The sequence below is a fragment of the Eptesicus fuscus genome, chromosome 2 (genome assembly GCF_027574615.1).
Source record: "Eptesicus fuscus isolate TK198812 chromosome 2, DD_ASM_mEF_20220401, whole genome shotgun sequence".
Taxonomy (NCBI): Eukaryota; Metazoa; Chordata; class Mammalia; order Chiroptera; family Vespertilionidae; genus Eptesicus; species Eptesicus fuscus.
The window spans coordinates 81,754,206-81,826,294 of record NC_072474.1 but is presented as its reverse complement, the minus strand read 5'-3'; the positions used below and the strand labels follow the sequence as shown (position 1 = coordinate 81,826,294).

The window sequence follows — 72,089 nt, the reverse complement described above, 5'->3', positions numbered from 1 at the left end:
AGCACCTTTGCTTCAACTTGCAATTTATCAAATTTCAATCACCTTCTTCTCTATGTTAAGAATGGAAGTATAATCAGGTTTTTAAAATCTATGGCCTCAACAATCATGTTAAACATCCACTACTCATTCTTAGATTATGTGTTCATATTCTGATGTGAAGGATGATAAATGATATATGTCTGTCCTCATAACATCTATTGTAAACATATTTACCAAATTCCAAATTCTTTGTATTTAGGCATTAAGAAAATCTCAAATGATATAAATAATCATGTATATGTTGATCCTGGAGTTAAAATAATAAAATGTAAAACAAAGGATTAAAAAGGGTATTGAAATAATGAAGTGTTTGAAAGAAATTTTAATATACAAGGGTGTTGGAATGGCAGTGTTTCTTGAAACATTTCAGGCATATGATATAGACATGCTCAAGACATTACAAAAACCAATACTATCACTTGTGTTTTTTTCTGAGAAGCAGATTACATTAAACACCAACAAGAACAACCACAATGGGAATACCTTTCCGAGCCTTCAGTGTTTTTAACATAAGCATTTGGAGGGGGGAAAAAAGAAAACAGCAAGGGATTTTTTTCACATGCCCACTGAGGACCTGTCAGGCAAATGCAGTCCTCACATAGTCTTGGCATCAGCAATAATTTAGCACTTCATCCAATTATCCTTGCCAAGGTCTGCATTCACTGACAGAGAAAAGGTGAGCTGAGTTGAAGCATAAATTTATTTAAAGTTTGTCCTCAATGTGAATCAGGAAATGGAACATTCCTTGGTATAGGAAAAGATGAATAACATTTTAAGGAAAAAGAGATCTTATATTAACATATACTTATAATGTATATGATCGTAATCTTGCTATCAAATAATTAACAAAATATGTTATTAGTTTTTGAAGTTTATTAACCTCTCCTTGAGACGTTAAGAAAAAAATAAAAACATTCTTTTAATCAAATGGAAGGGAAAGCTAATTGGAAAAGTCAAGAGAAAATTAAGTTGCTCTGAATAATAAAGGGTTAACTGTGTGGCCAGAGAAGAAGAGATGAGAGGGCTGGGAAAAGGGTGAGAGTGGGGGGCAGGTGATGAGATTCAGATGATAAGTGGCCAGTGAAAGGAGAAAGGGATTATTGGGAAGACTGGTTATGTGATATGAAGTGCAATCTCTAATCCATACTCCCAGTAAAGCAATGACTTCAGGGAGTTTTTTAAAGCAAAGTCCATGAGATTATTCTTAGTCTCCTTAAATTACTTCAAGAGTTTTTGTTTTTGTTTTGTTTTCCTTATTATAACTAAATTGTTCAATTTAGCATCAGAAAGAAACTATAGAAGTCATTTAAAATCAGACTTATCAATTTAGGGGCTCATACTGTTGCAGACTTGGGTTTTCAGAAAAGTGGCCAGAAACATGTACAATTATTTCTGCTTGTGAAAACCTAAGAAAACTTCCTCAGAACATTGCAGGCTATAAATTATGCTTAATTGAGCCTCTATGAACTCAAAATTTTGAAAGAAATGCATTTCTTAGAAAAGGAGAAGAGGAAACGTAGATATGTTTAGAAATAAAGTCCACCAAAAACTGGGCTATTGATAAGGTACGAAAATTGAATAAGATGGAAAGCGCTTGTATAGGCTACATATCATTGGAGACTAGAATGACTTTCAGGAAGTCCAGAGCCAGGGATCGCCATGGAAGATATAGTTAGAAAATGCCACTGACGTGTGGCGGGGTTGGAAAGCCTGTGACAGGGTTTAAGAGAGTTAATGAAGCCTGTATTAGTATTGTAAGTAGATGCAAAGCTCCCTAACTATTGGACTCTTTAGGAGATATCCGATAGTACCTGAAAGGATTTTCGGCAATGTGGTCATTTGCCAGGATTTTGTGGGCAAAGTCTCCAATTATGTTCCCACAACAAGGGAGGGATATTTGAATATGTTTGAATATATAAATATTCATAGCAGATGTTAAAGGAAGGAAGAAACTCAAAGAAAAAGAATTGTTACATAAGGTCAATGTTAAAACATTATTGTAGTCTAGCCTATTTATTTCAGAGGTTAGAGCATAGGTCCGTGGACTGAAGGGTCCTGGGTTCGATTCCAGTCAAGGGCATGTACCTTGGAGCCTGTAAGGTGTGTGAGGCAACCAGTTCATGTGTCTCTGTCACATCCATGGTTCTCTCTCTCTGTCTCTCCCCCTCCCTTCTACTCTGTCTAAAAATCAATGGAAAAAAATCCTTGGGTTAGGTCAGTGGTTGGCAAACTCATTAGTCAACAGAGCCAAATATCAACAGTACAGCGATTGAAATTTCTTTTGAGAGCCAAATTTTTTAAACGTAAACTTCTTCTAATGCCACTTCTTCAAAATAGACTTGCCCAGGCCGTGGTATTTTGTGGAAGAGCCCCATTCAAGGGGCCAAAGAGCTGCATGTGGCTCGAGAGCCATAGTTTGCCAACCACGGGGTTAGGATTAACAAAAACAAACAAAACCATTATTGTAAAAAGAAATATTTCAACAGATGTCAAAATACTTGCTAGCATTATAAGAATAAAGCATATTTTAAGGCACACTAATACTAGTAAATGCTGTTGGAGAATTTTAGGGTGTTGCTCAATCCAATCCTGAGCCTTAGCATCCTTCTTTTCTCAAAGGGATACAAAATCTGAGATACAGATCCAGCTCTACTTCTACTTTAGGTGGATTTTCACCTTTGGCAGAGGGATTTTAAAAGCTGCTGTTGAGCATGCTAACACTCCGAATCACATTGCACTTGACTGCAAGTCAAACTGCATCAAGTGGCCTGATTCTTCAAACACGCTTTCTGTCTTTTTCCCTGAAGCACCATCTCTAATTTGTTAGGGGAAGGGGCTTACTGACTGCTTCCTTACACCTGAGTTCCTGTGCCTGTGTTAGTAACCCACCTAAGATCCCATTTCTTTAGGACTCAATGTCTACTCTGTGTGGTCTTTCAATTTTTTTTCCCCCCCAGATCACATTTGTGTCTGTGGTTCTGCCACTGGCTGAGCAATGCCATGGCAAGTGTTCTTGTGTAGATAAGCCCTGCTCCAGAATTCACTAAAAAACATGATTTACCTGCTTAGATCAAGGCACCTGAAATACCCATGCAGGGAAAAGGTCCCAAACTGCTTCTGGTGTCTACTGGGTTGTCTCCTGTCACTAACAAGTGTAATGAGTCTCCCTAATAATTGGATCCCACAATCTAGCACATTTACCAGTCTTGCTACAATTTCTCCTAAGACAAGAGATCCAAATGTAAGGACTATCTGGTGCAACTATTCTAACGTATTTCAGAGCACATTATTTCAGAATATGCCTCAGGAAAACCCCAGGTGGAGAGTATGAGGAAGTCATTTGCTTGGAGGTTCAGAATGTCTCTCTCTTCATTAAAATTTTGTTTACGCCCTAACCAGTTTGGCTCAGTGGATAGAGTGTCGACCTGCAGACTCAAGGGTCCCAGGTTTGATTCTGGTCAAGGGCATGTACCTTGGTTGCGGGCACATCCCCAGTAGGGGGTGTGCAGGAGGCAGCTGATCAATGTTTCTCTCTCATCAATGTTTCCAACTCTCTATCCCTTTCCCTTCCTCTCTGTAAAAAAATCAATAAAATATATTAAAAAAATAAAATAAAATTTTGTTTAATGCCTACTATATGGTAGGCACTATATTGGGAAGTTCAATTCAAAAGGGCAGAGTTTTTTTTTTTTTTTAATCTTGTTGTTCCACTGTTTAAAACTACTTTCAGAATAATTATGATAGCAACAATACTAATATTTCAAATTAATAAGAAAAGGAACAGAGGCTTTTATGTCTATTGCAACCTTATAGAACAAATAATGATTTTATTTCTCAAGTCATTCCTATGTGATAAACATTGCACTAGGTATTTTAGATGTGATATTTCTTTTTATCTTCTGAACAAACTTCTTGAATAAATACAATTGTTATTCTCATTGCAAATATGAGGAAAGGCAAAAATATCAAGTAGGAGATGAAGCCAAGCTCTGCCCTGAGGCATCTGTCTCTAGAGCCTTTGGTCCTTACCATTATATTGAAAAGTCTGACCACCAGTCCAGAAACCTTGGGACTAGATACCTTGGGTCAAGTTTTCTCCACCTTCTCTACTTATTTCTTTGCATAAACAATAATCCAAAGGTGTATTTCTTCAAAACATGACTTAAAGTATTCATTGAATTATTTACTTAACCTTGCTTTAGAGTAAATATATATATCTTAAATGTCACTATCAACAGAGACTCATTTTCTCTCCTTAAATCATTCTGCAAATGATTGTGCAAATCTTCTGCAAGCTAAGAGACTTCAATCGTCATGTGTAATTTTGTTAGAAATGAACTAGAGCTGGATTTAATAAAACATTGTTGACATACCAGATTATTAAATCTTACTTGGAAATGAGTAAATTGATTTTCACATGATCTCTATTTCATAGATCAGAGGTAGACGGAATGACACTAAAATATATATGTATATGTGCATATAGTATTGCTTTCTCTCTTTTTATTGAATTGTGTCAAAATATATTTAACAAGAATTTCTGCAAAGCAAATTCAGTTTCCCAATGAATTTCATCATAAAATTAGAGACATGGTCTTTTAGTATAAAGTTTTCAAAAGATCAATTTATACATATGTATTTAAAATATTTGTTATTAGAGATGCTTAATGGCATAATCACACCCACTGGAACTGTATTGGCGTCCTTTGAGACTTGCATAACATAGACTCTGAGCTCCTGGAATATGCCTGTCTTTTCCTTTAACTGGTGCCAATACATGCCAATGAATGCTCCCCACAGGATATGCTTTACTGATATAATCACAAAGTTATATCTGAGATAAAGGGTAAATATTAGTAGAGAAATGTAAGTAGAGGAGATAAAAAGAAGGTTTAATGTCTAAGTATTTTGCTGAAAATGAAAACTTTTAGTTTATATCTTCAAATATGCACATATTTTAATAGTTCGCTTATCTGTAGTGTTAAAGGGAAAAAGCTATTAACTTATATATGGATTTTTCAGATATTTGAAATGTAATTTATAGGACTACGTAATAAATCCAGATAAGAATTACAGTAACAGGATCAAGGGAGTTAATATAGTTCCAGTGTATTAAACTAAGATTACATCAGTTTTATTTTGTTCATTCACAGGATTACATTTTATGGGAATATTCAGAGATAGGAGCCCATCAAAAGGATAATGTTCAGAATGGGGAAATATCTAAAAAACATTCACATTTGAAGAATAGGTAAAGAAGAAAAGCATACTTATTAGGTATACTGATAACTGTTTTCAAATAACTGAATATCCATTACAGAAAACATACACAAAAGAGGATTAAAAAGTTGAACAAAACTAAGAGTTGAAATTGTAAATTTCTGTTTATTATAAGAACGATTTTCTAATGATTATAATTGCTCCAAAATGAATCCTCACGTTACAGATCTCTTCAAATAGAGGTCTGAAAGACATCTCTTTCTTATAGAAACTCTTCCTTTATTTGGAGAAATTCTGTACCACCTTTTATTTATTTTTTTAAGAATTTATCTTTATTATTTTAAATCATTATTGTCGAAAGTATTACATAGGTCCTCTTTTTCCCCCCATTAACCTCTTCCAGCTCGCTCTCGTCCCCCTCCCTCCAGGTCCTCACCACCCCTTTGTTTGTGGCAAAGGGTTATGCATATATGCATACAAGTTCATTGGTTGATCTCTTCCCAACCACCCTCCCCTGCCTTCCCTCTGAGATTCAATAGTCTGTTCATGTTTTTATCATTCTGGGTCTATTTATCTTTATTGTTGAAAGTATGACAGCTCTCCCCTTTTCCCCATTGATCACTTATAGCTCGCCCCAGCCCCCACCCCTCATCCCTACCCCAGGCCTTCACTACACTAGTGTCTGGGTCCATAGGTTGTGCATATGGGCCTCTAAATTATTTCGTTAATCTCCTCCCACCCACCCTGCCTTCCCTCTGAGATTCAACAGTCTGTTCCATGTTTCTATGTCTCTGGATCTATTTTGTTTATCAGTTTATTTTGCTCTTTAGATTTCCACCTATGATATCATGTGATACTTGTCTTTCTGTGACTGGCTTATCTCACTTAGCATAAGCTCTGCAAGTCCCTCCATTCTGTCTCAAAGGGTAACAGATCCTTCTTTTTACTACTGCATAGTATTCCATGGTGTAAATGTACCACAGCTTTTTTATCCACTCATCTACTGATGGGCACTTGGGCTGTTTCCAAATATTAGCTATTGTAAATTGTGCTGCTATGAACATAGGGGTGCATATATCCTTTCTGATTAGTGTTTCAGGTTTCTTAGGATATATTCCTAGAAGTGGGATCACTGGGTCAAATGGCAGTTCCACTTTTAATTTTTTGAGGAATACTGTTTTCCACAGAGCCTGCACCAGTTTGCATTCCCACCAGCAGTGTTTTAGGGTTTTCTTTTCTCCACATCCTTGCCAACACTTGTCATTTGTTTATTTGTTGATGGTAGCCATTCTGACAGGTGTGGAGTGATACCTTATTGTCATTTTAATTTACATCTCTCTGAAGATTACTGACTGTACCATTGTGTTTTATTTTCAAAGCATAGGTAACTATTAAAGAAATTTAGAAAACACTAAACTTGAAATAAGACTTAAATTTAACATTAATTCAAATTATGGCAAGAAATTTTTAATGTCCACCCAGGGTTAGGAACCATGATGATTGGCCTAGTTCAAAACACTAGAGGAAATCTAATTAACAAGTTAGAGAAGATTCCTGGAGAGGCTGCTCTCTAAACTATGACGTATGATATAAGGAAGAGGTAAGTATATCAAATAGTTGAGAGAGTGGGCAAGTAGAATAAATACTAGTAGACATCAAAGCATAAATGCATAGACAACTGCAGGTGTTTGTAGTACAAGGTAGACTGCCGTGAGGGGTGAATCCAAAAGGTGAGGAGTCTGGCTTCTTGCTAAACTACATACAGCTGTATGGGAGTTTGCAGGCCCAGCCATAGGTATTTTAAAAGGATTTACCTGGCAGGTCTCACAGGGAACAGCTGCCACCCCTGCACCTGATTTGTGCACAGCCAGCTCATTGCAGCCTCTGAAAGGAGCTGCAGTCAGGCATTCAGGCCCCCCTGGTGGACCAGGCCTTGTGCATGTCTACATTCCTGACCTGGGCAGAGGCCTTCCTCAGACCTTTTATCAGAAGAGGGGAGAAATCTTGAATGTGCTTTTCTCTACTCTGATTCAGTGCTCAGAACTTTTCCACTCCCAGTCCCTCCCCGTTTCACTCACCCAGCCCCAGGGTCTGCAAGAGCCTTTTGTTCCAGGCTCCCTCCTTAGTGAGGCAATTGGCCACTTCTGTGCTGATCCACCTGACCCTTTACTGGTTCCATCCTGCTGGGGGAAATGGCGCAGTGGGATATCCAGTGCTTTCTCTGGTGTAGCCGCTTGCTTATACTATCACAGTAAGTGACTAAGAGCTGATTGCTTCCTTCATTTTGGTTTGTTGTTTTTTTATTTTTTTTTAAATTTCTTTATTGATTAAGGTATCACATATTTGTCCTCATCCCCCCATTCCCATCCCACACCCCTCCCTACACATGCCCCCACCCCCCTGTTGTCCTTAACCGCTGGTTAGGCTCATATGCTTGCACACAAGTCCTTTGGTTGTTTTAATGGACTGTTTTGGTACCTGGCATCTTGGCTCTGTCCAGCTCAGCTCCGCCCTTGAGGAAGGGAAGGAAGTGATCATTTGAAATCTAAGTAGTGTGGAGTTTTTCCTGAAAGTAATCTAAGTGAGTAATGATAAGCGTCTTCGGCAGTGGTTTTGGGAATGCCGGATAAATTTGGTAGCTGTCTAGGAGGTAGGCTCTATAGAATTTGATGATTGATGATGTAAGAGCACCGCAAGTCATGAAGAATAATCAAGGTTGAGGTTTTGATTTATTTCTTGGGCCTTTGGAGAGTCTGAGTTGCTCACTCACATAGTAAGTAATACCGAAAGTGAAACAGTTGGAGTGGGGATAATTTAGGTCTGGGATATGATGATGTGCCTGTGGGAGATCCGAATGAAAATGTCCAGGAGCCATTTGGACCAATCAGACTTAGGTTTAAAAGCGAGAGACAGGAAAATATAGACTAACTCTTTTAGTATAATCAGGGAGACTTTTGAAGTAAACACTGTATCAATGGTAATTATATCATGACAGTGTTTAAAGTCCTCAAGGAAAAACAAGTATAAAGGAAAGCGAAATGAGAAGTGAATTCTGAGGCATGCCAGTGTTTAAGGCATTTGCCCAGAGTGTGGAGCTGATGAAGTGCACTATGATGTAGTGGTCAAAGGAAAATTTACCCTATTGATTCCTGCTACTTACAATTTTAAGCCTCACCAGGTGAGTCTTCTTTCAAATTTCCTCAAATCCAAGTTCCTCCTATTTCAGGGTCTCTTAAACAGGTTATTTTCTCTACTTGGAAAACCCTTCCTGCCTGCATTCCCCTATGGCTGCCCAGCCATCTACAACCTACTTGCTGGCTTCAGTTTAAAAATCCTTCCCCCTCCTAAGGTGTGCAGAAAAAAAATCAGGAGGGTGGAACTAAACATCTGAGCTCAAATTCCAGCTCCTCGTATCAGAAAATTCTGTGACATTGGCAATGCATCTTAACCTCTGCACTTAGGCCTTCTCATTTGTAAGACAGATAATGATTGAATGCTCAGAGCACGCAGAGCAGGGCTGGCCCAGCCTAAGTGCTTAGTCAGTTTAGCAGGTATTGTGTTGCCCTCTTAGCACCTGTCCCTTCCCAACCGAAGCCTTGAAAGCCTGTAAGAGGAGGGATCATGACTGTCTTCTGATTACTCTCTCTTCAGGGCCTGGGACATAGTATATGCTCAGTAAATGTTGGTAAAATATGTGACTGTTGGAATTTTTTTTTTTTTAGCTTAGCTGCATGTGGAAATGTTCTTCATCTTTGGATATGTTGAATGTTCCAAGGCTGTATTTATTAAGCAGGCTGTATCTGGTTTCATCTGATTCACTGTAGTTCAAAAAGGGTGATGACCCATCGTTTCCAAGCCCACTTTCTTTTTCAGCTCAGGAAATTTACTTATTTTTATACTGCCTCATTTTTTTTTTCTGATTACTTGCCTTATTTTCTCCCTTTGGAATAACTATAATTTATTGAATACTCTGAAAGATGTGACAGTTGTGACTTACTGATATATCTCTTTGACATACTTTATATCTTCTGGTTTGGGGAATATTTTTTAGTGATGGCTTCGAACTTACAATTTACTTTCTGCAGTGCAAGTATGATTTTTATTTATTTCAGGGTGCAGTTAATATAGTTTGCATTTATTTTTTTGGTATTTTTACATATGTATTTATGTCTATAGTTTTTCATACTATTCTTCTCTAATAGCTTTCTGATATATTATTATTATTATAATTATCAACATTCTCCTTATAGTTTTCTCTTATTTAACAGAGGCAATATTCTCTTGCATCTCTTTTAGGGCTATTAAGTAGGTATTGTACATTGTTTTTCTTTTTTATAGAGCAACTTCCTTATAAGGTAAAAAATTTTCTCATTCATATGAGGCTGCCACTTACATTTTTCTTCTTTTCTTCCTTTTTGACTTGGCTATTTTTTCTTGATTAAAGATTGATTCGTCTAGATTCTAGACCTAAATGAAAACTTATCAGATTTATATTTTTATCAATACTTTCACATATCTGCCACTATTTTCCACCACTAAATCCTTAGTTTCTGGTTAAAGCTGGTTCTCAATTAATGCTGCTTATTTTAATTCAAAATATAATTTCCCTAGGGGAGCAAATAGTTAATCCCAGTATGAGACCAGGAGCACTTTCTGTGGAGTTATGACTAAGGAAACCCAACTGAAGTTGGGAGATGGGCAAAGCTATGAGGTAAGGGACACTATCTCTGGGGTTTTAAAACTGCCTGGATATATGGATGCAAACAAAATCATTGACCAAGGTAACTTTCTGCCCGCTGCCCATGTTTTAGAGACTTGTAGTTCTCTCACAGGCCATTTATCTTCTCAATAATTGTTTCCTTTATGGTGCTATCTCTCCAGCCATATATCTTGATGGCAGACAGAACCAAGTAAGCTGATAAATTAAAGGTAGCAGTGTAGTTAGTGAATGGCTCAGATCCCCAAATTTATTTTACCTTGTTTACCAGGAAAAGATGGATAAATCCAAATATAGAGGCCTGACACTTTTTTATGACATAAGAGAGAAAGTAATGATTGAGGGGCATCATTTACTTGATTAGAACCAAAACTATATGGTCACTGGAAAGATGACCATGAACTGGGGAAAAAGATAAATAATATATATTTCCTTAATAAAATTATCATATTTATGTATATTTATATAATACTAGAAGCCCAGTGCACAAAATTCGTGCACTCACGGGGGCGTCCCTCAGCCCAGCCTGAGCCGTCTCGCAGTCCTGGAGCCCTCAGGGGATGTCCGACTGATGGCTTAGGCCCGCTCCCTGCCTAAGCCATCAGTCAGACATCCTTAGCACTGCCGTGGAGGTGAGAGAGGCTCCCACCACTGCCAATGCACTAGCCAGCTGTGAGCCTGGCTTCTGGCTGAGCAGCACTCCTTCTGTGGGAACACACTGACCACCAGGGGGCAGCTCCTGCACTGAGCATCTGCCCCCTGGAGGTCAGTGCGCATCATAGCGACCACTCGTTATGCTGTTTGGTCAATTTGCATATTAGCCTTTTATTATATGGGATGAGAATGTAATGACAATACACACTGATTAAGCTATAGGAATCCATGACTAATAATGCACTATTAAGAGGAAAATTAAAAATAAAACTTTTAATTAACCTCATAAAACAATAAAACAAAAACACAGAATGAGTAGCTAAAGGTTCAGGCAATCCTACCTAATAATAGACAAATATGCAAATTGACCGTACCTTCGCTATGCCCGCGATTGGCCAGGATGCACAGGGGGGCGGGACTCGGAGTGGTCGGGGTAGCCGATTGGGCCGGCAGGACGCTGAGCTCACGTCGCCAGCGGTGGCGCGAGCTCAGCGTCTGTGCCATGGCTGTGCTGCGGCACAGAAGGGGCCTCTGGGGCAGCGAGCTCATGTCCCACCGCGGACCATCAAAAGCAGGGGAGCTGGGTGCCGGTCCGCTCAGGCACCAGGCCTTTCAGAAGCCTTCGCTGCGCTGGAGGCTTCTGAAAGGCCTGGTGCACCAGCAGACAGGCACCCAGCTCCCCCGTGATCGAAAGCAAAAGCATGTAGGGGACCCTACACGTGCATGATTCAATCATGCACTGGGCCTCTAGTTATTAATATTAGCTAAAGGAAGATATGGGAAATAAAAGCCACAAAATCAAGAACTTTATTTTTATTTTATTTTTTCCTGTGGCTACCATAACTCTATTAATTTTAATTCTTATGATGCTCATGGCTAGAATTAGTATTTCACTTCACCTGGATAGCCCTAATTCATCGTATATTTGGGACCTAGAAAGCAAAAGTATTTTCTCTTTTTAAGCACACTAATACTATTTATGGTACACTGATGGCTACTATACAGCATCACTGAATTTAATGATTAATTTTAGACTCAATCCACTTTTGTTCTCCCAACTTAGTTTATATTATTAACTAACCCATTTATCAGTGCTAGTTCTTGGTGTATTACCAGTGTACAATGGCTACTTTCAATGGCTTAGCTTGGAAGAACTTGATTTCTGTTTAATGCAAGTTTATTGAAAATATCTAGCTTTGCTAAGGATATATTGGCTACCCTATCATCTTCCTCTGATAGTGACACTATTCTAATAGTAGTTGAAAAATTAGATTGTTCAATTTAATAAGTTAATATTAGTTTCAATAGGGCCATATATCACATGGTTATAGGTAGCCTAAATAATAACACTATCTTAATGGTTAGAGTAAAATGGTGAATCTAAAGAATATTCAAATTTAGTTCAAAACTTGAAAATTGAAGTGTTCTTTAATTTGTAGATCAGCAATATAAGTCAAAATATAATATGAATTATCTTATTTGTTACTATAAGGCAGAGAGGCCACAGAGTTAAAATCTGAATGAACCCAACAAGAAAAAAATCATTCATTTATTTATTTATTCAGTAAGTATTTACTGAACATCAAATGTGTTATGTTATCTTCTTAGTACTGAATAGTGGTTAGAAAAATGGGAGTCCATACCCTCAAGGAAGCTAAAGTCAATATTATGCAGTCTTGACAGTCCTGAACTAGCTCCTTCAAGTAGGCTGAATTTTAGTTGTTAGTGTCATCTCAGATGTATCCAATTTAACATACCCTATTATTTTGGGGAACAGTAGAGACTACTTGAAATTACATCTATGTCTAAAAAGAATGGTGTTTTCACACTTACAGGTTTTTAGTATCATTCTTGAAATAAAAGTCATGGCATTATATTGATATGCTGTATTCTCCTCATTATAGGTTCTTATCCTACAAAGTTTGAAGAATAAAATTCGGGGGCTAAATTGTTTTTAACAAAAATGTGGAAGTTTATTGTAAGCATATACAAACTCCCCCTGTGGAGAGGTCCCCAATGGAGAAAACCTGCTCTCTCTCTAAAATGGGAAAATCCTAGTCCTCTGAGTCTCTTTGACTACCGGTTTATAAATGCTGCAAGTGTCTCTTCATGACATTTTCTAATTGGACCCTCCCTTATTTTATGTTCCCTGTGCTTTCCTAATCGGCTACTTTCTCCCTTTTCCCTATATAGTATCAGTTTCAAAGTTTTAAAGCTCACCCTGTGCCCCCCTCTGCTTCTTCCCCTTATCTTGTAACATTCTTCTGTCCTCTGTGTATGTAAGATAAACAATCTGGTGGCTTGGAGCTGTCTCTGCCCCTCAGGTATGCATTCCTCTCCCATGGATCCCCTTCCCTAAAACTGCCTCTCCTGTCTCTAAAATTCTTTCAATATTTTTTACCAAGTAGATAGTTATTGGCAAGTGAAACCATAACAACTAGATAGCCAAAAATCAGAAATCTTTTGAGTATTTTGACCATATATAATGCAGTGATAGTCATCCTAAATGATTAAGTTAAGTGTAAATCTTCTATCATTTGTTCTATACAACATTACATGATTGTGGCTAAAGTAATTGGCTATGGGGAAAAGTTAGTTAAATTAAATTATTCAACGCACAGACATGCCTAAAGAGAAAACCAAAGAAACTATTAGAAAATTCAGCTTAACTCATGCATTTACTCATCAATAAATACCTGTTGATTTCTTCCAGGTATCAGACATTTTAATAGGGAAATGAATAAATCTTTCTTACTTGGTGAATAAATATTTCTTACAATAAATGTTCCAAATTTACAAATATATACACGAATGGATAGCTTTCTACCAGTATGCTGTAATAATTTGTAAATTATATAGCTAGACTTTGGCATATTATTCATTAGTACTAAATGAAACTAACCTTTTCCTTCTTTATAGCCACTCTGGGTACAGTATCAGAGGAATGTACTCAATATTTGAGCTCTGGGTTTTGGATTTAGCAGAAATATACTGGTTTATAAATCTGAATAAAATTTTAATAATCTCAGTACTTTTCAGAAATGCATCTACCACCTCACCTTTCATTTTCTCTGACAAATATAAGTAAAATAATGCTTTCCTTAAAATAATACATTTCTCATGTTAAATGTTCTCTGTGATTCTTTTGCTTTTATAGTAGCTTTTCTTCACTGTTTGTTCATGTCAGTAAATTATTATATTTCAGAGAAACCATATCACTACTGATTTCTAATGACAGAACCTCTATATCTAAATGTATCTCCAATACATCCTTTATACTCACAGGGATATGTTTATAGATCTACTATATATACTTCACTGCTTGTTTTTAAACCCCCAAAGCACTGAATAATATAAAATCTTATCTGGCGGCACTGACTGTATGTATTAAATGAACAAGTGACATAATATGTAAAAGAATAAAGCATTCCCAAAGGGACAGGAGACACATGTGTGTTGTTGTTTTTTTACTAGTCTGATGAAATTAGTTTAATGTTCTTAAACTGTAGTATTAATCTTTCCTAAAGGATAAAGTTTATGTTTTAATTTTAAGCTCTTTAGGAGAATAGATATGTAATTCTCCAAATTGAGACGCAGAATATGACAAAGCACCTAAAATCATAAATGTGAATTTGCTATTACTCCTTAACAAGGGAGATGTTGGGTATCTGCAGTTACCCTCTCTTCTCTCTCTGCTCTATCTCTGCCTCTATCAAAGAAAACATTATTTCCTTAGGTCCTTAGTCCATGCTCATCATGGATGCTAGATGTATTTTATATCTATTATTCTGCTGACCTGGGGGCGGGTGGGGGTAAACAAAAAGAAAACCTCTACTTATCTGCAGGCTAGCATTACTGGTCATATTTGGTATATAGTAATGATCAGTTTACTGCCTCATAAGTCTGAACATAATTAAATTTTAGAGTGTAGAATGGACAAATGACTCCAGGCAAAATAAAATGATTTGTGTATATTAAATTACTTCATAAAATATGTACTACACCATAACTTGTTAAAAAGAAAAAGAAACACCGAGGCCAATGTCTTTGCTTATGTCTAGCTGGAAAGCAGCGCCGGAGACCAGGGCTAGTCTGCAGGAGTAGTGCCCTTGGAGCATGTTGCACCAACTGGAGAAAGTCCAAGTGAGGTCTGAGAGATAGTCAAGGTCCAGGTCATTGGAACTTATTAACCGTGGTAGGGTGGCTGTTGTGTGTTTTGAACAAGTAGAAAGTATTGGTGATGGAATATGATTAGGCTTACTATTTATCAAATATTATTGTAGCTATTAGTTAGAGAATACATTTTAGAAGAAGAATGGTGGCAAGGAGATCAGTCAGGAAATTCTGCAGTAGTCCAGATGCTAGGTGATGATGTCTTCCACCTAGTGTTTAAATAAAGTGGACAAGTTAGAATTTAGTTTGAAGAATGTTAAATAACAGTTGGCTACTATATTGGTTATTGGTGAAGAAAATGGAGGATCATGGTAGATATCTAGCTATTTCACCTGTAATTCTATAGCTGATGATACTGTATACTAATATACAGAAGGCTTTTGGAGGAACAGCTTGAGGGAGAAATAAATAGCTATTCTAGCTATGAGAAATGAGAAATGCTGATTAGGGAACATATAAGCACTTATTTTTTTTCCTGTTATATCATTGTGAGTTTATGAGTTTTAAGCACTTTCATACAGTTAACTGAGTTCTATGAACATGAATTCTTAAGTTAGTAAACAACATTCTTCGAAAAATGCCAACTCATCGAGACTGACTTGGAAATGCCCCTTTGATCATGAATTCTCAGTGTTTCAACACTGCCCATAGATATTAAGCTTCTACAAGTATTATCTTGTAATATTTTGAGAGCTTTAAGCACTTTCATACAGTTAACTGAGTTCTAGGAACATGAATTCCTAAGTTAGTAAACAACTTTCTTCGAAAAACACCAATTCATTCAGATGGACTTAGAAATGCCTCTTTGAACATGAATTCTCAGTGTCTCAACACTGCCACACAGGTATTAAGGTTCTGCAAACATGTATTCCAAGTGTTGACACTGAATTATAAATGTTGTAAACAGGATCCTAATCAGTTAATAGCTCTTTGAAAACTGTCCCACAGATATTAAGGTTCTACAAACATGAATTCCAAGTGTTTCAAACACTTTCCAAAATATTTCCCTGGTCTGGCATTTGAGGCAAACGCTGCTGCCCACACAGGACATGAAAAATCTGATGCAAATGGAACCATGTGTCAAACTTCCCAAGAAAGAAGCACTCATGAATTCAAGCAGCACAGAGGCCAGCTCTGGTGATGCACATCCCAGCAATGAAGAAGAGCAGGCTGTCTGGCCATGTGATGGCCTTGACCAACCCCCTGGTGATAGTAAAGTGCATGCTGGGCACAAGGCCACTCAAGCCAAGGCCCAGGTACACTCCTGCACTTTCTGCCAGTGGTTTGGACTGACCGGTCCCCCTGTGCCATGATGATGGCAGAAATGCCCAGGACACAGACGCTGGAAAGGAGGTGAGCTGTGGCTGTGGGAGCAGTAGAAGGAGTGGCAGAGCCTGGGGACACAGCTCCCCATAATCAGGAGAGCAATCCCTGAATGATCCAGGATGGAAACTGTCCCAGAGACTCTCTCTGAATGGCAGTAGATGGTGGGAAAGAGCCAGGCAGAGCTGAGGCAGAGCACTGCCCCAAGGACATTCCAAAACCACCTTCTCCTGCAGGGGCCATGGAGTACATGTTTGGTGTGAGTATGGTCGAGTCCCAGAAAGAAAAATAGCACAAAACCAAGCAGATGGGGCTCAGTTACAACTGCTTTCTGTATCGATGTGGGAGATCCTCCTGGAGCAAGCCTGGAAGAGGGATGGCTGGCGTGTGGCCCTGAGGCAGTGAATCACAGTCCTTAAGCCAGTCAGGGAGCACGTCGTACTGGATGGCCCACCAGCATCCCTCCCAGACCTCACACATGAATTTCTCCATCTTCTCCAGGGCATGGGGTGTGTGCAGGGGAAGGGTGAGGACCGCACCTCCTCCTCCTTGGCACGCTTGCTCTTCCTTAGCTTTGTGTGGGTTGGTGATTCCTCATTTGCAGTTCTCCTCTATCAGGGGCTCCAGTTTAACCAGCTCCACTTTTATTTATTGACATGCAAAAAGCTTTACATAATTAATATATGTACAGCTTGATAAGTTTGGAGACAAATACATACCCATGCCATAAACCTAGCCATCACCTCTAACACTTTCTCCCTAACCTCTTTATTATTATTACTAGAGGCCTGGTGCATGAAATTCATGCACAGGATGGGGGGTCCCTCAGCCCAGCCTGCACCCTCAAGCAATCCGGGACCCCTCGGGGGATGTCTGACTGCCAGTTTAGGCCTATGTGGGATTGGGCCTACACTGGCAGTCGGACATCTCTTTCGCAATTTGGGACCACTGGATCCTAACTGCTTGCCTGCCTACCTGCCTGATAGCACCTAACCATTCTGCCTGCCTGCCTGATCATGCCTAACTGCTGTCCTGCCTGCCAGATTGATCCTAACCACTCGCCTGCCTGCCTGATTGCCCCTAACTGCTCACCAGCCTGTCTGATCACCCCTAACTACCTCTGCCTGACTGCCTGATCACCCCTAACTGCCTCTGCCTGCCTGCCTGCCTGATTGCCCTTAACTGCTTGCCTGCCTGCCTGATAGCCCCTAACCACCTCTGCCTGCCTGATCACTCCTAACCACTCGCCTGCCTGCCTGATCACCCCTAACCAGTCACCTGTCTGCTTGATTGCCCCTAACTGCATCTGCCTGCCTGCCTGATTGCCCCTAACCACTAACCTGCCTGCCTGATCACCCCTAACCACTCTCCTGCCTGCCTGATAGCCCCTAACCACCTCTGCCTCAGCCCCCACCACTGCGGCTTATTCCAGAAGGACATCCAGAATGACTTCCAGAAGGTCGTCTGGCTCTCTGGTCTAATTAGCATATTGCACTTTTATTATTATAGATTATAACACTTAATGTAAGATATAATGTCTCAGCAAATTTTAAAATATAACAAGAAAAGGCACAGGTCCCTAGGACTTACTCGTCTATATATTTAAAGAGCCAGGGTCTGTAACATTCAAAACGGCCGAAGGGATGTCCGAACACCAGGCTAAAGCCGGCACTGCGGAAGTCAGGCCTGGGTCCCGGCCGCCTGTGGCGGCAGTCAGGCCTGGGTCCGTGGCAGCTGGCACTGTGGAAGTCAGGCCCAGGTCCCGGCTGCCCACGGTGGCAGTCAGGCCTGGGTCCACGGTGACCTGAGAAGTAGAAAGGGGACAAACCACTGAGGGTCTTATATACCATTAGAAGCATGATGCACGAAGATTCGTGCAAGAATGGGTCTTCCTTTCCCTGGCTACTGACACTGCCTTTCCACTCTGGCCCCGGAGCCGCCTTTCCACTCTGGCCCAGGGCCACCTTCCTGCCTTCCCACACTGCCCAGAGGCCCTGAGCAGCTGGGGCGGCAAAAAACACTTGTGTCATTGCCATGGCAATGATGCAAGCGTCCCGCCCCCGGCCGCTCAGTGCCTGCATATGTAAATTAACCACCATCTTTGTTGAATTAGTTTGCATACTCACTTCTGATTGGCTAGTGAGAGTCATAAAGATATGGTCAATTAGCATGTTACTCTTTTATTAGGTAGATAGCAGGAAGCTTAGATTTTATTCCACAGAAGGAGGAAAAGTGAAGAATGTCAAGCATAGGAGCATCCTGGTCTTGCTTTCATTTTAAGTGAACCATTCTGGTGGCTGTGGGAAGGATCAATTTAGAAAGCTGCAGTGTTCTGGGCCCAAGAAAAAGAGAGACTGATGTTGGGAGCTAGGACTAGACAGAGGCAGTGGATCAGAGACATATTTATGAGGAAACCTGACAGAACTATTTGGCTGATTACACAGAGATGAAAGCCAACAAAGCAAATGGTATTAGCCCAGGTTTTCCAGTTTGGGCAACTTCGTTGAATGGGTGATTCTAATAATTGGGAGAAGGTATTGAGGAAAAGGAACAGTGTAAGGGAGCTTGCTTAGTTCAGCAATAGCCAAACAGTTAGGACAGAAGACAGACTTAGTGCTCTTTCTTTGCTGCAATGCTTGTTTTTCTGTCTTCAGCCACCACCATGTAAGGTTAATGTGCCATCTTTTCTCCCAATCTGGGATATTATCTATCTACTACACATTCCTATCACCTAAATTAGCTTTCCTACATGATCCCTTACTTATGGAAGTCATTCAATGCTCTGTGAGTATGGGGACTTTCAAGATGTGGAAACATGCCAAAACCGGTTTGGCTCAGTGGATAGAGCATCGGTCTGTGGACTGAGGGGTCCCGGGTTCGATTCCGGTCAAGGGCATGTACGTTGGTTGTGGGCACATCCCCGGTGGGGGTTGTGCAGGAGGCAGTTGGTCGATGTTTCTCTCTCATCGATGTTTCTAGCTCTCTATCCCTTTCCCTTCCTCTCTGTAGAAAATCAATAAAATATATTTTTTAAAAAAAGATGTGGAAACATTATGAGCCTATATCCTACCTAATAATAGACAAATATGCAAATTGACCATACCTCCAACAAACCCACAAGCCACACCCACCATCCAATCAGAGTAAGTATGCAAATTAACCCATCAAAGATGGCTACAGCCACAGAGAGCAAGGTTTCCCAGGCAACAGAGGGAAACAAGCTTTCCGCCAGCCGTTGCAGGCCTAAGCCTCCACTCAAGCTACAAAGTTTCAATTATAGAAGGTAAACAAATTCAAACAGGAATGGCGTCAGAATGGAGCTTGAGAGAGTAGGCCAGGGTTGCCACCGGCAACAGGGGAAGCAAAGCTTTCCTCACACCCTGGCTGGGCCCACCCACTTAAGGCAACAAAGTTTCAATTATAACCCCAACAGAAATGGCTGCCGCTGTGGAGGGAGCCCCAGGCTTGGCTCCGCTACAGGCTACAAAGTTTCAATTGTAGAAGGAAAATAAATTCCATATACCAGGGCCTCCGCTTGGGTTGCCAGGGGGCGTGGCCGGCCTGCAAACCACCACAGGCCCCTCGCTCAGGCCGCCCCACGCCCCAAGGACACCCTTCAGGGCAAACCAGCTGGGCCCCACCCCTGTACCAGGCTTCTACTCTATCTAATAAAAGAGTAATATGCAGATTGACCATCACTCCAACACACAATATAGCTGCCCCCATGTGGTCAAAGATCCTGCCCCCATGTGGACACAAGATGGCCACCACAAGATGGCCATCAGGAGAGGGCAGTTGGGAGGCACCCTGCCTGCAAGGGAGGGCAGTTGAGAAGGACCAGGCCTGCAAGGGAGGGCAGTTGGAGGTGATCAACCCTGCAGGAGAGGGCAGTTAGGGGTGACCAGGCCGGCAGAGGAGGGAAGTTGGGGGCAAACAGGCTGGCAGCAGAGTGGTTATGGGGTGATCAGGCTGGCAGGCAGAAGCAGTTAGGGGCAATCAGGAAGGCAGGCAGGCAAGCAGTTTGGAGCCAGCAGTCCTAGATTGTGAGAGGGATGTCCGACTGCCCGTTTAGGGATCCGACTGCCCACCGGAATTGGGCCTAAACGGGCAGTCGGACATCCCTCGAGGGGTCCCATATTGGAGAGGGTACAGGCTGGGCTGAGGGACAACTCCCCTCCATGCACCAATTTCGTGCACCGGGCTTCTAGTAGATTGATAAAGAGATACTGGGTGCTCAATTTTTAACAACAAAAATCAGATACTGAATGTGGTCATGGCAGAGGCATTATTTTATTTTATTTTAAATGTATTTTTATTGATTTCACAGAGTAAGGAAGAGGAAGAGATAGAAACATCAATGATGAGAGAAAATCATTGATTGTCTACCTCCTGCATGCCCCACACTGGGGATCAAGCCCGCAACCCAGGAATGTGCCCTGACCGGTAATCAAACCATGACCTCCTGGTTCATAGTTTGATGCTCAACCACTGAGCCACACTGGCCAGGCCAGAGGCATAATTTTAATGAGCCAATGTCTCTTTACTGAAGTGTCACACTTCAGAAGAGATCCTCTCAAATAATACAATACATAACACTCTTCGGGGTTGCCTGTTAAAATGTAGGACCATACCTTGAAAAATACTCCTTCTAGAGCTCATTTTGGTGGATAAATCTCCTTCCAATTAAAGCAATCCTATATAATAAAAGTGAAGTATGCAAATTGACCAAACGCCAGAACAACCTGTCAGTGGGGGGTGGGCCAGAGAACAGATGTCACCAGGCCAGCCAAGGCACATGCCAATGGGCAGAGGGAGGGGATTGTGATGGGGGGGTTGGCAACCAGCAGTGGTGGGGCGATGGGGGCTGGCGCCACCCCCTGATCACCCACCTGGTCGCCTCCCACAGAGGGAGGCCACAGGTGGCAGCAGCGGCGGGGAGATTCGGGGCAGGGCTGCCCATCACTGTCCCCAGATAGGCCTGCTTGGGTTGTCTCCTGCAGAGGGATGCCACCAGTGGCCATGGCACAATTAAGGGCGGGGCAGGCTGCTCGCCACCCACACCATCCCGATCGACCCACCAGTCACCTCCTGTAGTGGGAGGCCAGACTGTGGCTTAGGCCCGCTTCCCATGGGGAGCGGGCCTAAGCTGTCAGTTGGACATTCCCTGAGGGCTCCCACACTGCGAGAGGGTACAGGCTGGGCAGAGAGATCCCCCGAGTGCACAAATTTTCATGCACCAGGCCTCTAATCTATGTATATAGAAGCCCAAGCGACCATTACAATGGAATGACTGGAACGACCAGTTGCTATGACATGCACTGACCACCAGGGGGCAGATGCTCAAATGCAGGAGCTGTCCCAGCTTACAGGCCCTGATCGCTGAGGGGCCTGTCGGCCAACCTCCTGGCCATTCCCCCCAGCCAGCACACCCCAATCGCCTGATCAGGGCCGGGCCCCAGGGCTGGGAAAGGGAACCTGCGGTGGGTGGCAGTAGACGCAGCCCCTTTCCCAGGGGGGCCAATGGCTGGCTTCCTTCTCAGAGCTGGTGGCCAACCTCCTGGGTCCCTCTCCCCATCTCTTCCCCTGGCCAGCAGGCCCCCCCGCCACATGGCCCCTCTCCCTTGCCTAGGGACCCCACCTATGTACGATTTTTGTGCACTGGGCCTCTAGTGTTATATAATAGAAACTCTGCACACAGTTGACTAATACCCTTCTGTTTCCCCCTCTTTCCAGTCCATGGAACCCACTATCACACTCTGCTTCTACAAATTTGACTATTTTAGATTCATCATATAAGTAAAATCACATACTATTTTTTTTTCTTCTATGTCTGGCTTATTTCACTTAGCAATATGTCCTCTAGTATCATCCACATTGTCATAATTAGTAGGATTTCCTTTTTTAAGGCTGAATTCTATTGCCTTGTATGTACATACCACATTTTCTTTATCCATTCATTCATCAATGGCCATTTAAGTGACTTCCACCTAACGTATTGCAACACAATGATCTGAAACAAAAATAAATGAATTTAAATTAAATACATAAACTATCAATTCCACAAAAGTAATATTGACTGTACTAGGTAAGTTGTAACAAAATATGTAGGCCTAATAACTTTTATGTTTACTTATACTATCCAATATATATTATAAAGTAACACATATATGTATAAAAATGTTAAAAATACAAATTTATTCCAACCTTAAGATGTTGTTTACCAGTATGTTGGGAGGGAAATAATAGGATAGTGGAATGAGGGATCTTTAATAATATTTATAAGTATTTCATAAAAATAAAGAGTATCCTTACCCAGCCAGCCTGGCTCAGTGGTTAAGTGTTGACCTATGAACCAGGACGTCAGGGTTCAATTCCTGGTCAGTCCATATGCCTGGGTTGTGGGCTTGGTCCCCAGTTTGGGGTGTACAGGAGGCAGCCAACCAGTGATTCTCTCTCATCATTGATGTTTCTATCTCCCTCTCTCTTCCTCTCTGAAATAAATAAAAATATTTTTTAAAAAGTAATAAAGAGTATCTAATATGGCAAATGTTAAAATTTTAGAGATAATATCTAAGTTCAGGACCAGGTCTGGAAAAGGGATAGAACAGGACTTTCAAACAGGGCTTAAGTGATCTCATTGGTGAGAAGAAGAGTGATTATGAGACTGAAGAATCTTGCACAAAATGATAGACATTCATCATGGGACACCTTTGGCCATTTTCATAATCCTTGCATTCTTTGGCATGTATAATTATGGTCTTTAATATTTTGGGGAACACGTACTTTAATTATATATTCTGATGAACAAAAAAGCCATAATTTTCAATGATTCCCAAATATAGAATTTAACAATAGAAAATCAGGATGATGTCTGTGATGACAGAATTTTAGAATACGGAGGTTTTTATTTGATTGCTTTAAAAGGATTTTAATTATAAAAAAGTATCAAATAGTGTAAAACTAATCATAGTTTTGAATGTTTCAATGTTTAAGGAAACACATAAATAACTGCAAGACTTAACTTGGACATTATTTTTTAAACCCTTCTCACCAAATACGCTCTGTAATACCTGAAAGGTAGTATGTGTAATGTGTAAGAGAGTACTTTAAAACAGACTCTAAGGTTTCTAAACTAGCTCTGATATTTTCTAGTTTGTGACATTGGACAAAACCTCTCTAAGCTTTTATATGCTAATCTGTAGTGACAAAAAGAATAGTAGTTATTTCAAGAGAGATTTTTGTACATTAAAATAAATAATGCAGATATACCACTTAGCAAATTACTCAATAATGTTAAGTATTATTACCATTACTAGAGGCCCGGTGCACGAATTCGTGAATGGGTGGGGACCGGCCTGCCTGCCCCGATCAGGACTGATTGGGCCAGGCTGGCTGGGGGGAGGGGACACGAGAGGTTGGCTGGCTGACCCCACCCGCTGGTCAAACTCCCGGTCGAGGGGACAATTTGCATATTAGCCTTTTATTATATAGGATTTATAGTTGCTTTAATTTTAGGAACATTTTTATAATTCTGAAATTAGATTACTAGTGCTATTATGTTGTTAATGTTATATATTACATACAAATATCATTTGCATATGAATGCAAAATTGATAAAGAGGTCTACAGTTCTTTTCCCAGCATTAATTTCTAAATGAAAGAAAAAAATCAACCATCCAAATACACATTCAATACACTTTCTCAATTAACATGGAGATTTCTGGAGATAGGAAGTCAAATAGGGGAGAGAAAAGCAAAGTTAAAGAGAGAAAAAGACAAAAGGTGAGAAGGAAAGAAGAGGGTACTAATTATTTTTTCAGCAATTTGTACGCTGAATACCATAACCCCAATTTCCTCATTAACTAGGTCAGCATTTCTAGTAGGTGTTAGGGGGAAATTTAGCTCATTATTATTTCGCAGTTTGTTCATGGGAGGTACATCGTCCATATGGCTTTGTTGGGCAAAAATAATCATGATGGTATTTTTTTTTTTTTTTTTTTTTAGTTTCTCTGTGTCTCTATTTGAGTAATTTTGTTGGATAACAAGGGAAGTTTATTATTGATCAGTAAGTTGTATTTGTGCTTCTGAGCATCTATGCTAGTTAAAAAAATAAATGATATAGAAAAATGCACAGGCATATATGTAGCTAAAACAATGTATAAGTGTTTTTTTGGATTATGTTGCAAAATTTTCAGGAATATCAGTATTTTATAAATGTGAACATGGATTTATATCTTTGAACCAGAAAATTATATGTAGTCAAATGAATACTCAATTTTTCTCATAAATTAGGAGGATTTAATCTTTATTTTGATATGTAGAATTCTAAAATTAATCACAAAATTCAGAATATTCTGATTATACACACCTTGATAAAAAATTATGCAACTTTCCCATATTTTTTAAAGTAAATATAAAATCTCAGCTGAGAAAAAGCCACCTCAGCAGCTTTAGAGCGGTTATTGTCTCATAACCTTCATTCATGTCAACATTAAATACATCTTGAATTTCTTTTTCAGTCAATAATCTCTTTAGGAAAATCCCCAAGTCTCTTTCCATGTCTTGCTTGTGTCAAGTCATATCCATCAAGCAAAGAAACTCTGTGGAAGGAAATGTTGCAATGAGCTGTAAGGGCAAAAATATCACCAGACTTTGTCTCGTGTTCCTCATACTATTCTGAAGCTACTGAGATACATTGGTGACTGGCCACAGAATTGAGGATGGAGATAGGGAATGTTACCCAGCCTACTGAACTCTTTCTTCATTGAAAAATGTAGAAAACACCAATTAAATAAGGTATACTACCAGTGTCAGTGGAAATAGAGAATAAAAAACATTTATAAAGAGTGATAGCATAGAAGAGAAAGAAAATTCATTTTGCCAGTCCTGTGTTATAGAGAAAAAAAGAGTAATTTCCTAATGCTGTACTTTCGAGGTAAAGTTTAAGTAATATAATATGAAATCTTGTGTTAAAAATAAATTTTAACATTTAGCTTCCCCCTAAAAAAAAAATGCATGTGACATTCCTAGACTTTATATCAAAATGGTTATAAGCTAGCACCATAAAACAGGTATTTTATCCTCAAAATCAAAGCTACAAGCTTCCCTCTTCATCTGACATGATTTGGTAAAAATTTCTACCATTTTTAAAAATCCTTACTCAAAGATATGTTTTTATTGATTTTAGAGAGGAAGGATGGAATAGAGAGAGAGAGGGAAACATAGATGTGAGAAACATCAATCAGTTGCCTCCTGAATGCCCCACCCCTTACCAGGGATCAAACCCACAACCTAAGTGTGTGCCCTTGACTGGGAATGGAACCTGCCACCTTTTGGTGTACCAGATGACACTCCAAACAACTGAGCAACCCAGTTAGTGTCTACCATTTAACCTAAAATATATTTTCTCTGCTTGGATCAACTCTGGAAATTTGTCTTCTTAGAATTATTTTTGTCTGTTTTTATACTGGTATTATTTATTATATTTCTAATGAGAGGGCAGGAAATTTAATTTCACTGTATTTCTTAGTAATTGTTTATGTGTGCTTATAGCACATGAGTGCCTACTGTAAAATTAAGATGTAAGAAGGAATGTTTCTCACACACTGATGATGAGAGGAAATTAAATGGAAAGTATATTCTCTCCCTATAAAAATGCAACATTATTTTTAGTGTAAAAGTCAAAGGAATTCAGCCTCAAAACATGAACAGATGCTGTAAATTTTACTGAGGTTCCCTGCTGGCTAGTTTGTCCAACCACTTCATTTAAGTCTATAATGCAGTTTTAGTCCACAAAGAAACAAAACAAAACAAAAATACTATATTTTTATTTTATCTTTCATTATTTTACTTAGAAGAGAGATTATTGGAATCATTGATAATAATAACACAATCATATATTTTGCCTTACCAAGAGGTTTACAAACCACTAGACCTATGTGACCTATCATATGTCTGACATATAGTACTGACTAATATTTTTATGAGTGTCTAAATGAATGAATGAATAAGTACATAGATGTTACCAGAAATTTAAAATACACCCCTTCAATGGCATTTTATATAGGTTATTTATAAAAATTTTATATAAGGACATTCTCTGTAAGTTAAAATAATAAATTTATATATGGCAACAAAATAAACTCATAGATCTCTGATATCACAGGTATTTTTGGAATGTTTTTTAAAGGCTAAATATCAAAATTGGTTGGACTGGTTTTATTCCAGCTCCTCCTCCTCCTCCTCCTCCTCCTCCTTACTTGGTCATATGTTTTTTACTGATTTTAGAAACAGGGGGAAGGAGAGACACCGTGCAGAGCGAGATTGATCAGTTCCCTCCTGAAAACACCCCCACCTGGGTTCTAACCCACAACCTATGTATGTCCCCTGACCAGGAATTGAACTGGCAACTCTTTGGTGTATGGTATCATGCTCCAACAAACTGAGCCACCCAGTTCTTCTTAGTGTTAAAGACTCTCCTTATTTGGCTCATATATCTTTATGTTTACATATATATCACTTAAAACCTATAATTTGCCTTATAGAGATCAGGAATAGGAGATGTCTCTTACTACTATTATTTCAGTTAGTAACAGCTTATATTGTAAACATTTTCATATCATCTTTTTCCTTCTCTGTTTGTGGTTAGTGTACATTTTAAGTACCTTCATGATAAATATCGATATAGACAAATGTCAAATTCCTTTCACTTTAATGTCAAGACCCAATCTCTAATATATTACATAGATTCTGATTTTATTACTGTGGTTGTCAATATAGTCTTATTACTCTATTTCACATTTGATCTTTAATGAACTACCTGTGAGTTATGATGTGGGAAATATGTCAGGATGAGAAAATGATGATCCCCATTTTCCTCCCAGCCATGACATTTCAGTATTATGAGCTATATCTCACAAGGTTAGGACTATATGACCTATTTTGCTGTACTCATTATCCACTAATCCCAAAACAAAGACCACGAGAAAGGAAGGAGTATATTTTAAATGGACTCTGGCCATGGTTTTATGTGATGTGTTGTCTGGATGTACAGAGTGAATATTGCTCACTGACCTTTCAGTTAAAAACTCAAGTTGTGTCATAAAAATTTAACCCCTGCCTCACCATCAACAGCAGGTAATCAGATTATCTAATCACCACCTTTTACCATCTCTGTCCATGGCAGGGGAAAGATGAAATCATCTTTTTATGAAAACACCTATTTTTTTGTCCTCATGAGCAAACATTTGTAAGGATAGGAATTGACGAAGTACAGTTTCAGAAGTACCACAAAATATATCACTGTTTTTTGGTTGCCATGATGACCCAGCACTGACTGCCACCGCTGCTGGCGCCCCGTCCCAGCACTGACTGCTGAGGGGGCTACGGATCAGGCTCAAAGAGACACCAGGGGAGAAAAAAGTAGGGTCTGATCTGTAGCCTCTGTGGCAGCTGTTGATCAGCACTTGCCTCTCTCTTTCACTCTGGGCCTGGCCAGCAGCCGTGCCTCTCTTTCTCTCAGCATCTCCGGGCCTCTGCTGGGGCTGCTGATCAGCCCTGCCTCTCTGATCAGGCCTGTTGATAGGCCCGGAGATGCTGACTGGCATAGAAACTGACCAATCAGAACCAAATCTGGGTGAAGTGCAAGGAGCCAATGGCTGCCTAGGAGGCAGAGCTTTTGATGGATTGGGCCTAAACTGGTGGTCAGACATCCCCCAAGAGGTCCCCGATTAGAGAGGGTGTAGGCTGGGCTGAGGGAACTCCCCACTCCCCCCGCCCTGTGCATGAATTTCATGCACCAGGCCACTAGTAGTAACATAATGCTCAAAGATGAGAAATGTTACATAATCCACAAGACAGCTAGGCTAAGAATCAGAATTTTCAGAATTCTTACCTGAGAACATATTTGTTTTCCCTGTAACCCCAGAAAAAAAAATTGAGGATTATTTATTATTCCTGGGTTTTATCATCTAAAAATTTGGTTTTATCTGTTTCTAAAGAGCAAAATATGTGACTCCCAAAAGAAAAATCCAAAACCTAGAACTAGCACCGTAGGATAAAACTGAACCAAACTATTATGAGTCAGAGTTGTTTAGTCAAGCCTATTCTAGATTAGCTTAATTATAGCAAACCTAGGCACAGGAACATTAAAAATAACCACTTAGAAAATAAACCATTTTGGAGTGATTTGTTATGCAGCATTATTGTGGCAGGAGCGGGTTAACACAAATATTAACGGTAATGCACTCAAGTTAAACTCTGTTTACCATGGAAACTTATTTAACCTTTTTATGACTCACTTTTAAAGTCACAAAATAGAGATACTTGCCTAGATTTTCTTGGCAAAATACAAAATATGGTTACCAAATAAGAATGAGAATGGGCAAGAGGCGTTGAAGTGAGGATAATAGAAGTGTGAGTGTAATAAGAAATATAGCAAAAAATTTGGACAGTATTTTATTTTTTAGTGGTTTCAAAGGAATATTTAAGTTTGGGCATCAAAAAAGGTGAACTATAAAAATAAGAGATTGGGGCCATAGAGTGGAGTGCATGCATGAGTCTGAGATTATGGAGGAGTTAAGGTTACTGGTAATAACAAAGTTTAGCATATGACCATACTGGTGGATGTCTAGGGTAAGGAACTATATTGTAACAATATAGATGGAGGAGAGCCATTCAATGAACTCAGAGATCAGAACATTGCAAAGATTGACAATTTTCATAGTATTAAAATAAGAAATTAAGTATTAGAGAGTGTGACAGTTAATCAGGAGCTAAAAATCTCTAGGAAATGACAGAGAATAACCAAAGGATCATGGTGACAGTAAAGTATACTAATATTTACATTCTGATAACCAATATGTGTTTGTTTTAATGGAGGAGGTATTGAAAGGGGTCTTGAATGGGAATTAAGAGACATAAAGAACACCTATACACTTGCAGGATTCGGAAAAACTGTCCCCATCTGCAATGCAATTCTGATGCTAACTAGTAGATTTAGCATAGATTTCTTAGGATAAGGGCACAGACTTCCACAAGGAGTCTTGTTATACCAGCCACAAGTTTGGGGCTACCACCTTACATTTAATAATGCAATAGAACAACTCAGATAACTCAAAAAAGCACTGCACTTACTAGTAAATTACAGTTTTATTATAAGGATACAAATCAGGAACCAAAACAAAGAAGACACCTATGTGGGAGTTCTTACAGGTCCGAAATGCAGTTTCCATTTCTTCTCCCATGGAATCAGGAGGCAATGTTCTCCCAGCACATCAATGTGTTCACTAACCAGAAAGCTCAACTGAGATCTGGTCTGCTTTATTAGAATTTTATAACATAGGCATGATTGGTTGAATCATCCTATCTATTAAAGAGTAATATGCAAATTGACCATCACTCCAACACACAAGATGGCCACCCTCATGTGGTCAAAGATGGCTAACCCCATGTGGACAAAAGATGGCCGTCACAAGATGGCCAGCAGGGGACAGCAGTTGGGAGGGAATAGGCCTGCAAGGGAGGGCAGTTGCGGGGGACCAGGCCAGCAGGGGAGAACAGTTAAGGGTGACCAGGTCGGCAGGGGAGGGCAGTTGGGGACGACCAGGCCTGCAGGGGAGGACAGTTGGGGGAAATCAGGCTGACAAGGGAGGGTAGTTAGGGGTGACTGGGCCAGCAGGGGAGGGCAGTTGGGGGGGGACCAGGCCTGCAGGGGAGGGCAGTTAGGGGTGACTGGGCCAGCAGGGGAGCAGTTAGGCGTCAATCAGGCTGGCAGTGTAGTGGTTAGGGGGTGATCATGCTGGTAGGCAGAATCAGTTTGGGGCAATCAGGCAGGCAGGGAGGCGAGCGGTTGGGAGCCAGCAGCCTGGGGTCGGGCATAAACAGGCAGTCGGACATCCCTCGATGGATCCTAGATTGGAGAATGTGCAGGCTGGGCTGAGGAACACATCCCCCAAGCACGAATTTCGTGCACCGGGCCTCTAGTTGATACATAACTGAACTTGAAGTTCCTGAAAGTCAGGTTGATATCATCAGGCTCAAAGTCTCAACCCTCTAATCACATGGTTGATCTTTCTTGCAAGGTTAGTCCATATTCTGAAATAATCTAGGGACCCACTATGAGTCACCATTCTAGGATAAACTGTGATGTGGTCCCAGGAGCCCATTATGAATTTAAAAAGGCACTCCTACCATGTGGGAAAATTCTAAGGGTTGAGAAGCTCAGTTAAAAATAAATAAAAACAACTTGGGATAAAAACCAGATAAATTATTTATTATGCAACAAGTGTCCTTGAGGGTTTAGAAAGGGCAGGGTTTTGCTGGCGAATCAACATCAGATGGTGCAGTGAAAATATTTCAGGAGGTAGAAAAGAGTGGAAGGTATCAGAAAGTGGACTTTGGAAAGCCATACCAGATTTTATGTTCAGGAGATAAGGAGTGAACTGGTAGAACTGAACTTGCAGTTCTGAATTCAAATTACTCCAAAGAGACTAAGGAGACTAATACTGATGGTAGTAAAGTGAAAAGTAATCTCAAGACAATGATTATTGGCAAGTAGGTGACAAATTCTTTCCAGAAGCATGCAGACTTCTGAGGCTCCTTTTAAGTCACAGAAGCTGTGGACGCTGGGAGGGTTTTGAAGATAACAAATAGTGGATGCTGGCAAACGATTCACCTTAAGCTATAGAGTGTCCAGGAAAAGCAAAATCCCCCTCCCCAATAGCCACTAATCTTACTTCTCATACCATAGATCAATTATTGAATCTTATGTAAAGGAATCCTAAATTATGCACTCTTTATCTCTGCCCTCTTTTACTCAATAGTAATATTTTAAAAGTTTTAATCAACCAGTAGTTGCTTTGTATAGTTACTTGTAGTTTAAAAAATATTTTATTATATATTAGAGACCCAGTTCACAAATTTGTGCATGGGTGGGGTCTCTCTGGGTGGCCTACAGGGATTGGGCTGAAACCCACAGTCCAATGCTGCCTGCACCTCCTACCTGCCACTCCCGCTCATCCTGGCCCTACTGTGCCTGCTGCAGGCATGCAACCAATCAGTCCCAATCGGGAGAGGCTCACACTGCAGCAGCAGTGCTTGCCAGCCATTAGCCCTGCATCTGGCACCATCCCAAGGGGAGTAGCCTGCGGGATCGGTCTGAAACCAGCTTTCCGGCATCCCATGGATTGCAAGAGGGTGCAGGCCAGGCTGAGGGACCCCATCAGTGCACAATCGGGCCAGAGAGGGACTGCAGGAGGGCTCCAGGGTGTGTCAGGCCCATGTTGCTCAGCCCCTATCTGCTAGACCCCAGCAGCAAGCTAACCTACCGATTGGAGCATCCGCCCCCTGTTGGTCAGTGTACATCATAGTGGCCGGTTGACTGGTTGACTGTCTGCCCCCTGGTGGTCAATGCACATCAAAGTGAGCAGTTGAGCAGCCTTAGCATATCATTAGCATATTATGCTTCAATTGGTTGTTTGGTTGTTCTGCCATTTGGTCTATTTGCATATTACCCTTTTATTATATACTAGGGGTCCAGTGCATGAATTTGTGCACCTTGAAAGGAACTGTGGTCTGCAAGGCTGCGGTGGGCACAGGGGCCGGTCTCTGCTCATTCTCCATGCCCCCACCCGGCCCCTCCCACTGCGGCCCCTGGTCCCCTATCTGCCAGCAGTCTCGCTCCCGCCGCTGCAGCTCCCATGCGCTGATGGAGCTGGCCCCGCTCACACCTGCTGATGGTGTGGAGCGATTGGGGCTGGTGCCAGCAGTGGGTGCAAGAGGCGGCTGCTGGCCCCAATTGCCCATCAAGAGCAGGGGGAGGTGGAAGAGCCCTGAGGGGCAATTGGGGCTGGCAGCCGCTGCTCACACCTGGTAATGGCACTGAGTGATCAGGGCCAATCCTGAGTGCCGGCAGCGGGTGTGAATGGTGGCTCTATTGCTGGCAGCGGTTGAAAGCGGGGTTGGTGCTGGCAGCAGGTGCAAGGACCAGGTGGACTCATAGTGTTCGAGAGCAAATAATTTTCAGTAACGACCAGAGGCTCACCCTGATGACAGCGACTAGCGGTCCACCTTGGTCTGGTACCCCTGCTCACCTGTTCCGCCATCCCACCGCGGCCGACACCCACCATATTCCATGCTCTGCCGCCTGCTGCTGATGCCCGCCGTGTTCCACACACGCCTCCTGGTGGTCAGCACACATCATAGCGACCAGTTGTTAAGTTGTTTGGTAGTTCTGCCATTTGGTCTATTTGCATATTAGGGTTTTATATATAGAGAGGATATTTTGCCTAGCAATACTATTGTTCTCTATTCTTTTGGTACTGTGTATTATTTAGTTTCTGATTTTCTAGGCAACTACTTTAAATTTGAGAATTATTTAAGAATAGACAGAACTTTTATAAACAGCCACTTTAACAACTCAATTGACCTGAAAATTTAGGGATGGTAAACAAGAGAGAGGATAGCAGAAATGTTGGGCAATGTAGCCATGACTGGAGAAGATTATTTCAATTACATCTCACATAAAATGTTGACCTATGATGAAAGAATAAGTGTCTGACCCCATAGAACATAGCTACTAAGTGAAAAAATTCCAACTTAACGGCATAATTTCCCAGTTTGAAATTCCACCCACTTTGCATTAGGTCTCTATTTGTAAGGAGGGAGTTTATCTATAATAATAAAAGTGTAATATGCTAATTAGACTGGACATTCTTCCAGATGACCTTCCGGATGAAGCCAGGGCTGTGAGGGAAGCCCAGGTCCCGGGTGCCTACCGGCGGCCGGAGGGAAGCCCGGGTCCTGGGTGCCAGAGGAAAGCTGGTGCCAACAGCTGGGGGAAGGAAGGCTTACTTTTGCCAGAATTTCATGAATCAGACCTCTAGTTTTCTATAAGCTTATATTCTTTTTATTTATTTATTTTAAATTCTTATTGATTAAGTATTACATATGCCTCCTTTTCCCCCCCATTGACCTCTTCCTGGTTGCTCCCACCCAGCAGAACATGCCCTCACCCCCCCACCACTTTCTATGTCCAGTGGTTATGCTTATAAGCATGCATATAAGTCTTTTGGTTGATCTCTTCCCCCACTTCCCCCCACACACACTCTCCCTTAACTTCCCTCTTAGATTTGATGGTCTGTTCGATGCTTCTATGTCTCTGGATCTATTTTTGTTCATCAGTTTATGTTGATCATTATATTCAACAAATGAGTGAGATCGTGATATTTATCTTTCTGACTGGCTTATTTCGCTTATCATAATGCTCTCCAGGTCCATCCATGCTATTGCAAATAGTTAAAGAGTTCTTTCTTTTTTATAGCAGTGTAGTATTCTGTTGTGTATCACCGTTTTTTAATCCACTCATCTGCTGGTGGGCACTTAGGATGTTTTCTTAGCTATTGTAAATTGTGCTGCTATGAACATAGGTGTGCATATATCCTTTCTGATTGCTCTTTCTGTTTTCTTGGGATATATTACTAGAAGTGGGATTACTGGGTCAAATGGGAGTTTCATTTTTAGTTTTTTGAGAAAACTCCATACTGTTCTCCACAATGACTGCACCAGTCTGCATTCCCACCAGCAGTGCATGAGAGTTCCTTTTTCTCCACATCCTCACCAGCACTTGCATTTGTTGATTTGTTGATGATAGCCATTCTGACAGGTGTAAGATGGTACCTCATTATCATTTTAATTTGCATCTCTGGGATGATTAGTGACTTTGAGCATGTTTTCATGTGTCTCTTGGCTTTCTGTATGTCCACTATCAAAAAGTGTCTATTTAGGTCCTTTGCCCATTTTTTGATTGGCTTGTTTATCTTCCTTTTGTTAAGTTGTATGAGTTCCCTATAAGTTTATATTCATAACTCATATATGATATCTTAAGTATTCTAAACCAATTCATGTATGTCTGAATAGGGAAGTGAAATCTTGTTTAAATGAATTGTTTCTACAAAACTTCCTGATTTTTAGTTTTCCTTTGATTCACACATATCCTTGATGGATTTCTGTATTATTATGCCACAGGAACTCTAGAAAGAGCTGTGACATTTCACTGTATGTATTTATTCTGAAGTTAACAAGACTTGTCAGGAACAATAATTGTTGTTTCTCATTTAGGTTTCAGGGCCTTAACATACCTAGAGAATGATGTCTTTACAAATGCATTTTGTGAGCACATATAGTGTCCCTCCCCACCAGGTTAACTGCTTGGGATGTACTAATTGAAATTAATTTGAAATAATTTAATAAAATATAACTAAAATGCTCAGTGTTGCAAATTTATTTGAAAAGTAGGTTGTCTATTACTTTACCAGCATATCTACACTAATAAAAGAGAAATATGCAAATTGACTATCACTGCACGATGCCCACCAGCCAATCAGGAGTGAGTATGCAAATTAACCCAACAAAGACACCTGCTATGAGGGGGTGGATAGGGGGCAGAGGGAGCTACAGAAGCGGTGCTCTGGCTGGAGCGAAGACTGAAGGCTCCAGCCTCAGCGAGGACAGACGGTGGCATCCAGAGCGAAGGCCTGTGTCCCGGGTGCCCGAGGAAAACCAGTGCCAGCAGCCAGGGGAAGGAAGGCCTATTGCACGAATCTTTGTGCAATGGGCCTCTAGTTATGAATAATAGGGACATTTTAAACAAATAATAAACCAGCTGATATTGATGCACATTTTAGTTCAGAGTTTCCCTTACTTTTGAGCATGACATATATTTGTCATATTTTCTGTAGCCAGTATGTACTTACTGAATTATGTAACCAACATAACTGAATCATTAATGTTACAACAGATCTATAAAGCACTATAGTTCAGTTCCATGATGATCTTTAATGTATTAGATCTGCCAAAGTGTTCTTTTTCATTATCAAAGAGTAGCTTCTTTCCTTCTTATTCTAATGTTTTCATCCTTGACTTTGTTTTGCTGCTGTATCTCTTCTAAAAGGGGAAAAGAAAGGAAGAAACCACAGCCATAATAACCAAGTGAGCAAGTCATTATCATTATAATTGTAATTAAAGTGCAATAGTAAGAGCTTGGCATTATTCATATCACATATGAAATCCTCAGAGGCTTCTGTTTAACTGTAGATATGTCATAATACCTAAAGCATCTTAGGATACAAAATCACAGCATAATCCACTGATCAGGTCTTTAGGCCAAGTCTCTAGATGTATCAGAGCTCTGATCCTTACGACCTCTCAAAAAATATCTTTCTGAGAAGTTAATAGTGAACAGATGTTACCTAAGTCAGCAGCTGTTACAATTAGACAAATGGGAAAAATTGGCAAATGAAGAGGGCAGAAACTCTGGTCCAATTCCTTAAAAAATCAATGAGAAGTTTTGGAGAGGTAAAAAGAAAGTGTGCAATCATATGTGTTTGCATATGTATATTCATTAAAAAGACTTTGAGTAAACAACTTTTACTGAAACATAAGTTTCAAGTGTTCATTTGAAATAGTGTACCCATAATTATGGCGAGCAAAACTTTCTATCTACAAAATGTAAAGTTCAGTTTTGTTGAGTTTTCATGTTTATATCTCCTTACTTTTATTAGAGTCAATAACATTTCTTTGTCTTTTGTTTGTTTTAAAATCTTTATTGTTGAAAGTATTATATATGTCCCCCTCTTTCCCCATCAATCCCTTCTAGCCCCTCTTTCCCTTCCCCTGCCCCTGGCCCCCGCCCCAGGTGCCTGCCCCAGGCCTTCATCACCCTATTGTCTCTGTCCATGAGTTACGAATATATGCATACAAGTTCTTTGGTTGATCATTTCCCACTCACTCACCCACTCCCACCTTCCCTATGAGATTTGACAGTCTGTTCCATGCTTCTATGTTTATGGATCTTTTTTGTTCATAAATTTATTTTGTTCATTAGATCCCACATATAAGTGAGATCATATGACACTTGTCTTTCTCAAACTGGCTTATATTGCTTAGCATAATACTCTCCAGGTCCCTTCATGCTGTCTTAAAGGGTAAGAAATCCTTCTTTTTTAGTGCTGCATAGTATTTCATGGAGTAAATGTACCACAGCTTTTGTTTTTATCCACGTATCTACTGATGGGCACTTGGGCTGTTTCCAGATTTTATCTATTGTAAATTGTGCTGCTATGAACATAGGGGTGCATATATTTATTCTGATTGGTGTTTTGAGTTTCTTAGGATATATTCCTAGAAGTGGGATCACTGGGTCAAATGGAAGTTCCATATTTTAATTTTTTTGAGGAAACTCCATACTGTTCTCTATAATGGCTGCACCAGTCTGCATTCCCACCAGCAGTGTACTAGGGTTCCCTTTTCTCCACATCCTTGCCATCACTTGTCATTTGTTGATTTGTTGATGGTAGCCATTTTGACATATGTGAGGTGATACCTCATTGTCAAAATAACATTTTCCTGGTGGCTTAATGTGCCCCTTACTTAATAATGAAAACCACAGGGCAAAAATGCACTGCTCTCTTTCCCAGTGTAGAATGGCATCTTTTGTCAGTGGAAAGAAACATGTGAACATATAATGCAGTGACTGCTGTTAGAATTTATGGGGAAATTAATTACCCTGACAGAGAAATAAAGTCTTATAATGAAGCAATATTTGACCCGGTCCTGAAAAAATGAAAATAGCAGAGAAAGAGAAAAACAATTTTACCACAGAGAATGCTAAGCAAAACACAGAGCCCTAAAAGCACATCCTATGTTAGAACTCAAGCTAAATATAGGATTGGGACAGAAGAACAGAGGTTCTCAAATTGTAGTGTGTGTCAGAACTCCCTGGAATTCTTATTCAAAGTGCAGGCATCAGAGCCCCATCCTGGATATTCTGATCTAGAAAATTTGGGGTAGTATCTGAGAATTTTCATCTTATGAAGTACCCCGTTACTATGATGAAATCAGAGGGTAGACTGCATCTTGAGACATATTTCTCTAAATGAATGGTCTCCACACTAGCATTGATGTCACAGCAAGCTAGTTATTAAAAAGTGAAGGGAAGCAAAGGGAATCAGACACTGAGCCTGTTTGTTTTACCAGGAAGGTAGAGTGTCACACTTCTTTGGGAACTGCTAATTTATTCCTTGTAAATCACTTTGTGAGACACAATTCTGGGAAAAACCTCGATTCGCCATTCTGGTTATCATGAGACTGGCAGAATCTCCAGGGGGGTCAGGTCTAGCTATCTATGTCTTAGGAAGTCATTTGGCTTATTCTGATGCATGGTCAATTTCGAGAATCTTTACTTTAAATTGTACAAATATATTCAGTCTCTGTTGGCTAACAAATCTCATCTATTGACCAGTTTTCAGAAGTGGGCCACACTTAACATTCCATATTTAATAGTAATGCTATCTGTGAAAGTTGATAGATAATGATATATGAGTAGAAATATACCCATGCAGTTGAAATAATTCATTATTGCTGCCTTCACTCTAGTGGTCTAATTACAGATTCTTTCCTGATTTTATGGGATGTACATATGGATCAGGATTCATATGTAATATCAAAATTGTGCCAATATTCGCTGAACTATAATTCTCTGTCTCAGAAGCTTGTATGACCCCCCCCCTACCTCGTTTTAGCCAACAGATTCTATTACCGTATTTTCTGGTGTATAAGACGACTGGTTGTATAGAACATTTTCCTTGGTTAAAAAGTCATCTTATACGCCGGAAAATACGGTAGTCAAATTTTTGAATTGTAGTGTAGGTTGTTGCAATTGAACTTCACCTGAAATAATTTGGAACAGATTAGTTGCTGGGTGCTCAACTGAAGTTATATAATTTCATTCAGAACAAAAATAAATCCCTTTATTGTGAATCAAGGCAGTTGAGGTAATATTGAGATTCTTTTTAAGATTTTTCATATCCTTCCAATGAGTGCATAGGCTCATCTATTTGTAAAGAATCATTATATTTCACGTGGTATGTGTACTAGTAAAGTAAAATTTGTTCTTTGACTTTAACCTAACTATGCAGAATAGATGCTAGCCCCTGTGTAAAATTACCCTTTTGGTAATATCAGAGGATAATCCCCTTTTATATTTTGTGTCAGTAAATATAACACTTTATTTTGAATTTCAGATGCTAAAGCTAATGTGTAAGGGCAAAGCATTATTTCATCTATCTATCAAAAGGATATGAAAGAACAAATATTTATTTTTTATTGATTTCAGAGAGGAAGAGAGAGGGAGAGAGAGATAGAAACATCAATGCTGGGAGAGAATCATTGATCAGCTGCCTCCTGCATACCTCACACTGGGGATCGAGCCCACAATGCAGGCATGTGCCCTTGACCGGAATCGAACCCAGGACCCTTCAGTCCACAGGCCAATGCTCTATCCACTGAGCCAAACTAGCTAAGGCAAGAACAAATATTTCTGAATTTTGTCCTCTTCTTCAGTAAAGAGATATAGAGATTCTTTTGTTTCTCAATGGGAAGCATGACTAAAATCCTCAATTATGATTGGAAATAACATTTTTAGAAGAATGTGCCTTGGTCTTTGTTCATCTTCTCTTTTACTCTATTTATTTTCTCTGTCCTCAACCTCTTGTGGTAATGTACTAGTTCTTTGTGAGGAAGGAAGAGGCCATGGTTAGCCTGTACTTCTCAAAGAGCACTTCTGAGTTGTTTTGCAATATAGCAAGGTCAATGGTTTTTAGAGCAGAAAAAGAACATGTTATATAACTATAGAAAACTGTAGGTTCTCCATTTTTATTGTTCATTGATTTATTATCAGCTATTGTCTAGACATTGTATTAAAAAATAGGTGGAGGTAAAATAATAAAGCAAATTTTCTCTAATCTGCAGTTTACAAACTTCTGGGAGACAAAACAACATACCAAAGTAGCTTAAAACAAAACAAAGCAAAAAAACAATAAACCAATGAAGAGAGTAATTATATAATTATAGCTGTGATACAATGAATTTCAAACTACTATTTTGACAACCATTGGTATCAGCATATATATTACTAGAGGCCCAGTGCACAAATTCATGCACCAGTGGGGTCCCTCGGCCTGTCCTGCAGGATTGGGCTGAAAATGGCTCTCTGACATTTCCCAAGGGGTCCTGGATTGCGAGAGAGCACAGGCCAGGCCGAGGGACCTCAACAGTGCACAATCGGGGCTGGGGAAGGATGTGGGTGGTTGGTCAGGCAGGGAGGGGCCATGGGAGGGTCCAGGGCGTGTCCAGCCCATCTCACTTAGTCCCTGATCAGCTGGACTCCTGCAGCAAGCTAACCTACCAGTCAGAGTATCTGCCCCCGGGTGGTCAGTGCACGTCATAGCGAGCAGTTGAGCGGCCTTAGCATATCATTAGCATATTATGCTTTGTTTGGTTGAATGGCTGACTAGGCGACCAGACACTTAGCATATTAGGCTTTTATTATATAGGATTATCTTTTTATGTTTTACTAGAGGCCTGGTGCATGAAATTTGTGCACTAGGGGGGTTTCCGCCTGCACCCTCTTAAATCTGGGACCCATCAGGGGGATGTCCAACTGCCCGCCTCTGCCAGCCTGGTTGCCCCTCACTATCCCCCCTGCCAGCCTGGTCGCCCCACACAGCCTGCTGCTCAGTCATTTGGTCGTTCCTCGCTAACCCCCCTGCCGGCCTGGTCGTCCCATGCAGTCTGCTGTTCGGTTGTTACTGTGAGGGCGTCATGACCAATTTGCATATTACCCTTTTATTAGTATAGATAATATAAATGAACAATATTTATTGACTTTATTCAAAAGGAATAAGTGGCTTGCTTTACCTTTGTAAGTGGATATTAAATTACTTCTCTCCAAAATAAATATAGGATTGAATTAGAACAGTGGTCGGCAAACTCAACAGAGCCAAATATCAACAGTACAACGATTGAAATTTCTTTGGAGAGCCAAATTTTTTAAACTTAAACTTCTTCTAACACCACTTCTTCAAAATATACTCACCCAGGCCATGGTATTTTGTGGAAGAGACACACTCAAGGGGCCAAAGAACCGCATGTGGCTTGCGAGCCACGGTTTGCTGACCATGGGGTTAGAACATGACTTAGAAACTATTATTGAAACTGCAGGAATGAATTCTTGGAGATAAGGTGATTAGCTTGTAGACAGATGAGACTTTGAATCCAAGTGGATTCAGGTTAAAGTTGGAGTTCTGTGACTTCAGGCAGCTTTTTTAACCTTTCTAAAACTCTGTTGTTTCACCTGTGCATCTGTGAAGTAGTGCTAATAAGTATTATAATATATTGCCTATGAAATAAGTGATATGATGTTTGTAAAGACCCTGGCATATGGGTGGTGCTCAATAAATTTTAGTTTTACTTGATGTACATCCTTTTGACTACCTTCCCCTTTCATATGGGCCATGTGTCAGTCATTCACTGCTTGCCACCCCATTTCACATCAGATCTCTTTGATGTCCAAGGAGTCTAAGTTAAAAAAAAAAAGTTATACTAGATACTGTTTCCCTATTATTCAAATAGTACATGGTATATATCTACTGTATACATGCATTTGCATATGTCTCAAGGGGCAGATGGAGTAGGTAGGAAGATGCAGGTTATAGACTGGAGAATTAAAGTGATAGAGAGCTTTTACTGACTGATATTTAAGACAAGATTGGTAGGATGAGTAAATGGAAGAACACAAGGGGAGGAATAAATATATGTCAAGTACCATTTACCTTTAGTGTTGGCATTATGTAGTTATCTAAAAGTTTCTTGTTATATATAAAATTCTGTTCTTGCTATGATTACCTATTTTAACATTTTCCATCATTACTATTAAATAATGAAATTTTGTATTTTTTAGACATGGGAGTATGGAGAGAGATATTTAGTATCTGCTTTATCCTATCTAATAAAAGAGTAATATGCAAATTGACTGTAACTCCAACACACAAGTTGGCTGCCCCCATGTAGTCAAAGATGGCTGCCCCCATGTGGACACAAGATGGCCACCACAAGATGGCCAGCAGGGGAGGGCAGTTGGGAGGGACCAGGCCTGCAAGGGAGGGCAGTTGGGGGTGATCAAGCCTGCAGGGGAGGGCAGTTAGGGTTGACCAGCCTGGCAGAGGAGGGAAGTTGGGGGCAACTGGCCTGTAGGGAAGGGCAGTTGTGGGGGGACCCAGGCCTGCAGGGGAGAACAGTTAGGGGCAAACCGGCTGGCAGGGGAGTGGTTAGGGGGTGATCAGGCTGGCAGGCAGAAGTGGTTAGGGGCAATCAGGAAGGCAGGCAGGTGAGCTGTTGGGAGCCAGCAGTCCTGGATTGTGAGAGGGATGTCTTACTGGGATCGGGCCTAAACGGGCAGTCGGACATCCCTCGAGAGGTTTCAGATTGGAGAGGTGCAGGCTGGGCTGAGGGACATACCCCCGTGCACGAATTTCGTGTACTGGGCTTCTAGTATTTCATAAAGAATTAGGAAAACAATCTACCCTATATATAAGGGCTTGCAGTTAGTGTCTGTTTACCAAAGCTGAGAATCAAATGAAAAGGTATCTTTCTACTGGTTTTAATAACAACAGTAATTCTTACATATTTATTAAATATGGAAACAGTTACCTGCTCCATATTAAACACTGTCATGCACACTAGTGATGCAGTGATGAGTAAGGCATGATCTTATTGTGAGGAGCTCAGGGTCTATTGCAGATACTGGTTCCCATTCCAAAAAGCCTGTTTACAGTGGAGCAAAGTTGCCACAGAAACAGCAATATCACTTAAAGGAAAGTGAGTAGAGATACAATGGGAAGGAAGAGTTAAATAGGGATCTAGGATGTTCTTTTTTTTCCTTTTTTACTTTTGAGTCTATTATGTAGCATCATAATAAGATTTTAGCAAATTATTTAATTTATTGGAAAGTAAAATAGTAAGGTAGAAGCAGAACAATGTCCCTTTTTCTCTCTGTGTGTTACACAGGTTTACAAAGGCATGTTAGCAATGTAATCTTTAAATGACTCATACAATTATGTTTTCTGCATTATGTGACAAAAGAGAAGACATTATATAAATTATGTGAATGCTTTGTAAAATACAATGATTAATGCAATACTTTTAGTATTTCTGATAAGAAAGCACTAATACAACATATTGATATTCTATGCTTATTTAAGTTTCCTCCAATTTTTTTTTTAATTTTTACTTACCTAAACTGTGCTTCTAGGGAATTTTTGAGAAGAGAGCATATGATGCAAAATTGAGTCATTTATTTACAATTGAACATACTTTTTATATCATTAGTTGAGAATGCCTATTTTAAAAAAAATAAATGCTTCTTGTTAACTTTTAAAAATCACCATATTTCAGCAATAATTATAAGTAGTGTTTGTATCCCTCCCTGAGAGATGTCTACACTCAACATATATGTGTTACAAGATAAATAAACAATAAAAACTGTTGATCCCAAGAAGGAATATACTTGCCAAGAAGGATACTTGTGGTTAATTGGGCTCAAATTTGTAAATAGAGTCTAATAACCATTTCTAGTGGAGGTCCCACAGCACACTGCATTTCATGGCTAAGGCCACAGACTGAGCTGCCCAACTCCTGACTGTGTTCCTGTCAGCTGAGAGAACCCTTATAAAAAGTTCATGGAATCATCTTTTGACCAATAGGCTGAGACGTGCCCCCTCCAATCAGAACTACACAGCTATATGCTCATTTGCATCTTTACTGATCTAACCAGAGCAGCTCCCTAATGACCAATCAGAACACACAATTCTGGCCAATAAGGACAGTGCTGTTTGGACCAATCAGACTTACAAATTTAGATTCTCTATAAGCATATAAACAGAAAAATCAGGGACCAGGGTGGGAACTTTATTAAAGCAGGGCTTCTTTTTGTCTCTGTGGAGCACACTTTTAGTTTCTTCAGGAGGCTGTCTTTCAGATTTTCAAATTGTTTATCTGAATAAAGTTCTTCTTTTACCACATCCCCCCAGATTGTGAAATTCATTCGCATTAGATTGGCATCATAGACCTTTTGTTGACAAATCTCAGTTTTGGATTCATTCTCATGTTAAAAGTATTTTACCTAACAAAGTCCACACATACTTCATGAAATGAGAACATTCCAGGGACAAAAAAAAAAAAAAGAGAAGCAATCAAATAGCATTGTTCTTTAAGCAGCACAAAGCCTTTTAAAGATAGTGTCTTAACTATTCTTTGGAAAAAAACTCTCAGGTAACCTGCTATTATTTTTATTGCCAGATCACAAGGAAAACTAGCTGGGTTTCAGCTAGATTAACTGATAATTATTGACACACTACAAGTAGATGGTAATGCTAAAAATGAGTTTTCAAACTTAAAGCCTAATTCTGTTTCCATTTCACTAGACAGGGAATTGCCTTGTTTTTTGCTCAGAATTTCATGCAGCTTCCAGATATTTGGATTGAGATGAGTAAGTACACATTTTAAGAATACAGACATACCTCAAATATATAGTGGGTTTGGTTCCAGACCACCACAATAAAGCGAATATTGCAGTAGAGGGAGGCACAGACATTTGTTGGTTTGCATCTTTACTGACCAACAGAGCAGCTTCCTAATCACCAATCAGAACAGTGCATATCAGAGGTCACAGTGTTACAGAAGACTGGAGAAGAACCAAGCAATGCTTAGAGAGATGGAGTTACACTTTATTATTATTATTACACACGTGCCAAGAGAAAACTGTATTTCAAATTCTGGGCCCCAACATGAAGGAACTTTCCTTATTTATATATTTTTACCTTCTTTGTCTCCCAAATATGGGGTTTTTCTGGTCCCCTTTGCAAGTTCTTAAAGAGCCCCTATGTGCTGGGGCTTTGAGACCTCAACCAAAGGCTTGGCCTGGTGTCAGCACTGATAACTTCATCTGGGGAAAGTTTATGGCCTCTCTGGAACGGGAGTAGTCTTATTTTCATTATTATTTAAGCAAGCAAGCAAGCATTTACAGAAGCCACAATAGCAGGGTTAAAATTTCAAACAGCAGTTTTTATATAAGATGGAGGTTACTATGCTTCAACAGTACCTGGGTAAGAACCAGAATATGAGACAGATTAGTATTTAGGAATGTATTAGAAACTGCTCTTTGGTCAACTCCTGTGGGAAAGAAAGAAAACAGGAGGATTGGTCTGAATTACTGTCTTCAATGGAAGCTTCAGACAACCTACCAGGAGTTCTAGAGCTAAAAGACCATGTCTGAATAGAGGCCAGGGGGCCAAGCACTTAAACGCTGGTGCATGCGTCACTGGATGTGCTTATCCCAAGAAAGGGCCTGACCTTGGGCAAGTCTACTTTCTTCAGCCTGGACAGTCATAGAAGAGGTCAGATAGCTGAGAGAGGTTATCCGTAGCATTCCCAGCAGCTGAGAAAATAATCAGATAGTTTGGAGAAATATTGTGGAAATTAATTAATATTCCCCCATTACACTGTTCAGATATTTACACTTTATGTAAGCCCTGGGAGTAAAGACTCCCAAGTATAAAGGGATAAAAAATTGCTACACAGGGATAAACATGAACACATTATAGTTAGTGTACATTTTTATTTATTGAGAGACTGCCTCAGAATAAAACGTTGAATGTGAGTTTTCCACATTCCCCTAAATTTAATGATATAATATTCTTTTTAAAATATATTTTTATTGATTTCAGGGAGTAAGGAAGAGAGAGAGATAGAAATATCAATGATGAGAGAGAATCACTAATCAGCTAACCACCTCCTGCACAACCCCCAGTAGAGCTGAGCCCACAACCTGGGCATGTGCCCTGACCGGGAATGGAACCGTGACTTCCTGGTTTTTAGATCAATGATCAACCACTGGGCAACACCAGCCAGGCAATATAATATTCTTTATCTTTTATCCTGAAGTTTCCTTTTCAGGGGATAAGTGTGCATAACTTAATGAATAAAGTAATTTTTAAATGACAATAAAATACATAATAATAATTGCTTACACTTTTGAAGATATTTACAATGTGCCACGAGTTATTTTTATTTTCTTACACATATTAGTTCACTTAAGACTCATTCCCATCTTACAAATGAGGAAAAGTAAACTCAGAGAAGGGTTAGGTTATTTGCCAAAAGCCACACAAGTATGGATTTGACCTTAATACTCTGATCCCAGGGGCTATTCTTTTAAACATGAAGTTATAGTGATCTTTCATTTCTTTCTTGTAACTTTAAGAATGCTAAAACAATTTGTCTAAGTATCCTGATGGGTGACTATTTGTAGAAACTGAATGTGAAGTTATATAACTTCCCCCTTAGATATCTGTCTTATACATAATGTTCCAGGGGAAGATTGAGAGAGTATTGCAAATTTGCTCTCACACTCTTTGTTTAGTTTTTTATATCCTGACTTTAAGATAAATTGCTTTCAAGTCATAGAGAAAAGTGAAAATGAGTAAAAAACAATGTTTGGCATATTTACCCTTAAAAACTATAACAATTTGAATGGACAAAGAAAGAAACAAAACAAAACATTTCTCTTTCCTTCTCCTTCTCTTCTGTGTTGTTGTGTGTTTTTTTTAAAGTAATTTCTGAATCTTATCCCTCTGGGGGGAAAAATACAGTTATTGTAAAATAACAATGAAAAAGAAATCTATCAGCTGTTGCAGACCGACTTTATTTCCTGCACACTTAAACTAAGATAATACACGATTCTCTAAATAATTGTAAATGCTTTCTCTTGTTAATTTTCTTTTGGTTTTCAGAATTGATTTTTTTTTAAAGGTCATGAATTGGTATGTGTGAAATAGGGACAAATAAAGAAAAATAGAGGATGTTTGGGGAAAATGGGATAAATAGAAGTTTTATACAGTGAGCTGGTGCCATGAGAAAATTTTGAATTTTTGGAAAATTTTGGCTGGGCCTATCACTTACAGATACTGCTTAAATAATTACATACTGTATATCTTTTGCTATGAAGTTCAATTTTATTGAATATAAAATTATCTATACCATTATAAATGAAAATATCTTGTCTATTACAGATCAAAATCCTTTAGTTCAACACAAGGATCTCATAGATTCCATTTGTTGAATTCCAAGATATTTCTGGGAATCTTTTATCCTTTCTTATCTCTAAGGATCAGGGAAATTAGAAAATGAAGAAAGATGAAAAGAAAATTAAATTAAAATCATTCTTAATGTCATCATCTAAGGGTAACTATTGTTAACATTTGTGTGTATCCTTCCATTATGCTTCTACATTTACTTCGTATAATCTACAAATATTAGACAGGCTATCTAATTTTGGGGGACAAATACAAAATGAAAATTCAGGGCTCCTTCTTCAAAATTTATTGGGAGTTTAAAGATGGTAACCACAAAGCAGTAAACCTTCTGTGCCTGGGAACCTGTGTAACTGCACAGGTAACATGCCCATGGAACTGGCCCTGTTTGTTTAATGAATGAGTGATGTTAAAGAATAATAGCTATTCAGTAAGCCACATATATCATAAATATATTGACAATAATTCAGGGTGACTTGTTTGAAACTATTGTAGGTACTTTCTATTTCTGCATATCCAAAATATGTTGGAGAATGAAATTCATATGGAAATAGGAATCCATAGTTACATTATTACTAAGAGAGAATGAGACTAAAACTAACAAGAAACTAATAACTATCCCAGAAATACATGTAGCAAAAAACAGATTAGAGAAATAAATAAAATGGTATGTAAATGAAACAGCCAAATAGTAGGTCAGAAGCAATCACTACAAGATATATCAGGAAATGTTTACTCCACTGTACTAAAATTAAGTTCTTAAAGAAGAATTGCATCACAGGAATATCTAGGCAAATTGGTTACTGAATGTTTGTTAACACTTTCCTAAAATATCCCCGTTACTGTTGATCATTTTATACTTTCAAGTTTCTCATTAATACGGGAATATAGATAAATTGTGGACTCCTTTTGCAAATTGGAAAAAAAAAATGGGCTGATTAGAGATTACTGGTAATGCAGTTTTGATTCTGCCCTTGAGAGATGAGGGATTTATATCTTCTAAGACTGCTGTCACCTACCTTGAAAGTAATCAGAAAACCTTGAACCATAAATATAGAAATATATTTACAAGTTGTAGAAACAAAATTATAGGCATACTTATTCCTTGCATATTTTTGACAACAGTATAAATCACCACTAGATATTACTTTGTGCATTTTGGAGGCTAATTGATAAATAGTCAACTTCTGGTTATCCTATATAATAAAACAGTAATATGCAAATTGACCGCACCTCCGCTACACCCATAAGCCACACCCACCAGCCACGCCCACCAGCCAATCAGAAGCAAATATACGTTAAACCAGCAAAGATGGCGGGGGGAGAGGGGAGCACCCATGCCAGTGAGATCCAAGCCATGATGGTGGACTGGGGCAGGCGGTTAGCGCTGGCAGCCGCCTGCACAGGTCCGCCATGACCGATCGCAGACCGGGGCAGGCAGCGTGGGTTAATGCTCGCAGCTGGCTGGCCAGGTCCGCCATTACCGATCTCCGACCAGGGCAGGCGGCGTGGGTTAAGGCCTGCAGCCGCCTGCCCAGGTCCACGATCAGGGATCACGGACCAGGGCAGCTGCCTGCCCAGGTCCATCACCGATCTCGGACCAGGGCAGGTGGTGTGGGTTAGCGCCCGCAGCCGCCTGACCAGGTCTGGGATAAGGGCTTCAAGTCAGCCATCGCCAGTGGCAGCTGACTCAAAGCCCCTATCAGGGATCATGGACCAGGCAGCGTGGGTTAATGCCTGCAGCAGGCTGCCCAGGTCCACGATCACGGATCCAGGTGGCGTGGGTTAGCACCCACAGCCATCTGACCAGGTCCCCGATAGGGACTTGGAGTCTAGCATAACGAAAAGAATGTTCAGCAAAAGCAGGAGACAAGATTTCATAAGTTCTCCCCCAGGTCACCACTGTTCTCTTATACATTTTAATTATCCCAGACTTTGCATGATGGGATTTGAATTATGCCTGATAGAGATTACATGGCATGAATTGTAGGCTCATTCTTTCTTTTTGTGGTTGCCTGACTGAGAAAGGCCTTGGAATGAGAGAAGGCACTTTTATTCTTCTTTTTCATTCTTTAGAGGCCGAGGAATTACAGTTATATGAAGAACTTAGTGAGAGAATGAAAGTTTCATGCTGTATTTTTCTGTAAGTTTTATCATGTGGACTATCAAAAACTTGGTGGGATCCTTTTCAAGAGGTGTTACAAAAATTATGTTGGAATTAACATTCAAGAGTAAAAGGAGAGAAGTGAGTGGTGGGTAAAGGAAAGAACTTTGTCCTAGAAACCAAATAGAAGCCACATAAACCTTCAGATTCTTACTCATTGTGCTTTGGAGATATTAAAGGATAATTTTTTAAAAAGTTAAAATCATGACTTATAATCTGTATAGATAAAAGGCTAAGTGACCGACATTTGTCCATCCGTCCGACCAACTGGTACATATGACGCACTGGAAATATAAAAATAAACTTTGACTCGCACAGGTGCCATACATATAAAGCTCTCGCTGGCGCTAATTTGAATGTTGCATTTGGTGGGAAAGTTCTTTTCAGAGGGGATTTTTGTGTTGCCATGCTATACGATTGGCCATAGTACAAATAAGTTTTAAAGTACTGTAGTGTTTGGGGATGTTTCAGACAGTTGTCTCTTAAAACAAATATGAGATCAGAGGATTCTGCTTATAGTGAATGGTTAGTAAAACTTGGAGATGGCAAACTTGATAGCAATTTTCATTTAGGAATGGATATTATTGAAATTCCCCATGAAATGATTTTTAATGGATCTATTATTTAAGCCATCTTTGGAAATAGTATATCTATAGATAATATTAAAAATATATCTAAACATGCAATTCTTTGTTCAAAAATGAGCACGTTCAAAAATTAAATGAAGAAATTTTGGATATACTTGATGGAGATTTTCACGCCTATTTGAGTGGTGATTCCATTGACTCAACAGATGATGCTGAAAAGGAAAATTTTCCTATTGAATTTCTTAATAGTATTACTCCTTCTGGAATGCCATGTCATAAATTAAAATTGAAAGTGGGTGCAATCATCATGCTATTGAGAAATCTTAATAGTAAATGGGGTCTTTGTAATGGTACCAGATTTATTATCAAAAGATTGCGACCTAACATTATCAAAGCTGAAATATTAACAGGATCTGCAGAGGGAGAGATTGTTCTGATTCCAAGAATTGATTTGTCCCCATCTGACACTGGCCACCCATTTAAATTAATTCGAAGATATTTTCCTGTTATGCCAGCATTTGTGATGACTATTAATAAATCACAAGGACAAACTCTAGACAGAGTAGGGATATTCCTACCTGAACCCATTTTTGGACATGGTCAGTTATATGTTGCTTTCTCTCTCGCTTTTTTTTAAAGCATTTTAAAAATATATTTTATTGATTTTTTTAACAGAGAAGAAGGGAGAGGGATAGATAGTTAGGAACATCGATGAGAGAGAAATATCGATCAGCTGCCTCCTGCACACCTCCTACGGGGGATGTGCCCGCAACCAAGGTACATGCCCTTGACCAAAATCGAATCTGGAATCTTTCAGTCCACAGGGCGATGCTCTATCCACTGAGCCAAACCAGTTACGGCTGTTGCTTTCTCTTGAGTTCAAAGAGCATGTTACGTTAAAGTTAAAGCTGTAAATACTTTATCTTAAGGGAAATTAGTCAAGCACTCTGAAAGTGTTTTTACTCTTAATGTGGTATACAGGAAGATATTAGAATAAGTTTAATCACTTTATCAATCATTATTTGCATCAATGTTGTTTTTATATTACGAGTTTGTTATTGTTATATCAGTTTGTTATTGTTTACTTATTAATAAATTTATGTATTATTTTCATATACATTGTACTCATTTCCTTTTATCTCTCACACTTTTATTATAGAGAAAGGGCAAATAGCAATATTAAAATATTTCATCTAATTAATTCCCTTTCAATGTGCACGAATTTCGTGCACCGGGCTACTAGTCCTATATAATAAAAGCCTAATGTGCAAATTGTTCGACCAGGAGTTTGACCACTCACTATGACGTGTGCTTACCACCAGGGGGAGATTTGTGCATGGCAGGGCGGGAGGGAGGGTCCCCTTGGCCTGGTCTGTGGGGATCTGGCTGAAACCAGCAGTCTGACAGCCCCTGAGGCATCCCGGATTGCTAGAGGGCGCAGGCCAGGCCAAAGGACCCCACCGGTGCACAAATCAATGCATTGGGCCTCTAGTATATCCATAAAAAACCCACAAAAAGACAAAAGCAACAACAATAAAAAACAAAATTCAATAAAATTACAGTTGGAACATATGAAAAAATTCATCCCAGCATAATTTATGGTATCACTTACATGGAAACAACCTACTGTTTATCATTAGAGTTAAATTAGATCAGGATTAGATTATTTATTTTTATTAACTGACGACTGGCCCAGTGCACGAAATATATGCACATTAAAAGGGAATTAATTAGAGAAAATATTTTAATATTGCTAATTTGCCCTTTCTCTATAATAGAAGAATTGATTTGGCCCCATCTGACACTGGCCTCCCATTTAAAGTCAAGTCCTGGGTGTGGGTATCTGGCTCCCTCTGCCCTCCTGTCAGAGTCTGGGCTGGCACCTGTGGAGACACAGCGTCAAGTCCCTCCAGCACCACGAGACTCAGAGTCAAGTCCCCACCCACCCGCACGTGCCTCGCCGCACACACAGCCCCTCCAAAATCATGTGAGACCCAGACCTGCTGGCGCCCTTGGGGATGCAGCATCAAGTCCCTGCCCTCCTGCTTATGCCTTGCCATGCACACAGCCCTGCCCACCCGCGTGTGCCTGCCATGCATGCAGTCTCCTGGTGATTGGTCGTTATGGCGTGAGGCTGACAAAGCCCCAGGCTTTTTATAATATAGGATTATCTATCTATCACCTATCATGTATCACCTATCTTACTGTAACATGCAAGTTACATAACTTTGGTTTGCTTAAAAATCTTTCTTTAACTATTGCCTTGGATGTGTGTAAATAATGTAGTTCTAAATATTTTGTTACACTTTATGTGCTCTTCTAAACCTTGGGGATTTTCAAAATTAACATACTTTGTTTTTAGAGTAGTTTTAGGATTCTAGAAAAAATAAGCCGAAAGTATGAACTTCTCATATGATCTCTCTTTCTGCCTTCATTTTCTCCTATTGTGAATATCAAGCATGGGTATGGTACATTTGCTACAATTGAATGACTGATATTCAGTCATTATAATTAATTTCACATTAGGGCTCACTCTTTGCACTGTATAGTTCTATTGATCTAGCTAAATTCATAACATCATGTATCCACTATTGCAGAATCATACAAAATAGTTTCACTGGCCTAAAAGTCCTCTTTGCTGTACCTGTTAATTTCTATCCTCTTCCTGAACCCAATCTTTGGCAATCACTGATCTTTTCTGTCTTTATTGGTTATCTTTCCCACATTGTCATATAGTTAAAATTATACAGTGCATAACATTTTCAGACTGGCTTATTTCACCTAGAAATATGCATTTAAGTTTCTCCCATGTCTTCTTGTGGCTTAATAGCTCATTTATCTTTATCACTAAATAATATTCTATTGTATAGATGCAATTTTTTACCTGTTCATCTATTGACGTACATTCTGGCTGCTTCCAAGTTTTGGTAATTATTAATAAACCTGCTATGTCCAGACTTGTGTGTAAATATATTTTAGACTCATTTGGCTAAATACCTAAGAATACAACTGCTGGTTTGTATAGTAAGACTATGTTTAGCTTTGTAAGAAACCATCAAACTGTCTTCCAAAGTGTACCTTTCTGTACTTAGCAATTTTCAACCTATATACCGTGGCACATTGTTTTGCCTCAAAAATTTTTAAAACACACAACATCTGATTATTTAGTCAGGGGCACTGACCTTTTTTTCCTTAGATTGTTAAAAAAAAAAAAAAAGACAACAGCCAACACAACAATGGCTGTCTGGTGTTAATGAATCAAAATTACAGCTATTTTTTTTTTTTTTGGTCAGATATGCAAAAAGTATGTATTTTGGTGTGCTTCAAAATTTTAGGAATTAGTTTGTGTATGCCATGAGATGAAATAAGTTGAAAATCACTTTAATACACCATTATAAACTTTCCCACATTCTCAACAGCATTTGGCATTGCCAATATTATGCATTTTAGCCATTCTTTTAGATGTGTAGTAGTATCTCTTTAAATCATAGGAATATTCTATATATATATTTACTTTATTTACTTATTTCCATTTGGACCTAACAACTTCTAAGAATGATGTAAATACAAAGAAGGGGAAAAACACATGAGTCTTAGGTGGTGGAGGGTGGCAGACAAGGGGGAAAGAGGGACACCGGGGTCTGCACACTCAGATCTGGCCTTCCTTGTGAAACTATAATTTTGCTTAAACAAAGAGGAGTCAGATAATTCTAAATCTAAACTCAGAAATGCTCCTTGCAAGTACACATCTGGGGCAAGTTTATAAATTGGGACCCACATACTATATTTCCAAATATTTAAAGATTATAAATCAAAATAAACATATCAATGTATTCTGTGCAATTACTTTGCCAAAATAATTTAAAACACACACACAAAACAAAAAACACCCAAAAGCAAACAAAATAAACCCCACAACCCTAGAAGGCCCTGTTCAATTGTCTGATTAATGAAGATTTTTTAAAGTGACAAGTCAACATTTTTAATAAATATTATAGCTCTACATATAGATATATCTGTTCATTAGTAGATATCACCTTATTATAATCTGTACTAGTGGCCTGGTACATGAAATTCGTGCACATTAAAAGGGAATTATTTAGAGGAAATATTTTAATATTGCTATTTGTCCTTTCTCTATAATAGAAGTGTCAGAGATGAAAGAAAATTAGTAAAATGTATATGAAAATCTCCCTTCAGCCCTAATCGGTTTGGCTCAGTGGATAGAGTGTCAGCCTGCGGACTGGAGGGTCCTAGGTTCGATTCCTGTCAAGGGCATGTACCTTGGTTGTGGGCACATCTCCAGTAGGGAGTGTGCAGGAGGAGCTGATCTATGTTTCTTTCTCATCGATGTTTCTAACTCTCTATCCCTTTCCCTTCGTCTCTGTAAAAAAATCAATAAAATATATTTTTTTATAAAAGAAAATCTCCCTCCTGTCAAAGTCTGGGGTGCGCTGTGGGACTCAGAGTCAAGTCCCCACCCACCTGTGCCTCGAAATTGCGCGAGACCCAGACCCAGCCGGGCCCACTGCCACAGGGCAAGGGGTGCAGCCTCAGGTCCCCCATTAAGCCCTGCCAGGTGGGGTGTGTGGCCTCAGGTCTCCTGTCCCTGGCGCCGGGGCGGGGGCACAGCCTCAGTTCCCCTGGCCTGGACTCAGGTCCCCTGGCCCTAGCACCGGGGTGGGGGGCGTGGCCTCAGGAACCCAAGCCCAGCCTCAGGTCCCCAGCCTTGGCACCAGGGTGGGGGGCGCGGCCTCAGGTCTCCTGGTCCTGGCATGAGGGTACGAGGATGTGATGACCATTTGCATATTAGCTCTTTATTATATAGGATTATAGTAATGCTATTAAAACCTTTTGATGTGAAATATTTAAAGGTTTCTAAGAGACTGCTCTTTTAGAATGTAGGCCATTGTTATTTATACATTCACTGCAAACCTTCAAATACTTTCATGTATCTTCCTGAGTTTTACACTTCATATGAATTTGTCTCAGATCTGTGGAGAATAGACATTTAACATTAGCATAGAGTGACAATAATAATTCTTGCTGTGACAATTGAGCTTAGTCAAATATATCAATTAATGAGTCAGCTAGATTTGAGTGAGGGGAGGGGATCTTATTCAAACATGCAAACTTATTATTATTATTATTATTATTATTTTTGCTGTTAATAATGCAAATTCATGGGAATGTCTCTCTTTTGACATTTTTCTTCTAGGTCACATAATCACCATAATCAGACACATAATGAATGATAACGATAGTGTTTGGCCTTTGCATTAGCTTTTTAGCTAAAAACCCTTCGGAAATATCAATTAATTAATTTTTTCCACCTTCTTATTGGACAGCATTATCCATACCAAAAAACATGGCCTTGGCACAAAGCATAACTATGTATAAGGTATTTAAATTTAAACAAATTAGGAAATATTTTTCTCTCTATTCAGAATTTATCTCCCTACCTTTTTTTAGAGCATATTGTTATGGAAAACAAAAAAAGAAGAAGAAGAGAATGCAATGCCACCAGAAATCCATTAGAGGTGAGAACATTCAGGAGGGTTATCTAGTTATTACGATCGTTGACATACGTTTTGCCAGAATTAATCCTAAGTAAAGCATTTTAAATCATGCTCATCTGTTTACTATCCCTGCCATTTTTGAGAGGCATCACCAACACAGCATACTCAAGGCAAGTGAGTGCTTCAGGCAATTTCCTATGTAATTTTTTTTTTTCTGATGGATTGAGCTGAACCACTTGAGAGCTGTTAGGACTGGTATTGTCCTTCAGAAGTATGTCCTTGGCTAGAGTCAAGATAAAGTGGCCTCTCTAAATCATTCCTCCATATCCTCATTATTTATTGGTTAATTGGTTTGTGTGATTTGTTTGTTTGGACTGTTTGCTCTAAAGGTATTCTGAAATATAGAGGTTAATATCACTCAAGCATAAGAAGTCCTCAATTCATCTTTTTATAATTGCTTTCATGGAGTCATGGTTGAAAAAAAATATTTCTCCAAAGTAAGTAGTGGAAAAGAAGTTCTAAAAAAGTGAAATGAAAACCTAATGTAAAAAATAATTTTTAATATATTTGTCTATTTCTGGTTCAAAACTATCTATTTAGTAGCCCCCAAATATGGATTGTCACAATAAAAACAACAACAAAAAACTCATAATCTATATGTATATAAAAGGCTAATATGCTGTGGTGTCCTTCCCATTGTCTGACCACTCACTATGATGTGCACTGACCTCCAGGGGGCAGACGCTCAATGCAGGAGCTGCCTTGACACACACAGAGAAACAGCACTGTGGACCTGGAGCCAACAAAGCAACACTAGGCTTCCCCCACCACCCCAGAGCGACAGCCCACCAAATTGCAGCTGATGCTGCCATGGCACAAAATGCGGCCCATAGCCCAGCCCAGCCCACAAACAGTGGCTGTGGGTGCTGGGTAATGATGTCATGCTTTTGTTGACATTCTGAAGCCAAAATTGTCAACAGAATATGTCTGAAGACCAACTATTGCCACAACGTACCTCTGAGGCTGAAAGAAAGCAACATCAACAGAATATATCTGAAGAACAGTCTTCGGCAAGTACTATCAATACTGGTAGGAACTGCCTTCATAGCAAAAATGAGGTATATGAGGATGCAATTATCGAACATAGTTGTGGTAGAATAACTGTTACATGTCAATTTTGCCTATCCCTAAATTTATCTGATGAAAAACCATCTGATGGAAAATTTACTCGATGTTTTAGCAAAGGCAAAGTTTGTCCAAATGATATAAATTTTCCAGAATACCCTGTATATTTTAAAAAATTAATGATAAATGAAGATTCTGACAGTAAAAATTTAATGGAAAATATTCGTTGTTATATCATCTTGTTATTGTTTTTTATTAATCAATTTATGTATTATTTTCATGTACATTTTACTAATTTTCTTTCATCTCTGACACTTCTATTATAGAGAAAGGGCAAATAGCGATATTAAAACATTTCTTCTAATTAATTAATTTCCTCTCAATGTGCATCAATTCATGTACCGGGCCACTAGTAACATAATAACAAACAAAAAACTAAGGCCAAAAAACAACCTCTCAGAATTAAAAAAAAATTAGCTAATGTGATTGGTTAGATCAATTCAATTTAAGAATTCCTTGTATCCAGCACATGGCATAGATTTGTTTTGTTTCAGAAGTAGAAATTATTATAATAACAATGGCAAAATGATAATCTATATATCATCTATGACTAGACTGAAATATTAGAGTTTGTACCACAGTGAAAATTTGAAAAAAAAAAAATACTGATTTCTATATATGAGATACTGTGTAGTGAAACAGATAAAATGTAATGCCCAAAGTCCACATTTAGCTCATTTTTGTGCATCTAGTCAGAGACTGCAAATTTCAGAAGGTAAATGAAAGAGAAAGACAGGATTCTATGGACATAGTTACTTTGAGGGGACTACTTCTCTACAAGGCCCTGCATAAGAAAAAGGAGGGAGGTAAAGATCTGAGAGATGTTTACATCTAGATTTTCATTTATAATACTTCCCTAAATTTTAATGTTTCTTGCAGTTGATGGTAACAGAAAGAAATAATAAATGAAAGAAAATATTCTGGGTTAAAAACCTTGCTAGAAATGAGATTTGGAGTAAAAATTAAATCTATACGTGTATTTTAGCCACAGGCTGGACAGATTGTTCCTAATTATAACATAGCATGTTAAGACATGCCACATAGCATCTATAAATGACACAAGGTTGGACTAGAACATGTACATATTAGCACACACACATATATACAAACATCCAAAGTAAAAATATCCTTTCATATTTTGAAGTTTTGGAAAAAGTTCAACATTCTTAGGACATAATACTGGCTAATATTCTTTCGAAAACATCCCATAAAATGAAAGTTATTAAAATGTGATATATATAATAACGGGAGAAATAAAAATAAAATACTGTGTTAAAAAGAAGAAAAAAGAAGACATTTTCATTACTATAATAATCAAGATAAATGGGTGAAGCTTCCTTCATAAACAGCAAATCTTCTTAGATTATAACAAAAGACTAAAATAAATTTAAGACAGAGCCAAATAATATAAGCTGTCAAAGAATGAACTCCTAAAATATGCATGTGCCTAAAATTATAGCTAAAACCACAATTCAGGTGGCAACAAGAAGTTGTAAGAATGTTTTCTGACTATTCATTTGTTTTCTTGTGCACACCAGCAACTTAATAATAAGTTATATTTTGTAAGCATTTTAGCCTTTCTGCCCTCACATAGCTTATGTATTGTTGTCAGGAAACATTAGAATTTTACTTAAAAAGGCACTGTTATATAAAGGGACATTACCATTATATTATTTATTCAGGTTATCTTATTAGAGATCATTTTTACAATAGATTTCTGTAGCATAAATTTATATTTTTAATAATATTTTGAACAATGAGTTATGTACATATGCTTTTTATGCCTAATAGCAAAATCAGAATTTTAACAATCTTATCCTTGGAGATATTATACTGGCTTGTAATTCTCAAAGAGACACTTTTCCATATGTTTTCTTTCACTTGTGAAAATATGTCATATGGGCAGTTTTCTTCACTTCAGAATCAAGGATGATACATTTTAATTTATTAGTTTTAGAAGAAAAGCACTCAAAATTGTAAAAGAAAACTCTCTTAAACAAAGATCTCCGGATTCCATGGTGGTTAGTCATTCAGGGAATTTAATAGCATCTGTATTCATGTTTTTATTTTTTAGTTATAAAATCCTTGACAGCTTGGCAAATAACAATTGGAAAATAATTCCCCGGGTATTTTCTACACCTTTATATGAAAATAGTCTTACATAATTTGAAATATGATACAAAGCTGAAGCTTTAAAAAAGTTACTGCTGAATTATATTGTACTGATACTACCTAAAAGTTTGATGATAATGTTAGTGATGCTTGCTTGGTACAGATAATGTTAGCGTTTCATGTATGGACCAAAATTCCTCTTCAGCATTTAAAACACTTTACAAGAGCAAGTATCTTGTCTAGAAAAAATTTTGGTCTAATCCTAAAGTCACATTATATTTATCAGGGTGTTTAATAAGTATGAAATAAATCAGATTAACACTGGATCTGAAGGTCATAAAGAAAAATGTTTGTTTATATTATTATATTATTATATTTAATTTACATATCAAATAGTAAAGAAAGGGAAAATAATTCACTATAAGAAAAGTATCTTATATGTGTGTGATAAATATAATTATGGATTAATCAAATAGAAGTGTATATTGATAATTTTATCATTAGACTAGAGGCCCAGCACGCAAAATCATGCCAGACCCCCAGACCCACCATGCTGGTGGGACCCCAGACCCACTGCGCCATGAGACCCAGACCTGCTACACTGCGAGACCCATCAGTGCACCTCCTGGTGACCAGTTGTTTGGTCATTATGGCATTACGGTGTTACAGCTACTGGCCTTTTATAATATGGATTAATTTTATAAAATGCAATATATTATTTTTCACATATAAAGATTTCTAGAAAATAGGCATAGGTAGAGAGCGAGAATGCTAGAATAAAGTGCTTTCCAACTTTATCTCAGATTCATGTTTAATATAATATCCTATCTAATAAAATGTAATATGCAAATTAACTGTCACTCTGTCACAAAGATGGCGGTGCCCATAGCCACAAGATGGCAGTGCCCAGTCCTCTCAGCCCTCCTGGAGTCCCCCAGACCCAGAGGGGCAGCTGCTGAGAGCAGGCAGCGTGAGCGGCCTGGCAGAATGCTTGCTTCATGGCTGCAGTGACGAGGCAAGCGTTCTGCACCCGGCAGTGGATGGGCCTCTGGGCTACAGAGAGCCTCTGGGCAGCAGGTGCTGAGTGACCAGGCCCCGCAGAGAGCTACTGGCACACGGATTCATGTGCAGGGCTACTAGTATTAAATATAATAACATTATATATGTATGTATGTATGTATGTATGTATGTATGTATGTACACACACACATTCATACACATGCATTATAGTCAAATATAATGGTAACCATTGACCTAAAGTGGAGTAAAGATAGTCTCTTCAATAAATGGTGCTGGGAACACTGGAAAGCCACATGCAAATGAATGAAACTGGATTGCAGTTTTTCCCCATGTACAAAAATTAATTCAAAATGCATCAAGGACTTAAATATAAGACTTAAAACTATAATTCACATAGAAAAAATATAGGTACCAAACTTATGGACCTGGGTGGTAGAGAACATTTTATGGCCATTATCCCAAAGGCAATGGAGGGAAAGGCAAAAATAAATGAATGGGGCTATATCAAACGGAAGAGCTTCTGCACAGCAAAAGAAACAGACAACAACAACAACAAAAAAACACACAAAAAAAACAGTCAGCCAACCAGATCAGAGGCAAACCGTAGCTCTTCCAAAGGTTTAATTTCCAAAAAATATAAATAACTCATAAAACTCAACACCAAACAAATAACCCAATCAAAAAGTGGGCAGGGGACCTGAAAATACACTTCTCCCAAGAAGACATACAAACAGCCAATAGATATATGAAAAGATGTCCAACCTCACAGGCAATCAGGGAAATGCAAATTAAAACTTCAATTAGATACCACCTTACACCAGTTAGAGTGGCCATTATCAACAAGACAAGTAAAAACAAGTGTTGGAGAGGTTGTGGAAAAAAAGGGAACCCTCATTCACTGCTGGTGGGAATATAGACTGGTACAACCACTGTGGAAAGCAATCTGGCAATTCCTCAAAAAATTAAAAATAGAGCTGCCATATGACCCAACAATCCCACTCCTGGGTATATACCCGAAAAACTCAAAATCATTTATACGCAAAGGTATATGCACCCCTATGTTCATTGCAGCATTATTCATGGTGGCCAAGACTTGGAAACAGCCAAAGTGCCCTGAGATAGAGGACTGGATGAAGAAAATGTGGTACATATACACAGTGGAGTACTACACGGCCATAAGAAAGGATGAAATGGTGTCATTTACAACAACATGGATGGACCTTGAGAACATTATGTGAAGTGAAATAAGTCAAACAGAAAAAGCTAAGAACTATATGATTTCACTCATATGTAAAAGATAAAACTGAAACAAAGGAACACAAACAGCAGTGTGGGCTGAGGGGAGATAGGGGTCCTAATATGAGGTGACAGGAGAAGATTTGACTTGGGGTGGTGGGCACATGGTTCTACATACAGATTTTGTAACTTAGTAATCCACACATGAAACCTATATGTTCATATTGACAAATGTCACCCCAAAAAATTTAATAAAAAAATAAAATAAAAATACTGAATAAAATGTAGAAAATTATTTTAAAAATGAAAAAAATACTTAGTCATTTTTCAAACTAGGTTATTTTTTACTTTCTTCCTAAAAGATAAGAATCATGACCTCTTTCCAATGTTTTTTTTTTTTCTTTTTTTTGGCCATTCTTGGAACAGATTAAACAGGTAGATGCTAAACAAATGTTTTTTTTCATTAGTGCCATTTGCCCTTGACCTTTAATAGCATTAGCTGTGTTAAACTGCAGAAATCATACCCTAGAGGAGAACAATCCACTGTATTTTTTACAATTATTTTCCCTAGTAGTTGCATTAGTTGTTTATGAATTTAAGAGTAAATGAGGAGCTTATCTTGCTAGGTATGCATCATAAAGAATGGAGAACCCAACCAGCATGGCTCAGTGGTTGAGCATCGACCTAGGAACAAGGTGTCACAGTTGGATTCCCAGTCAGGGCAAATGCCCTGGTTGCTTGTGCAGGAGGCAGCCAATCAATGATTCTCTATCACCATTGATGTTTCTATCTCTCCTCTCCCTTACTCTCTGAAATAAATAAAAATATATATTTTTAAAAAAAGAATGAAGAGCTTCTTGGAATCTCTGTTGGGTCTCTGATGTCACCCAACAGAAAGCACCTCTTTCACTCTTGTGGTTTAAACCTCTATGTCTATGTTTCTACTCTCTCTCTCACACAACCCAGATAGGAATGGTTATTAAGGGCTTAGGTGTTAAATATTGTTTATCCATGTGGAAACTAAATAATGGATGTCTGAATTATTTTTCCTTTATGGATCCTCTTGACTAGCTACTATCTGCAGAAAGAGATCACTTTTGCTGATGTGATAACTGTCATTTTCCAAGTACCATCTAAAAAGGAATGCGGGCAAGGAGTAGAGCAAATTGGTGTTCAGGAAATGTTAATTAGAGTACAGACAAAAATATCCATAGCAACACTACATATTGGCCACATCTGGAAAATACTCAAATGCCTATCAACAATAAAATCAATGAGTTCTTAAAATTCACTAATGCAATTTAATAGAGTATGACACACAGAATGTGCATGAATTGAACAAATATTGTTAAACAAAATAAGCCAACCACAAAGCATGATGTATTGGCTAATACACTTACATGAAAACAGTACTGGTTACCCCTGGGGTTGTACTGACTAGAAGGGAGCAAAGAGGATATTCTGGAATATTTATGATCTGTTTCTTTATTGGACTTTCAATTACATGAACATGTAAGATCTCAGCTTGTGAGAGTCTATTAAGTTGTATCCTTAGGATACGTGTTCTTTTCTGTATGATAGTGTTTCTCAATCAAAAATGTTATAAGATAGAGAAAGAAAATAAGTATATTACATAGAAGGTGAAAATACAGCAAAGTGCCATTTCTCCCATTATAAGTGGAGGGTTTTCTATGGAAAGCATTTAACTGAAATCTACTGTATATTTTTTTTAAGATTTAATTTACTAATCAATTGATATCACTTTATCAATTGATTACTCCACATTAAAATACTAGCAGAGTGCAAAGCTGTTATTACAAGATATTGACATTGATACAATCCACTGATTTTATCCTGATTCTTTTCAGTTTTAATTAGTTGTATGTTTGTTTGTGTGTGTGCACACGTGTGAAGTTCCGTGCAATTTATCACCTATATAGGCTCATGTAGACACCACCACAGGGGAGACACTGAACAGCTTGACCATCACACAAGTCCCTATTTTACCTTTTTATAACCAGACCAAACTCCTCTTCTTTCCTCCTCCACCATCCCTAGCCTTGTCTCTAACCCCTGGAAACCACTAATGTATCTTCCATTTCTAAAATGTTGTCACATCAAAAATGCTATATAAATAGAATTGTACACTATAACTTTTTAAACATTTTTCCCTTCAGTATAACTCCCTAGTGATTAATCCAGGTTCTTGCAAGTATCAATTGTTTGTGTGTGGTTTTTTTTCATTACTGAGTAGTATTCCATGGTATATGTGGGTCACAGTTTCTTTAGCCATTCATTTGTCTAAAGATTTCTGGGCTAATTTCAGTTTTGGGATATTAGAAGCCATGCTGCTACAAACATCCCTATATGTAGATTTAGCTAAAGGAGAGCAAATGCACAAGGTCTTAAAAATTAGATTAGGTTATTATTATTATTATCCATATGGTTAAAACAAAGACAGGTTTTAAAACACAGGTTGTGGTTTAAACCTGATATTATAGCAAGTGGGGTCACTGTTAGCACTTGAGAGTCGTGATGTGACAACTCTGATGTCAGTGTGAAAGGGTGACAAGGTGCAGCAGTTCTCAAACAAGGCTAAACATTAGACACACATAAGGAGCTTTTAAGAAGCCCAAGGCCTGGGGTACACCACAGAAACTCAGGTATTCATAGTTTTCCAGTTTTCTCAGGCTAACCAAGGTGGGGCACCACTGGATTAAAGGCAGCTAATCCAATCGTGACTTAGCTTCAGGGATGAAATGGAAAGGAATTTAGTCACAGGAATAAAGCAAATAGGACAGTCTAAAGGGAGAAATGTTGGTGTTCAATGATAAAGAAGAAATGGGGAGGAAGACACAGAATGGATCAAGTGGTTTCCAAGGTTCTAGGCTAACTTGTGGATTATCGGAATATTTATGGGAGGATGCTTGGGAAGTCTTTGGTGGCGATGATATATTTGACTTGCTGGTGATGCACTCAGGCATCTGGAAATTTTCATACTCGGCATTATTCACCCATTTACCTCATAGAAATCAAAGTCCCATTTTTATATTAAAAACAAACTTCTATCCATGTTAGCAGACACTGGTGTTTTTGATAAATGCTCCTGTTTACAATATGCTGAGGTGATAACATTGTTTTCTGCAATAAACACATTTCAAACCTGGATCCTCACTGCCGTAAACTGAAATGAAGACACATCTTCCTAATATGTGAAATTAGTTATAGCTCTGCTCTGGGGTTGGCAATCAGGTATTCAAAACTTGGCAGCAGCAAAGAAGAGCCAAGTGGATTTCATAATGCATTTTTAAATGAAAGTAATAAAGAAACTCCATTTCATTAAGTGCTTGGAGAGAGCTTCCCAAACATGTACTCAGGTAGAGAAGCCCAGCTCCCCCGTGAGTCCTGTCACTCCACAGTTGATGAGTTTATTTTCCATGGTGGCTGAGCTTGGTGCTATTGAGTTGTTTTCCTTGTCACCTTAGGCAAGCTTGATGGTTAATGGGATTGCTAATAGGATATATAGTCAGTTATGGAGTTCTAAACTAGCTTGGATTAGCTATGAGTAAAATCAATTACCACAGACCACTGGTCCACAGAAATCAGGAGGGGTAATCTCATTTCTCTTCCTAGTGAACAGCTGTACTCAGTCCCCAAGAGGAGAAAAATATTACTAGCAAAATTGATGCTAATTAGCACCCATGTTGGCAGTCAGAATAGAGACACTGAGAACATTTGTAAAATGAGACTGGTAAAGGGCAGTAAAAATTTGTCACTAAAATTAGCCAACTGAAATAAATGGCTTTCAAGTGATTTTTCTAAAAAGCCATATTTTTTTCACGTATGTATTCAACACATTAAATTAAAGGACATTTTTGTGATTGAAATGATATATCTTATGCATTTCATTATTTATCTAGTTATTTTTACTTGAATATAGCCAATATCAGCAAACTTTTGTGCAACTACCAAATGTTACTGGCTTGCTCTATATGTTTATGACAAACACTCTCTCTAGTAGATTAGCATTGACAAGATTTAGCCAGTCAACAAAGATTGGTCTTTTTCTTAGCACAGTAAATGATAATCATATTGGTTGTCCCTTAAAATTCTACTTTAGATATTCACTTATTTAACTTAATACTTTGAGTTTAAAATGATTTAATAGGAACAATATAGCTGTTCAATTATTTTCAACTTAATATGAGTGAATTTTAGGCCATTACCTGAGCACATGTTGAGGGGAGAATAGTTAGAAGAATAGAAGAATCATAAAAGAGGCTAAAAATAGGAAGTTTGCAAAAATACATTTGCATACTTCCTGCATAATTCAGTTATCAGTTGGGTATAATTAGTATGTTTATCTTAATCTTATGAAATTATTTTCCAAGATGAAATATTACTTGTAAAAGATTATGTTTTATTCCAAAAAAACCAATACTATGGTGGACAGCTTCATTGAAAACTGACTTTGTTTTGGAAAACTCATTCAATTTAGCTTCTGCAATTTATAACTGACATATAGGAAGGACTGACGTTTAAATTCAATCAAATATTTTTGTTGTCATTTTTCTTTGAAGATGGAATTGTCAATAGTGTAATACTGGGTTAGGCAGCTGGTGTGACAGCAAGCATTTCATGGAAATCATTGATTGTGGTGATGTTCTTTATTGAAATGTCTGTGCTTTCCTCTTAAAACAGTGGAGTAAAGGGTAAGGTTGTGGGAGGGACTAAGAACAATTGTTTAAACTGGCTGATTGAACTTTCCTGGTAACTCAACTAACATTCAAAACCAATTAACTTTTATATATGAGACAATATTTTTATTCTATGCTGACCACCAAGATCCTAAGCAATTATCTTCCCTCTCCACAAGTGATTTCTGTGTCCTTCATAACCATTCTTCATACCTATGCAGACAAACATGCTATTATTTTTCCATCTTTAAAAAAATTTCTTGATTCTCATTCCTCTTACAGTTATGTATTCTTATTTGTGCTCATGTTTGCAATAATATTTTTGAAAGAATTGTACCTACTTACTGTCCTAAATTATTCTCATAATAGCTTTTAAATCTCCTCAAGTTAATTATCTGTCTCCTTTATAAACCAGTCTTGTGAATCTGACCTGTGATCTTCATGTTGATAGATATAAAGTCATTTATCCGCCCTCATTGTAATAGAAGACAATAGCCTATTCTATATTGGTTGATCACTTCCCCTTTTTTCCTTCCCCTGGATTTCAGGTTGTTTAACTTCCTAGGTTGTTCCTTCTCAGCCTCCTTTTGTCATTTTCCTTCCATGATCCTTTAATGGGAGAGTGGTCCAGGACTCTCTTTTGTCTACTTGTATTCTGATTTATATTTGCTTCTTTGTTAATTTCATCCACTCTAATGACTATTGATACTATGTACTTGTTCTCAAATGTTTATATCCATGGTATACCCCTCTCCTTATATCCAGATATATATCTGACTACTTTGACATCTCTGCTTAGTTGTCTAATAGACATCTGAAACACAATATGTCCAATACTGAACTAAAATCCTCCTCTACCCTCAAAACCCTCTTGTTCCCCACAAATGTTTTTTTGTTGTTGTTATTGTTGGCCTTCGAACAGTATTTTTTTATTTTATTTTTCAATTACAGTTTACTTTCAATATTATATTTTTTTTAGTTTCAGGTGTACAGCATAGTGGTTAGATAATCATATACTTTTAAAGTGGTTCCCTCAATATTGCAAGTACCCACCTGGCAATGTATGTAGTTATTGAAATATTATTGACTATATTCCCTACACTGTACTTTACATCCCCATGATTATTTTGTGACCACCAATTTGCACTTCCTAATCCCTTCACCTTTTTCACCCAGCCCCCACTTCAATAGTATTCGTCACTTTATGACTCAATATCCCCCAATATAGACATACAGAGGTTTGTAAAATTTCTCTGCAGAATCTCTTCAGAGGCTGACCACTCACCTCACCAGAAAATGTGTTCCTGTCTTTATATTTTATTCTTTATTTTGTTTTACTTTTTCCATCACCATTCCCACTAACGTTTTAATCACTGTTGATGTAAACATCATTTTTCCAGAAGTTGAACCAATAATTTCCCCATGATCTCTACTTTTACACTTAGCAAAAGAAAGTTTATGATGTTTTTGAAGTGCTATATATTCAGGCCTCTCCTTTTCTTCTATTCTTCCTTAATGACTCTGCTCCTATCACACTGGATTCATTAATATTTACTAGTAGCAAGCATCTCAATAGAGTCTTCTCTGTTTCCTCTTCCTGGAATTACTTTCTATCATTCCACCTTCCTCAGCTTCTTTTTGTCTTGGCTCACATTTCACTTTCTCACTGAGGCCAGCTCTCACTATCCTATTTATAATTGTGCTACTTCACCCCCAACATTCCCCATTCCTCCTATTCTGTACAGTTTTCTTTTATGTTATTCCACCTATCTCTTAACTAGTATATCATAGAATTTACCTATCCATTACACTTGCTGTGTGTGTGTTTTTTTTAAATTCTGTCTCCTTCCACTAAAACATGAGCACTATAAAACATGGATTTTTATCTCTTAATGCTTAGACACCTAAAAGAGTGCTTGGAACATAGTAGGTATTCAATTAAAAATTGTTGAACAAATGAGTGAATTACTGTCTTAGGAAGACAATTCTTGAATATATCAGAACAGTGAGTGTTTTCCTATATCAGAGAAATCTTGGCTAGAATTCTGTAGACTTCATGTAGTATTTCATTAATTCATTAAAGCAAAAATTAATCTTTAATATTCTCTAAAATAAGAAGTCTTTAAAGAATAAACATGCCATCTATTATTTTATCCCCTTTATAATTTGCAGGACAAAATTAAAAATCATTTGTACTATGGAAAATACAGTATATAGATTTATAAATTAGTAAAATAATACAAGGATGAAAATAGTTTATCTTCTTTCTCAGTGCAAACATATTTATTTAATATATACAACAGTCAAAAGAGACTATTGCATCTAATAAATTATTTCTGAAATCTTTAATTTATGAAAATAATTTTAAAATATTTTTATTGATATTAGAGAGGAAGGGAGAGGAATAGAGAAATAGAAGCATCAATGATGAAAGAGAATCATTGATCGGCTACCTCCTGCACACCTCACACTGGGAATAAAGCTCATGACCAGGGCATGTGCCCCTATTGGGAATTGAGCCATGATCTCTTGCTTATAGGTCAAAGCTCAACCACTGAGCCAAATGAGCTGTGCAAAAATAATACTTTTAATAGCAACTGATTTATCTCTGCTATCCAGGTATCATAAGCACAAATTATTCATATAATGAAATATTTAATAATTATAGTATTATTATTTAAACTTTACTGGACATATACTGTATACTATGCATTTTTCCTGAGAGGTATACTACAGCTTTTCAATTTGAAAAATAATTGTTTTTACTTTTTTCTTTTTTTTTTTCCTTTTTATTTCATTTATTGGAGTGACACTGGTTAACAAAATTATACAGGTTTCAGGTGCACAGTCGTACAATACATCATCTCTACACTGTATTGTGTGTTCACCACACAAGTCTTTACTTTTTTCTTATAACATTTTCTTCAGGACTCTCTTACTGCATTTTTATGTGGCCTTATACTATGTGCTTATATGTCTTTTTCTCATCCTACTATAATTTTCTCATGTACTGGTCAAATTTTGTTCTATGTAGTTTGACACATAACTAATGATCAACCAGTATATTCTATACTTTAACTAAGTCCTTGACTTCTAACACCCTGAATTGGAAATTATATTGGGGGGAGATGGATTATCTATATCATTTCCTGAAAAGACAATCTAGGGATTTACTTGTGAAAATGTCTAGGTGTGAGTACAATACAGACACATAGCTAGATATGAATTTATGACCATAAAATTATTGCATTATCTCTTCCAACACATTTTTACTCTCCCTCAAACCATAAGCTAGATTTATTATGATATATGATTGTTTGGGAACTACAATATATTATGTGTACCAGAGTTTCACCAAATATAAGGTGAATCAATAGAGTTCAAATGAAATCATTGACAATGCTGAATCATCTAATAGTTATGTGGCATTGACCTATATACCTCCCTCCCAGGCTTAAGCTTTTATATCGCATTAAATCATGGGAAATAAGTCTAATAACAGTACTTCCAAATAAACTAAAAAATATAGTATTCTAGATATACTGAGCATTTTTTTTTACAGAGCATCAGTTTAATAGTCTATTATTCCCTTTGACTGTGACAATGATAATACCATAAGGAAGACCTCTCAAATCTGTAGCATTGTTGTTGTAGGTTTCAAATGTCATATACTTACTGTGGTATAACTCTTGTCTTATTTTAGTGCTTAATTTTCCTACCTTAAAAATCTAGAAGGAACTCCTTTACACTTTGTATACAAAAGATGTAGAATAAAAATGCAATGTGCTTCTGTTTTCTTTGCAAACAAGGATGAGAAGATGTCTTTACTTGGCTAATAATACACCTTGACACATTCTGAAAGGAATGAAAGTTAGTAAATGAAAGATGACTTCACATGTATAAAACTACATTTAATATTCAAATATAGTATTTTATTGGTTAATGTCCAGTTTTCTCCTTGTTGATGATTCTATTTTACAAATGATTGAGACACACTAACCCACAGTAAGCCAAACATTTTTGTTAGACCTTACCAATAAGGTACTAGTACTTGGGGAAGCATCCAACCTTTTCTCCAAATCCTTCATCAAATCCCTGGTGGGCTGTCAGATGTCTCAGAATAATAGGTGGCACCATGCTGTTGCTTGAATGTGTCATGACACCAAATCCTAACCCTGTCTAATTCACTATAGTTTTATTATTTTTAGATGCACTGCATATCTCTTCCACTAACACAAATCACACTTCTACAGGTGCAGGGTTTTGAGAATTTGAAACCTGACAAACTAGACCTGTCACAACAATTGCTTAAATAAAGGAGATACCTCACAGTCCACCCCACCAAATATGCCAGAGTATCACAACCCTGGGGTCACAGCTGGCTGCTGCTGCATGTTGGTCTTGCTTGGCTCAGACATGTCGTGGAAGTGCTTGCTATGCTATCTCACTCCAGGTATGAAAAGGGAAAAAAAATCACCTGGCTTTCATCAAAGCGCCTTTGAATATTGTTCCTCCTGAGGAGACTGCTCACCACTGTTCTTTCATGTTTACCCTTTACACTGAATCTCATTCAAAAGCTTTTAAAATTCATTGAAGATTCAATGCACTTCTCAGTCACAGTACTTTCTATGGCAGGCATCCCAGATTGAGACTAAGTTATATTCACCCCAAGATTTATGTGAGGGAACAAAGTGCCTCATGAGAAAAAACTCGTACTAAGGATATTGTGATACAGAGGTTTGTTTCAAGGATGAAGGGTCAGCATCAGAACAAAAGGGTCATAAGCTCTCCATTGCTTAATTCCTTAAATCAGCTGCCAGGCATATATACCTCAGTCCTTAGGCAACTCCATGGGAAATGAAAGATAGGTTTCAAATAAAAGTTCCCTTTGTTCTTTCCAGTATTATCTACTTGAGAAACTGAGCATAGACACTTCTGATATATTATTGCCAGCAGTTTTTAAAACATTCAGAAGGAAAACTATTGGTTTATGAAATAATGCAAGACAAACATCAGGGCCCTCAATATTGAGCATTGCCAACTCTACTATGATAATTGGTAGAAACAACCTGTTAGCAGAAATCTGGGGGATTGTGTTTTGGGAACCATGACAATCAGCAGAGTATATTCTTTAATGGAATTCAATATGAGACTCCATGCCACCTTGGAGTAGGCTTTAACAGATTTAGTGGCACCACTGGTGAACATCAAGGCATGATTCCTACTTTTGTGATTGAGAGTAATAACATTAGTATCACAGAGACCTGAAGTTAGAAGAAGACAGGCTAAAAGGATTGGCCCACAAAACACCTATGCAGTATACCTCTGGAGGTCTAGAAAATTACCTGGCCGGAAGCTGAGGCTATTTTATTGTTTGTAATATGTAGTGGAGAAATACAATGAGTGGTTTTAATTAATGTCATGCTATGCTCACTCATCTGTTTAAAAGCCAGGAGTATGTGGACAATATTCATGTGGTTGTTTAAAATAATTTAAGGCAATCTCTAAGTTGAGTGTAGAGTTGTTGACTCAGTAAGAGTACAATTGAGTTTAGGCTACAGTATTAGGATTTGTCCTCAAATAGAAAAAAATAAAATCAATACCTTCAGAGTTTATTATTCTCATTCCTCAGATAATAATAGATCTATTGAGTGGTGGCTTAGGCCAAACATGGGGAAACCAGGGGACAACATAAAGTCCATACTCTCAGGAAGTTTGTACTCTAGTGAAAGAGAGAGACAATGAAGAGATAAACAACTTAATATATAAACTAAAATTCATGTAGAAATAAGCCTTATGAAGATTCATGTAATAAAAATATTATGAAGACTAATAAGAATAAGATATCAGAAAGTACCAGTGGTGAGGGAAGGCCTCTCTGAGCAGCTGGTCATGGTAGGAATCAATGTGTGAGATTTAATAGTTATTGTTCTTTATTACTGGTAAGACTGTGATTTTGCTGTAGCTGTTTTATATGTCTCTCTCCAATTCTCAAATCAAATGCATATTTTGGAAATTATTTGAGTGCTGTTTCACAATTGAACCATAAAAATATTGAATAGTTTTCTTCTTGCATACATATTGTCATTCCCCTCAGTTCTTTAGATGGGGTTTTATTTTACTTACAAACGAAGTTCTGCATTCTTCATAACTGTGCTTATTTATTGGTTTCTTGTCCCATTTTATAATATTATTTATATTATCTATCTATCTATCTATCTATCTATCTATCTATGCTCACATCTATATATAAGATATAATTCTATTGATAACATTTATTTATATATAAATTGATATATAAACAAAGGTGTACTGTTTTAGATATTGATAAAAAAACAGATGTATACATAGATAGAGAACAAGTGTTATAGTTTTCTCTTAAGGTCTCTGGCCTCAGATATGGTCTGATATCACAAGACTATGTCTTAAGCTTGGAGAACCCTCCATCTGTAGTTTCAGCTCTGCAGAGTTGAACAAAGACTAACCCTGAGGAACTATGCAGATTATGCTGTCATTTCAAGAGCAAATGCAGCTGGTGTTTGTTCTGAAGCCATGGTCAAAAGACAGGAAGTCTGCTTTACCAAGAGTACTTCCTTTCTATTGGGTGTCTATAGACAGCATAATCCTCTGAGTGTCCTTCAAAGACAGCACAACCCTTTATTTTAATATTTATCTTCACTGTAATAGAATCACAATATGGTAGTCACAATATGTTTTCTTATTCATACTTTAAACAGAAATATTGTAAGTGGGCAGTTCTTAGAGCTACGTGCTAAAGAAACAAAACTAATGGGTGCTGTCCCAGTTCTCCAGAAGCTTAATATCCTTTGTGCATACAAGATATAGAGAAAAAAAATGTCATGAAAATAGAATAAATAAGTGGGAAAGCAAAACCATGATGACAAGCTAGAACAAGGTGGAACAGTGCTAAGAGACTAGTACTGGTATAGACTGTGCCTACAACAATCACAAGGTGCAGGTAAGAACGCTTTGATGAAGATGTGAAAACTTGTGCTGAAATATTAAAGAAGTGTATTTTGGTAGATATGGAAAGCCATTGAAGAGTATTTGTTGAAGGGAGTAAGACAAGAATGTTTTAGAGAGTAATATTATGTAGTAGAATGGAGAATAGATTAGAAAGGGGGATATGATCAGATAAGCATTATATTTTCAACATTAAAAAATTAGTTAATTTGTCAAGAAGTTATATATTTAGGCTTTTCCATGCAGAAATTAGTGTTTATAATAAAATACTTATTTTCAAACAACACTGTGATATTTCTGCAATTCTTTTCAGCTACTTTATTTCCCAAGAGGATTCCTAGTTGCATAAATTAAATGCATAAATTAATTCCTTTCAAAAATGAGAAGAGTGCTTTGGAAATTAGATATATGGTGCCAGTAGGGAATAAAAGCAAATGTACAAACGAGGTCCACAGGGAAGGAAAAGAGTTAGGTA

General features: G+C 38.3%; 1 pseudogene; it reads right to left on the bottom strand.

The window, feature by feature from the left end:
• Positions 1–15,786: 15,786 nt before the first annotated feature.
• Positions 15,787–68,788, bottom strand: LOC103285056 (adiponectin receptor protein 1-like; annotated as a pseudogene).
• Between the last annotated feature and the right edge of the window lie 3,301 nt (positions 68,789–72,089).